Source organism: Rhineura floridana, chromosome 2 (genome assembly GCF_030035675.1).
Source record: "Rhineura floridana isolate rRhiFlo1 chromosome 2, rRhiFlo1.hap2, whole genome shotgun sequence".
Classification (NCBI taxonomy): domain Eukaryota; kingdom Metazoa; phylum Chordata; class Lepidosauria; order Squamata; family Rhineuridae; genus Rhineura; species Rhineura floridana.
Window position 1 is genome coordinate 235059837 of NC_084481.1, and position 71867 is coordinate 235131703.

Sequence of the window (71867 nt, forward strand, 5' to 3'; positions counted from 1 at the left end):
ACATAGTTAAACTGTGAAATTTGCTCCCACAGGAGACATTGTTGGCCACTGACTTGGATGGCTATTGCTAGTCAGGCGGTATACAAATCTAATAAATAAATAAATAAAATAAATGGCTTTAAAAGAGGATTAGCCAAATACGTGGAAGGCTACCAATGGCTACTAGCCACAATGGCTATGCTCTGCCTCCATGAAAGGAGAGTTGGTCTACAGGAAACAACTGTTCTGTCTGTCTTGCCTGCATTGCCATAGGCTGTTTATTTAAAAGTCTCCTGCTTATCTGTCCTGCAGAAGGGGAGAGTGCTTTTGCATGCAGGTCTTGCTTGTGGGTCTCCCATACGCATCTGGTTGGTCACTGTGGAAACTGGACTAGACGGGTTGCTGGATCCAGCAGACTCTTCTTATGCCTTTTTTGAACTTCGGACCTAAACTGCTGTCAGGTTTAGCAGCATTTCTTAATCTACCCTGATTAGTTCGTTCATTATCCCCTTTGGCAGCGAGGTAATCTAGAGATGCCTCAGCTGGAATCAGCATCAGGTTGCATGATGCTCTTCAGCCTTGAATTTTAGGATTCAAGTTGCAATCCTATACACATTTCCCTATGAGGAAGCCCCAGTGAACTCCATGGGACTTACATGGGTCCAGGATTCCAGACCGGGGACATTCCCAGCCCTACCTAGAGATGCAGGAGATTGAACCTGGGACCTTCTGCGAGCAAAGCAGATGCAATGACCTTGCCCAAACGATGTTGGTTTTAGCGTTGTTAGGGACACAATCCAAATGGATTTAAAACATTCAAATATCAACCTTGTCTACTTCCATTGTGGGGGCGAAGCAGCAGTAGTTCAAGGTAGGGTGGGAAGGAGTCTAATTCCACCTGTGCTTTGTTCCTTTGCCCGGACTCAAGCTGGGAGGGAGGCCGCGACTCTCCTAAGATTCAGGCGTGACAACCGGCCTTCATCCCAGCCTTTGCCAATCTGGTATACCTGGAGGTTTTAGACTACAACGCCCATCAGCCCCAAAGGATGCTTTATTCCCTGGTACCTCAAGGGTAGCTGGATCTTAACAACATACCTTAGGCAGCAATAAAAATGGTCAGGTGGTGTTAGTCATGGAGTGTAGGCATAAAGGTTAACCGGCATAAGGAGACATCATTAAAAATTTTAAAAGAAAGCCCACAATTTTTGGTTGGGGTTTTCAGAACATTAGCATGCTTATTTTTTTTTAAAAAAAGCCAGACATCAGCCTCAGGGAGGAGGGGAGGGGAGAGGGGGGTGTCATCCACAATGGAAAGGGATATAGCTCCCCAGTTCTAAATGTGTGAGGATTGGCTGGAGTTGCTCAACGGAGCACAGGAAGTCCCTCTTCATATGCTCAAAGGTCCTTTTTCTTTCAAATTTGGCCTTCCCAAACTGTATTCAGATTGCTTCACTTATTATGTTGTCCTGTATCAGTTTGAATTCTATGGAATGCAAATCAAATGCAACATACGAAATAAAAGCAGCAGTCAAAACACAAGCTTACAACCATATAGCATCTAGTAGCAATTGCCGTAAGAGGCAGAAGCAATCATTCAGTGGTCCACTAAGACCATCAGCAGTTTCCAAGAGGTCCATGGGGAAAAAACTGTTGGAGCCACTTTTTAAAATATGATGCTAACTTCACATCTCTGGCTTTAAGGGAGGGCGGGGCCAAAGAGGAGAGGGGGTGTGCTAAATGGGGCAAGGCTGAAACACAGAGGCAAGGCTATGAGATATAGCCAAGAAGGCCCTGCAGGGTAGTTGGGACGCTTTATTTTTGTTACCTGCAATCCTGTGCAAGTGTTGGTGACTGGTGAAGGTAAACTGCTGGGAGTACCTTGTCCTTGTATCTCTTCTCTGTTTCCCTTGTTGCTTGCAACACATAGCTCTAAGGGGCTGGATCTTGTAGCACTTTATAAAAGCGTTTCAGTAGACCTACGGTAAATCTGAAACTTATTGGCAGATAAATGAGGGTGTTGTGGCCTTCGCCAGCTGTTTGGAGCCTATGCTATAACCAAAAGCATGCAGTTCAGGGGGTTAGAAGTTGTTTCGGTTTGCCTTAACTGAATCTATCCATCTCTAGTTTAAGGTATTTGGTTGGAAGGGTTTGTATCCGGTTGTAGCTAAATAGGCTGGTTTTGGGGGTTGGGTAGGGTTAGAGATTATTTACATTTGTGTTTTCATTTGCTAGTTTTTGAATTTAAGTGCTGTTAGAGCAGGGAGTGCCAGCGTGTCACCCAGGGGCACCGTGGGACCAGAGCTTGGAAGTAATTAGTTACAAGTAATGAATTGCTTGTAATTCATTACTTTTTTGAGGAATGAGTGGGTAATTCCTTTACATTTTGATTGTAATAGAACTAGGAGTAATTTTATTACTTTTGTGGAGTAATTGTAATGTTTCCAGCATTACTTTTGGGCATTACTTTGGGGGGGGGAAGCAGGGGAAGTCTTCTGCTCCTCTGATCTGTGGATGAAAATCTTGTGCCTCAAACCGGGCTTCTGTGCAGCATCGCTCTTCCCGCATGCTCTGTGGGTGGGTAGGAGAAGACGAGGGAGGAGGTGGAGAGTGAGACGGGGTGGAGTGGAGAAAACAGTTGTTTAAAAACATGGACTCTGTTGGAGAAGAACGGAGTGGAGGGAAAAAGGAGACGGAGGACAAGAAGATGGATAAAGGAGGAGAAGGAGGCAGAATGGAGATAAAGAACTGTGGAGGTGAAAGATGACGACGTGTGTGTGTGTATGTGTGTTAATACTGTGTTTGCACTTGGCACACAAAGTGGCCTCCACCACCCTCTCTGGCTACTGCGCTGCATTTGCAGTATTTTAACTTTTTTGCATCTTTGGAAAATGTTTGCTTGGGTGAGCATCCCTTAGTTGGTGGCAGGGCAGCGTCTGGGAGGTGGTTAAGTGAGAGAGATTATGCTTGGTGGCTGAGTGGGGGGGTTGCACTTGGTTTAACGTGCAAAGATCTGAGTAGTGGCCTCTGCCTCCCTCCCTCCCTTGCTTACCACCGGAGAGACCACCATTGCTATCTTATGGATAAAAAGCATTATTCTACTACCTCTGTATGTGTGTGTTTATTTTTAATGTTGTTTTAGGCTGCTTCGATATGCAGCAGCCAAGGCCAGCACCTTGTAGGCGTTTTTTTAAAAAACTGAAAAGTAATTGTAGTGATTATCTTTGAGAAAAAGTAAACAGTTACTTTCAGAGCAATTGAAATTGTAATGATAATTACTCCTTTTTTGGGCCGTGCAATCGTAACTGTAATTAATTACATTTAAAAAGTAATCTTCCAAGCTCTGGTTATGCCACGCCTCCATGGCAGCCATTTTGTGACTGGTGCAGCACACTCTCAAAATTTGAGTTGTTCCCTCTGGTCCAAAAAGATTGGTGACCATTGTTCAATCTAGAGTGTGTTTGGCAGGCCTTTAAGAAAAGAGATCCTCAGTGGAGTTGCTCTTCTTGGCTTGCTTCATTAAATTTAGGCCCCTCTTTTTGTCCAGAACAAGGCATCTCTGCTGTTCACTACAATTTTTAAAGGTGGACTTGAGACCTCCTCTTTACGAACAGTTACTAAGAATAGCTTGTAGCATGATTTGGATCACGGTGTTTACCTTTCTTTGGTGCGGTCTGTTTTGGACAGGCAGGCTGCACAAAATTAGTGAAGACTAGCAACTTTCGTAGCCTTGTTTGCGAGGTTGATTTAGAGTTGGAAAGAAGCTGCAAGGCCTGGATAGCTTAAACCTGTGCCTTTTTTTTTTTTTAAAGCGTCTCTGGGAAATGTTGGTTTACTCTTTCCTTGAAAACCCCGGAGGGAGGGAGGGGCTTCCATAACAACTCTAAGGGCAACTTTAAAAGAAAAACTAAATGCAAAGTGGTCGCAAGAGGGTGCCATTTGTAGAGGAGGAATAATAAGACTGTTTAAGCCTTTCCCCCTCTGGCCTTTTGTGGAAGGGCTGTAGCGCAGGGTTAGAGCATCTGCTGTCTTGCGTACAGAAGGTCCCAGATTCAATCTCTGGCATCTCCAGGTAGGGGTGGGAGAGGCTTCCTGTCTGAAACCCTGGAGATCCCCTGTCAAGTCAGTGTGCACAATACGGATCTAGATGGGCCAATGGTTGGATTCGGTATATGGGCGCTTCCATTTTCTGCTCAAAATCCCCTCTCCCCTACCTGCTTTTCCACCTTGGGCTAGGGAAGGTCTGTCTGATGGGCCAGTTGGTGCTTTGGTTGCATCCCAAGCCCCTTCCAAGCAGAAAGGCTTGTCAGGGCCTGGGAGGTGAGCAGCTGGGCTAGTGACCCTTGGCTTGGCCATTGTCCCAAACTTGCCGTGCAGTTGATTTGCCCACAGCTGTTGCCAGATCAGCTGATCTCCATGACGGGGGCTCATCCTGGTGGCTTGACACCAGCTGAGGCAGCTCTCTCATGCTAGGCATTTTCTGTGGCACAGCTGTTGACTTTGTTCACTATCTATTTTTAACCAGGCGTTTGTAAACAAAACATCGCCCTCTCATGGCTTTCCTGTTTAGCTTCTGCCTTTCATAGAATCATAGAATAGTAGAGTTGGAAGGGGCCTATAAGGCCATCGAGTCCAACCCCCTGCTCAAGGCAGGAATCCAGATCAAAGCATTCCCGACAGGTGGCTGTCCAGCTGCCTCTTGAAGGCCTTCAGTGTTGGAGAGCCCACTACCTCTCTAGGTAATTTATTTATTTATTAAACTTGTATACCGCCCCATAGCTGAAGGTCTCTGGGCAGTTTACAATAACTAAAAACAAATACAATTTAAAATACATCTTTTAAAAACAATTTAAAACACAATTTAAAAATTTAAAACAATATAGAACACATGCTAAAATGCCTGGGAGAAGAAGAAAGTCTTGACCTGGCGTCGAAAAGATAACAGTGTTGGCGCCGGGCGCACCTCGTCACCAAGATCATTCCATAATTTGGGGGCCACCACTGAGAAGGCCCTCTCCCTTGTTGCCATTCTCCGAGCTTCCCTCGGAGTAGGCACCCGGAGGAGGGCCTTTGATCTTGACCGTAGTGTACAGATGAGTTCATATCGGGAGAGGCGTTCCATCAGGTATTGTGGTCCCAAGCTGTGTGAGGCTTTATAGGTCAATACCAGCACCTTGAATCGAGCTCGGAAACATAAAGGCAGCCAGTGCAAGCGGGCCAGAATTAGTTTTATATGTTCGGACCTTCTGGTCCCTGTTACCAATCTGGCCGCTGCATTTTGCACAAGCTGCAGTTTCCGAACCGTCTTCAAAGGCAGCCCCACATAGAGTGCATTGCAGTAATCTAATTTGGAGGTTACCAGGTTATCCCTGTCTAGATAGGGACGTAGTTGGGCCACCAACCGAAATTGGTAGAAGGCAGTCTGTGCCACTGAGGCTACCTGAGCCTCAAGTGACAGAGATGATTCTAGGAGAACCCCCAAGCTATGAACCTACTCCTTCAGGGGGAGTGCAACCCCATCCAGGACAGGTTGGACATCCACCATCGGGTCAGAAGAACCACCCACTAACAGCATCTCAGTCTTGTATGGATTGAGCCTCAGTTTATTAGCCCTCCTCCAGTCCATTGTCGCAGCCAGGGACCGGTTCAGCACATTGAGAGCCTCACCTGAAGAAGATGAAAAGGAGAAATAGAGCTGCGTGTCATCAGCATACTGATGGCAATGCACTCCAAAGCTCCAGATGACCGCACCCAATGGTTTCATGTAGATGTTGAACAGCATGGGGGACAGAACTGACCCCTGCGGAACCCCATACTGGAGAGTCCAGGGTGCCAAGCAATGTTCCCCAAGCACCACTTTCTGGAGGCGACCTGCCAAGTAGGAGTGGAATTGGTTCCATTGTCTTATGGCTCTAACAGTTACGAAGTTTTTCCTGATGTCCAGTCGAAATCTGGCTTCCTGCAACTTGAGCCCATTATTCCGTGTCCTGCACTCTGGGATGATCGAGAAGAGATCCCGGCCCTCCTCTATGTGACAACCTTTCATGTACTTGAAGAGTGCTGTCATATCTCCCCTCAGTCTTCTCCAGGCTAAACATGCCCAGTTCTTTCAGTCTCTCCTCATAGGGCTTTGTTTCCAGTCCCCTGATCATCTTTGTTGCCCTCCTCTGAACCCGTGCCAGTTTGTCTGCATCCTTCTTGAAGTGTGGAGAACATAACTGGAAGCAGTATTCAAGATAAGGCCTAACCAGTGCTGAATAGAGGGGAACTAATATGTCACGCAATTTGGAAACTATACTTCTGTTAATGCAGCCTAATATAGCATTTGCCTTTTTTGCAGCCACATCACACTGTTGGCTCATATTCAGCTTGTGATCAACGACAATTCCAAGATCCTTCTTACATGTCATACTGCTGAGCCAAGTATCCCGCATCTTATAACTGTGCATTTGGTTTCTTTTTCTTAAGTGTAGAACTTTGCATTTATCCTTGTTGAATTTCATTCTGTTGTTTTCAGCCCAATGCTCCAGCCTATCAAGGTCCCTTTGAATTTTGTTTCTGTCTTCCACGGTATTAGCTGTGCCCCCCAACTTTGTATCATCTGCAAATTTGATAAGCATGCTCTGAACCTCCTCATCCAAGTCATTAATAAAAAGGTTGAAGAGCACTGGGCCCAGGACCGAGCACTGTGGTACCCCACTTGTTACTTCTGCCCAGTTTGAGAAGGAACCATTGATAAGCACTCTTTGAGTACGATTCTGGAGCCAACTGTGGATCCACCTGATAGTTGTTCCATTTAGGTAGCTTCCATTTAGCTAGGCCACATTTAGCTAGCTTGCTAATGAGAATATCACGGGGCACTTTGTCAAAAGCTTTGCTGAAGTCGAGATATATTATGTCCACTGCATTCCCACAGTCTACAAAGGAGGTTACCTGATCAAAAAATGAGATAAGATTAGTTTGGCTGGATTTGTTCCTCATAAATCCATGTTGGCTCCTAGTAATCACTGCATTGCTTTCAAGGTGCTTACAGGCTGACTGCTTTATAATCTGCTCCAGAGTTTTTGCACGGATTGATGTTAGGCTGACTGGTCTGTAGTTCCCTGGTTCCTCCTTCTTGCCCTTTTTGAAGATAGGGACAACATTAGCTCTCCTCCAGTCACCCAGCACTTCACCGGTCCTCCATGATTTTGCAGCTCAGAAACTCTCACTTTTCGAAAACTCAGTGAAATAGCTGCACAGTTTCTCCAGCCGGAGATGGCTCATTGCATGGCTCTTATGGCTGAATAGATTGCTTGAGCGCAGTGATTGCTGGCCTCTTTGGTCCTGTGGGCACATTTGCAAAGAGGAGAAACTGTTGTAGGCAACACGCTCATAGAGGAACGAAGCAATCGCTGCAATCTGTTTCAGCAGGCGAGGGGGTTCCTCCTCTGTGGTCAGTCATGCCTCTTTAGGAATTGGCTCTATCCCTTCAATCTATCCCTTTCCACATAGCATGGCCTTTCTATCAGTTTTCTCCTTCTACCCCCCCCCCCCATTGCAGTGGGGAAAAATCATGATTGGGAATAAAGTCCCCCCGGCCTCCACTGGTCCCAATGAAAATTGAGCCCCCTCCAACATTTGGGACTGGGGAAAGGAGGTCAGCCCATTAAAGAAGATGCATGTGGCCCCAACGTCAGGTAGTTTCCCTCCAATGGAAGGTCAGGATCAGATGGGGAAATCCCATAATCTGGCAGGAAACAGCGTTGCTCGCCTTGGGACAGGTGGAGAGATGATAAGAAGAGGTTGGAGCAGTGGCTGTGGGATGACTTATTCACAGGAGGAAAGTTGCACCAGAGGTCTGTTGGAACAGTTCGTGTGTAGGTTAATTTTCATTGCGAGTGAGCAGATGAATTGTCTGCACTGGGAAAAATTTGATATGAAAGCTCAGCCTGTGGTATCTGATGCTGCAGGTGATGAGAAGATGGAGGTGCGAGGCAGCCCTTAGGTGCAAGATATCTTGGGGTTTGCAGAGAATTGCACTACCATCTTCTCCATCCTGTGGGTCCTGCCGAGTTGAATGCCTAGTTGTTCATTGTATTATTATTGTTTGTTAGTCTCAAGGTGATTTAGAAACATTCTGTAAAACCAGCTAAAATTAGTTTTGAAAGCAATACAAAGAGCAACTCAAGACAGGTTTAGAAAAACAATATAAACTGAATGTTTGAGGCAGAGACCTTTTTGTTCCAGACAGAAAAGCTTGCCATAAGAACAGGGACCCCGGAACTGTTCTCAAGGGTGAGGTGGGGGCTCAAGACTGGCAGGCTGGCTATTTCATGGTGACCTACTTGCAGGTGCGTTTTTAAATCTGCTTATTTAATGGGTTAAGTAAACAATAAATCTGTCATATTCTAGGAATGTCACAATCATAAATACACTTGAATAAAAAAGAAAAACATAAGTAGTAATTGCTCAAAGTAAAAATTACACAATGATTATGGATAATGGAATACCCTTTGTAAGTTCCAACTAACCTTTTTGTGTTTCAGAGATGGAAAAGAAGAAAGCAAGGTCTTTTGTAGAACATTAGGAGCTTTCCATTTATTACTGGAACTTCATGTAACATCTTTAAAATAAAGATGTATAAAGATCTTAAAATAAATAAAAGTACGATAAATTAAAATATATAAATAAAAAGGTCTTAGCATACATTTTAAATTAAGGAAGAATAAAATAAATGAAAAGATCTTAAAATATGTAATAAATAAAATAAAGGTTTAAAAATAAATAGTATAGTTGTGTATCTTGTATGCTATTATTTATAATATAGATATCATAACAGGAATGTATTATACTTAATAACAAACTGTGCCATGCTTCTGTGTCATGCGATTACGCAGGTATGTCTTTACCCTCCTCAGACCACTGAAAGAACGTTCTCCTGATGCTGCTGATGCCGGTATGGTGTGTAAGAGCAGCTGTACCAGCATGACGACTTGGTCTAAAAGATTTCGGACTGTCTCAGGCTGTCGTCTCAGTGATTGTGAGATGTCTTCAATAGTCTTTACTTCAGCAGTTGGAATGACTGTTGGGAGGAGTAACAGCTGTGCCAGAAGCCTGTTCAAATCAAAGTCACAGCTGTGAACTCCAAGGGCCTCCCTGAGCTCTTCTGTGCTGCTGAAATTAAATGCCTTCCGCATGCAGCAGTTACTAAAGCATTTTCCAGTTTCACTAGTTGGTCCATTCCAGGCTGGTTGAACCGACGTTTGATTCAGATGTTATGTGATCAATTACATCAAAGAAATCCTTCCGGGGAGTTTTCTTCGCATCCAGGACCACTGGTGGTGTTGGTGTTTTTGTATGCTCAAAACGTGCTGGTGGTTTTCAACCTCTTGAAATTTCAGGCATCTTCAAGCCCAGTTTCCCTCCAGCAATTTTTGTGTCTTGCCAAATTGTTTCAAATGCACTCTCTGATCTTAGGTTTGACAGGGTACAAATAAGCATTTCTGCTGCTTGCTTTGCCACTGCTGCATTCTATTTGGGGCCTTGTAGGGTTCTTGCAAGCTCTTCGCATGGCCCAAACACGGCTATGGATGTATTTAGCCCAAGTGCTGTTTCAAATTTACCAAGGATTTTTGTAGTAGCCTTTCATTGTTGCCCTTCTGTCATCTTGGAAGGACCCTGGATGTTCCAGGATTTCATGGAGTGTTGCTTGAATGCTTTCATAGTTCTCAAGGAATCTCTGTATGGACTTCACTCTGACAGCCCAATGTGTTGGACACAAAGGAAGGAGACTGTTTGGTTTATATATCCCTTCAGCATTTTCTATGGCTTCAGGAAGAACAATGTTGGAATATATGCTCTTCCATTTCACTGAGATTCAACATCATGTTTGTTACATCCTTAACAGTACTTAGTGCATCACCAACCATGTCACAGCTATGGGCAACCTCTTGCAGAGCCAAATCTAGTGAGTGGTTGCTGCAGTTTATGTAAACTGACTTAGGTTGAATATCGGTGATATTTTTTTGAACACCAGAGAAACGGCCAGACATATTAGCTGCAACATCAAAGCAGTGTCCACGCAAAGCATGGAATTCAAGCCCCGGACGAATGATCATGTATTTCACAGCAGTGAAGAGAGTACAAGCTGTAGAGTCAGCAGGGTTATAAACGCCAAGGTATTCTTCTCGTACGTTCAATGATTCACTCTCTACCCAATGCAGACACAACGTAAACTGCTCGTCTCCAGTCACATCTATTGTCCCATCAGCAATTATTCAAAAAAAGGCTTGATTTCACCTCTTTAATGATGTCACATTGCAGTCTTTGAGCCATAATTTCAAGTAGCTCCTTTTGGATATCACCACTCAACCATCTGTCTCTTTGCGTCAGCCATCTTTTAAGGGCAGGTACATCTTCTGAGCGTTCCTCCAAAAGGTCAGTCAAGTTATCTTTGGTGCGCCCCTGCAATGCTTGACCTGTGCAGCAGAGGTAGCGCACAGAACTAACGATGGTGCATAGTGCTTCTTGAGCCCCTTGCGGCTGCTTACTTGAATGCTTTGTAAGGAGCGTAACTCTTCATACCTTTCTCGTTTGTTAGATGGTAACTCGCATAATCTATGTGGTAAATGCTCTTTTCATGAGACTGGAATTTTTCAACAGCATGTTTCCAATTTGAGAAACCTTTTAGAATAAAACTCACTTCTACATTTGAAGATCATGGTAAAGAACTATATCACGATCCACATCATAATGAAGCCAGGTGAACTTCTCAAACCATTTCAGCTGACAAGACCTATGACCCTTACTTTTTGGAAATTTATAGTATTTTGTTGGCACAAATCCGGTGGACGAATATGGCGGTCCATCTCTTTCTTGAGGATCAACTTCAAGGTGTTGATCGTCTTCATTCAGACTCCCTAAATTAATATGTGTCTTTAGGCAATTCTTCTGAAGCAGAAGCTGTTTTCTTTGATGACAGCAGCCAGGCATCAAGCAATGGCCTTTTTTGGACATTCTCCTGCAAGTAATCAGAAAAAGCAACCAGTTTTTCTTTCTATTTGTGTGTATTGAAAAATCAGTGCAAGCTGCAAAGAAGCCGTGCTGTCATTGTGGCTGTAAATTTTTAATTTTTTTACAGAATTCCTGAACATAGTGGAGAAGTTTCTCCCCATTAGGAACTCTGTGTTGGGAATTGTGGCTTAAACAGCTGCTTCCTAAGTACATTTGCCTTAGAGTAAATTTCACAACTCGATGGACTTCTGGGTAAACACACATACAAATTGGGCTGTGTAGCTTATCTTTGCATTCCTTATTTATTTATGCCACAACTATAACCTAAAATCTATTTTGATGCTAAATAGGATTTGTTTTCTGTGCAGGTCAGCTACACTATTTAGGGGTTCACACAATGTCTGAGTTGAGAACAAAAAAAAAATTAACAATGACATGTCTCTACCTTCGTCAATGTAACTATAGTATACACTACAATCTTTACTTATGAAACTAATTGCATTAAGTTAGTGAATCTGCTTATGTTACACTGTTGGAAAATTTGAGAATCCTGTATATTTGATTCTTTATCACCATTTCAGCTGCAGTATATAAGCAGCATTTGGTTCAAACTGATATTTATAAAACATTATACTCGCTCAAGAATGATTCTGAGTCGCTGTGTTGCAAGCCTTTCTTCTTAATCTTCAGTAGGGCTCCAACATACAGATTAAAAATGGCTGCTGCAAAGCTGTCCTCCCTGAGTCCTCCCAGCTTCAAGAAGCAGTCCCTCTGTTAGCGCAATTAAAGTACTTTTAAAGAGAAAGTGCTCCTTTCTAAGGTGGGTGAGCCCCTTTTATGAACAAAATACACCCAAAATAATGGGACAGAAACCTGGGGGAAAGAAACGCAAGTGCCCCAGCACAGATCTCTGGGCAACTGGGGGAAGGTGTAGTATTCTGAGTACAGTAGGGCCACACTCATACATTGGGTTATGTTCCGGACCCCTGCTGAAAAGTGAAAACCGCTGAAAAGCGGAACTGATTGAATAGAATGGTGTGCGACGCCCGAAAATTGCCGTAAAAGCGGAACAAGTGTCGTATGAGTGGGGCTTTAGTCTAATTGCATCTAATTGAGACCGCTGCATTAGCGAAGCACCGTAAAGCGAGGCCCTACTGTAGTTTAAGTGTGTTGCCACCTAGTGGCCAAAGGGCAGATGTATCGCTATAGCCAAGGGAGACTGTGCATGCGCCAGTTTGGTGGCTGGAACTGTTCCTAAGATGGCTGGCAGGCGAAGACCCTGATGAAAACGGAGCAAAATAAACACAGTAGTCTGTTAGCGTTCCTGGTGTGGTTTCCACAGATTACAGAAGGGATGCTCATGCTCTGGAGACCTCTTTCTAGTGGCAGTGCGGGAAACCATTCATTTTTTGCCAGAACTTAAGAACACTGCTGCACCACTATTGGTTTTGCCTGGTCATTTTGTGGGGGGCGATCAGCCCACCCTAGCTTAGTCTTAGGGGGGCTTGAGTCCCCCCCCCCATTCTGGGGTCCGTGCATAAGAAAAATGTCTTCAATTGTTTCCAGAAAGCACAGATAGTGGGTATCTGTTGTATCTCAACAGGCATGTTGCTCCACAGAACAGGGGCAGCAACACTGAAAGCACTGTGGAGTGGATTTCTGCTATTTTAGGGACTCCAAGGAGTGATTGTCCTGCAGAACGCAGTGACCTACTGGGTATATAAGGGATAAGGTGGTTGTGATGCCCCTATAAATGTTGTACAGTAATTATGGGAAGTGTCGGTTTTGTAGGGTAAATATGGTAAGTAGCGAGAGAGAGAGAGAGAGAGAGAGAGGGGGGGGGAGTACATGGGTTGGAATGTTGAGGAATGCTAAGTTGTGATTGGCTGAGTGCCTGAGTGGTTAAAGGTATAGATGAGAGAATGACAGTTGTTGGTTCTGGGTTCTGGGTTTTGTGTTTAGGCGGGTAGCGAGGCAGGTTTTAGGACTAAGATATAAAGAGAAAACTATCATATATAACCACATGCATATTGACTGAATTTAAAGTAATCTTGTTTATTCCTTGTGTTAATAAATAAATAAATAGTTTTGGTTTAACAACACGCCTGATCCTTGGCTGGGATATTGCAGACCAGGAGGGTGGGCAGAGCAAATACCAAAGCCGGGAACAATGGTGGCAGCGGTGAAGGGATCGTGTAACAGCAGCAGGTATCCCAAGCAACCCAGGGCTGTCATCTTTGAAGGCAGAAAGAGACAGGAGGGTTGTGGCCTGAAAGTGCACCCAGACACTACGTAGTAATCTGAAGGGGAGACTAAGGCACAGTCTCAGGGCAGTATTGCATTAGAGTGTCAGGTGGTGGCACCTAGTAGTGGGATCGTGAGAGACCTGTGCTGAGGCCAGTGTGAGAGATCTGTTACGAGACCAGACCGCAGGTGGGGGTCTGACAGTGGGGGTCTCTCAGGTAACCTGCTCTTAAGCTGTATAGGTCCTTATATGTATCAAAAACTTGAACTTGGCCTAGTACCAGATGGTCAGCCAGTGCAAATCCTATAAGCAAGGTGTTATATGCTGGTGGTAGTTTGCCTCCACGAGCAGCCTAGCCACCATGCTCTGTACTAGCTGCAGTCTGCAGATTACCATCAAGGGTAGCCTCACATAGGGTGCATTGCAGCAGTCCTACCAATACATGGACAACTGTGCTCAAGCTATTTTGATCCGGGGACAGCTGCAGCTGTCTTACCAGCTCACACTAGTAAAAGGCACTTCTAGCCTTTAGCTCACCTTGGGGTCTTAGAAGAGAGGCTCAGCTCCCAAACCAACTGGCGCAGGGGGCATCTTACGCAGGGATCAATTGGTTGATGATTAGCTCCTGTTGGAAGTCCAGAAGCAGGGGCAAAGTTTGTGCCAATGTTTGCTGACATTCATAAAGGTCACACACACATACCCGACTGGGACATGCAGAGTTTCGGAAGGTTACCGCAAAGTCAGTGACAGACATTGGGAAGGGAGGACTGTGTGCGAGACAAAAGGGAAGACGGGAAGATCCTTTTTGCTGATTGTTGTGTCGCTGTGAGACAAGGAAGGGAAAGCACAGCAGAGGACCGAGAGGAGAGCATCTGCAAGGAGATGGGCGCCCTGTTGACACGACGGAAAAGGGGATTCTATTAAATGACCCCTTGTGGGCTCGATGGTATTTGCCAGCCTGAAATGGGTCACTGGACATTTCCCTGTCCTACTTTCTTCTTACATGGAGGTTAGAGGTGTGGAAAAAAAGGGGGGGAATCTTTCACCTGTGATCTTGAAGGCAAGGGGCCTTCCATCTCTGCCAAAACGTGATGCTGTCAAACAAAATATTATACTTCCTGTTTAGGATCACCGGAGAGGGCCCATGGGTTTATGAAGAGAAGAACAGTAGGCATGGGTGGGGGAGGGGTTGTCCTTCCTGTTAAGCAAAAGTTTTTTATCTTTTCAGTGCTCTGAATGTGAAATAGATACTTTCCAACTACTTCGGGTAAGCAGATGCACTGTAGGGGCACTATGGGTTGAGATTGACAGAGTAATCCTAATGGGGGGGGAAAGCCCCATTGAACTCACTCCCACAGGTAGCTAGGTATGGGAGTTTTCAAACTTCAGAAATAGTTGCCACCAACACCATGGGAAAAAAAGCTACATTCACAATGAGGGCTGGTAACTTTAAGGGAGAAGACTAAGATGGTTTTGTGGTGTGCAGTCAGGAGGAGGGAGTACATACAGGACACCTTGCCAATTCACTTACTGTAGGTCTCTGCCTGTGCTTTACTTCCAGTGAACCAGTGCAGGGGAGAAAGGGTGAGGACGATCAACCAAATCTCTCTTCCCTGAGTGGATCAGAATGGGGGAATCTGCCTGTTGCGCGAGGCTACCCTGCTCAACTAATGGCTGTGGCTTCATTAAAGCACTCATCCTTCTCCTGTTCTTTAGACAAGGTAAAGTTATGGCTTGGTGGTTGTGAAAAGAAACAAAGGGAGGGCATCAATGGATCTCCAATGAGCTGCGCTGGGGAGGCCACTCTGAGAAGGGGAAGAGATGTGGCAGACGAAGGGCCCATCCAGACATCCTTTTGATGGCAAATTCATAATGATTTGTGCTTATGATGGTGTCAGGGTGATTATACGCAATTCCACTTTCAATATTGTTTGTGCCTGCAAAAGTTTCAGGGCAGACAGTTGGTGCATGCCCTGTTCTTGCTAAAACCCTGTAAATTGTCATACTACAAATGCTTCAGGGTTTTTTTGTCCTTCTTTTCTTGTGCAACAGCTAGGGATGGGAATCTGTCACCCGATGCCAGTTCGAAAGCATTCACTTGAACTTACAGGCTGGTATCGATTCAAGTTCATTCTTTATCCACTCTCCGCTGCTTTTACTGATCCAGTTTTTTGCTCCCTCAAAATATTGCTCCACGAGCCTGCTCCACGAGCTAGAGGGAGCCCCAGCTGACAAAGCGTCAAGGCAAGTTAAGCAGCAGAGCGAGTTTGGCAGCAGGGTGAGGAGGCCAGGGCCCCCCACTCTGCCCGTCTGTTCCCTGACCTCAACTAAACCGCAGTCTCCAACCCATTGACGTAATAAACCTTAAACAAAACTATGCAGGTAAGAAGCCAGCAGGGGTGTGGGGGCTTTCCAGTGTTTTGCACCGCCTGCAGCATGTACGACTATCTGCCTGTTGGACAGAAGTCGTGGGTGTGCTCTCGGTGCAATGAGCTCCTGGCTCTCCGGGAATGACTTCATTTCCTTGAGGCCAAGGTGGTGGACCTGGAAAAGCTGAGAGAGGCAGAGATGTGTGTGGAGGAGGCCTTCAGGGACGTTATAGCTGTGTCCCACTCCAACGATGATAGCTCTCCTGCTATCATGGAGAACGATGGTCTCGGGGAAGGAGAGCATCCAGCTGAGGAAGAGGGAAACGATCCCTTAGAAGGGACCCATTCCTTGGGGGATGAGCAGCTATCCTCTCGTGCCGAGGATATATCTCCAGGGGGTGGAGGGATCCTTGTAGTGGGTGATTCGATCATTAGGAACATAGACCGTGGGGTGTGTGATGGGCGTGTAGACCGCAAGGTGTTTTGCCTGCCTGGTGCGAAGGTTGCGGATATCGCCCGTCGTTTAGATAGTTTGGTAGACAGTGCTGGGAAGGAGTCAGTGGTCGTGGTGCACGTTGGCACCAACGACATGGGGAAATGCAGCCGTGAGGTCCTGGAAGCAAAATTTAGGTTGCTAGGTAGGATGCTGAAAGCCAGGACCTCCAAGGTGGCTTTCTCTGAAATGCTACCAGTTCCACGCACAGGACCAGCCAGACAGGCCCAGCTTCGCAGTCTCAATGCGTGGATGAGACGATGGTGTCGGGTGGAAGGGTTCGGATTTGTTAGGCACTGGGGAACATTCTGGGACAAGCTGGGCCTGTACAAAAGGGACGGGCTCCACTTGAACCAGAATGGAACCAGACTGCTGGCACTTAAAATTAAAAAGGTAGCAGAGCAGCTTTTAAACTGACTGAGGGGGGAAACCCGACAGGAGCTGAGAAAGGTCCGGTTCGGAATAAACCTCCCCCCTGGGATAAAAACCAAAGAAATGATGAAATTTTAAAAGGGGTAGGCCTAGAAGTAGGCATTGTGAGAGCAGGGGCACAGGATATAAATTCAGAAGAGCAAAATTACCACAGGCCTAACCACAAGTGCCAAAGACACTTGAAGAGAGACACTGCTTACAAGTGCCTGTACGCTAATGCTAGGAGCCTCCGAACCAAGATGGGAGAACTGGAGTGCTTGGTCTTAGAGAAGAGCATTGATATAGTGAGCATAACCGAGACCTGGTGGAATGGAGAAAACCAGTGGGATACGGTTATCCCTGGATATAAACTATATCGGAAGGACAGGGAAGGACGTATTGGTGGCGGAGTCGCTCTGTACGTGAAAGAAGGCATTGAATCCAGCAAGCTCGAAACCCCAAAAGAGGCAGACTCCTCCACAGAATCGTTGTGGGTGGTGATACCGTGCCCCAGGAGGGACTTAATACTGGGAACGATCTATCGTCCCCCTGATCAAAATGCTCAGGGAGACCTTGAGATGAGATATGAAATTGAGGAAGCATCCAAACTAGGAAATGTGGTAGTAATGGGTGACTTCAACTACCCGGACATAGACTGGCTGCATATGTGTTCCAGTCATGACAAAGAAGCAAAGTTTCTAGATATTCTAAATGACTATTCCCTAGACCAGTTGGTCATGGAACCGACCAGAGGGACGGCAACCCTGGACTTAATCCTCAGTGGGGACCGGGACCTGGTGCGAGATGTAAGTGTTGTTGAACCGATTGGGAGCAGTGACCACAGTGCTATTAAATTAAACATACATGTAACTGGCCAATTGCCAAGAAAATCCAACACGGTCACATTTGACTTCAAAAGAGGAAACTTCACAAAAATGAGGGGATTGGTAAAAAGAAAGCTGAAAAACAAAGTCCAGAGGGTCACATCACTCGAAAATGCTTGGAAGTTGTTTAAAAACACTATATTAGAAGCTCAACTGGAGTGCATACCGCAGATCAGAAAAGGTACCGCCAGGGCCAAGAAGATGCCAGCATGGTTAATGAGCAAAGTCAAGGAAGCTCTTAGAGGCAAAAAGTCTTCCTTCAGGAAATGGAAGTCTTGTCCGAATGAAGAAAATAAAAAAGAACACATACTCTGGCAAAAGAAATGCAAGAAGACAATAAGGGATGCTAAAAAAGAATTTGAGGAGCACATTGCTAAGAACATAAAAACCAACAACAAAAAATTCTATAAATACATTCAAAGCAGGAGACCATCTAGGGAGACAATTGGACCCTTGGATGATAAGGGAGTCAAAGGTGTACTAAAGAACGATAAGGAGATTGCAGAGAAGCTAAATAAATTCTTTGCGTCTGTCTTCACAGTGGAAGATATAGGGCAGATCCCTGAACCTGAACTAACATTTGCAGGAAGGGATTCTGAGGAACTAAGACAAATAGTGGTAACGAGAGAGGAAGTTCTAAGCTTAATGGACAATATAAAAACTGACAAATCACCGGGCCCGGATGGCATCCACCTGAGAGTTCTCAAAGAACTCAAAGGTGAAATTGCTGATCTGCTAACTAAAATATGTAACTTGTCCCTCGGGTCCTCCTCCGTGCCTGAGGACTGGAAAGTGGCAAATGTAACGCCAATCTTCAAAAAGGGATCCAGAGGGGATCCCGGAAATTACAGGCCAGTTAGCTTAACCTCTGTCCCTGGAAAACTGGTAGAAAGTATTATTAAAGCTAGATTAACTAAGCACATAGAAGAACAAGCCTTGCTGAAGCAGAGCCAGCATGGCTTCTGCAAGGGAAAGTCCTGTCTCAGTAACCTATTAGAATTCTTTGAGAGTGCAACAAGCATATAGATAGAGGTGATCCAGTGGACATAGTGTACTTAGACTTTCAAAAAGCGTTTGACAAGGTACCTCACCAAAGGCTTCTGAGGAAGCTTAGCAGTCATGGAATAAGAGGAGAGGTCCTCTTGTGGATAAGGAATTGGTTAAGAAGCAGAAAGCAGAGAGTAGGAATAAACGGACAGTTCTCCCAATGGAGGGCTGTAGAAAGTGGAGTCCCTCAAGGATCGGTATTGGGACCTGTACTTTTCAACTTGTTCATTAATGACCTAGAATTAGGAGTGAGCAGTGAAGTAGCCAAGTTTGCTGACGACACTAAATTGTTCAGGGTTGTTAAAACAAAAAGGGATTGCGAAGAGCTCCAAAAAGACCTCTCCAAACTGAGTGAATGGGCAGAAAAATGGCAAATGCAATTCAATATAAACAAGTGTAAAATTATGCATATTGGAGCAAAAAATCTTAATTTCACATATACGCTCATGGGGTCTGGACTGGCGGTGACCGACCAGGAGAGAGACCTCGGGGTTGTAGTGGACAGCACGATGAAAATGTCGACCCAGTGTGCGGCAGCTGTGAAAAAGGCAAATTCCATGCTAGGGATAATTAGGAAAGGTATTGAAAATAAAACAGCCGATATCATAATGCCGTTGTATAAATCTATGGTGCGGCCGCATTTGGAATACTGTGTACAGTTCTGGTCGCCTCATCTCAAAAAGGATATTCTAGAGTTGGAAAAGGTTCAGAAGAGGGCAACCAGAATGATCAAGGGGATGGAGCGACTCCCTTACGAGGAAAGGTTGCAGAATTTGGGGCTTTTTAGTTTAGAGAAAAGGCGGGTCAGAGGAGCCATGATAGAAGTGTATAATATTATGCATGGCATTGAGAAAGTGGATAGAGAAAAGTTCTTCTCCCTCTCTCATAATACTAGAACTCGTGGACATTCATAGCAGCTGAATGTTGGAAGATTCAGGACAGACAAAAGGAAGTACTTCTTTACTCAGCGCATAGTTAAACTATGGAATTTGCTCCCACAAGATGCAGTAATGGCCACCAGCTTGGATGGCTTTAAAAGAAGATTAGACAAATTCATGGAGGACAGGGCTATCAATGGCTACTAGCCATGATGGCTGTGCTGTGCCACCCTAGTCAGAGGCAGCATGCTTCTGTAAACCAGTTGCCGGAAGCCTCAGGAGGGGAGAGTGTTCTTGCACTCGGGTTCTGCTTGCGGGCTTCCCCCAGGCACCTGGTTGGCCACTGTGAGAACAGGATGCTGGACTAGATGGGCCACTGGCCTGATCCAGCAGGCTCTTCTTATGTTCTTATGTTCTTATTGATGTTAATATCAATATTTTGAAAGCCAAAAACCAATGTTTTGAAAGGAAATATTGATAAAATTATCATTCTTAATATTTTAGAGGGACAAAGATGGATCACTGAACACTAAAGTCAGGATCATACAGACCATGGTATTCCCAATCTCTATGTATGGATGTGAAAGTTGGACAGTGAAAAAGGCGGATAAGAGAAAAATCAACTCATTTGAAATGTGGTGTTGGAGGAGAGCTTTGCGCATTCCATGGACTGCGAAAAAGACAAATAATTGGGTGTTAGAACAAATTAAACCAGAACTATCACTAGATGCTCAAATGATGAAACTGAGGTTATCATACTTTGGACATATCATGAGAAGACATGATTCACTAGAAACGACAATAATGCTGGGAAAAACAGCAGGGAGTAGAAAAAGAGGAAGGCCAAACAGGAGATGGATTGATTCCATAAAGGAAGCCACAGACCTGAACTCACAAGATCTGAACAGGGTGGTTTATAACAGATGCTATTGGAGGTTCTGATTCATAGGGTCGCCATAAGTTGTAATTGACTTGAAAGAATATAACAATATTTTAGAGGCAGATTTTTTTTAAAAAAAATTGTATTTTGAAAATAGTAGTCGAAAATTGCTATATAAAAATCCAATCCGCAATGATAGAGAATAGGCAAATTAATGGAAAATTTGGTACGAAATCAGAATTGGCTGGAATTCTAGTACATCCCTAGTGAATGTACATGAGTGCTGCTGCAATAATATAATAACTTTGTGGAAGTATCACAGAACAATTTAAAAGCAGGATGATGTGTGGATGTACAGTCCAGTGTAAGGCCACCACTAATGCACTGTTATTGCTTCAATGGCATGTTGCAGAATAAACCCACAAAAAGGCATCAGTCTGAAGGGGCCCACAGTTCCCACTCCAACTTCCCCTGCAAGAACCTGTTGCCATTGCTCTGTGTATTGTCATCTGCCGTGAAAATGCTCTAAAAATGCTCTAAGCAGATGGATGACTGCAACCCTGATCATCTAACTTGAAGGACAAATGGGGAGGGATTAATGGGAGGAAGCATTCCTTCAGGTACACAAGCCTTGGGCTGCCTAGGACTTGCTGACCTCTTATGCATATTGAAAATGAAATGGCCTGCCTTCAAGTTGATTCCGACTTATGGCGACCCTATGAATAGGGTTTTCATGGTAAGCAGTATTCAGAGGGTGTTTACCATTGCCTTCCTCTGAGGCTGAGAGGCAGTGACTGGCCCAAGGTCAGTGCGCTTCGTGGCTGTGTGGGGATTCGAACCCTGGTCTCCCAGGTCATAATCCAGCACCTTAACCAATACACCACACTGGCTCCCTATGCATATTATGCTGTTCTATTATTTTATATTGACAAGATATCTTATCTGCCCTTCACCATAAGGTCTCAGGGCAGGTTTCAACGGTATCATCGTATGATTGTAACAACAAGTAAAATAGCTTATACAGTTATAAAATAAATTAAAATGATTCCACACTGTTATTCCAAAATGAGTATAGCTCAAAGGAAAAAGGTGGGTCTCTCTACCTTAAAGGCCGTGGGAAAGAGGTGCATCTTCAGCATATGGTGAAAGCTGTACAATGGAGGTACCGGACACACCTCAGTGGGGAGGGAGTTCCACAAGTAAGGGGCTGCCACAGAGAAAGCCCTCTCCTGAACCACTGCCCCCCCCAACTTCCGAGGGCAGCAGGACTACCACAAGGGCCTCTTCTGCGGATCTTAACACTCAAGAGAGTCTTCTAGGGAAGGAGGCAGTTTTTGGACTTTAAGGGGGTTGACAATTTGGGAAGAGGATGGATGATGCTCAGCTAGGGATGAGAACCGAAACACAGCCATCCTTCAAAATTTGCACTTTGAATTTTGCTGTGTAGTTCACTGACAAACAATGTTTACCAAAATGAATTTAGTAGGGGACAGTGTGCATAAAAATGAGTATGTGAGTGAAAATAACTTGAAAAAATGTATCATATTATGACAAATGGCTTGCAAAACGAATACATTAATCAAAACTGCCTACAAAAATGTGTTTATTGGGAGAAATTCATTGGAGAATTTTCATAAGTGTTTTTTAAAAAATTGCAAATTGCTGCAGAAATGTGGAGAACTGAATTTAAGATTGGCAAAATTAGAAAGGGAGAGAACTGAAATTGACAGATCTTGCCATCCCTTTGCACAACCGAGGACCAGATTTTACCTGCTGGCTGTCGGCTGTTGAGCATAAAGTTGAGGAGCAGATTGTTGCAAGGTTGGGCAAAGGATGTTGTAACATGGTACTGATATACCCCCCCCATTGCACAGCTCATTCCCACTGCAAGATTGTGCGCTGCACTTCTCAGTACCTGGCCGCCACAGATAACTTGGAGGGTCCTGACAGGAAAGCCGCCAAGTGCGACGCTTTGCGCTCCTATTCCAGCTGCACACGGAGGACAGCCCGCACCTGCCGTGGGAATCTTGTGTACCACTCTGCCGTTTACGGCATTGAAGACCTCATGATCCAGCACAATTGCTCCAAAGAGGGGCCAACCTCACCACCGTGGCCTCCTGTGCTGGCACCCAATCACCAAGGCTTTGCATCCCTGGATATCTGTGACTACAAGAGGAGTTTTACCCGCAAGCACGGACAGCCTCCCATGTACCAGCACTGCGCCACCTTTGGAGACCCCCACGTGCGGACCTTCAGTGATGAATTTCACACCTGCCGAGTGGAGGGTTCTTGGCCGCTCCTGGACAATAACTATTTATTTGTGCAGGCCACCAGTTCTCCTGTGGTGAAGGGGTCAAATGCCACCGTCATTAGCAAGGTAACAATGGGTCCTTCTAAAGCCTCCCTTCAGAGCTTGTGTGGGCAGTTCAAGAGGGTGGATGAAAAGAGAAGGGAAGTGTACCACTGGTGTGGCCATTGCTAGCCCGTCAGCCCCAGTACCTGCTCTCCCAGTGATAGAACACTTGCATTTTCTGAAGAGGGTCATAGGTAGGAGAAGGAGGGCCGTTGCTCAGCCGTAGAACATCTGCCTTGCATGCAGAAGGTCCTGGGTTCAATCTCCAGGTAGGGCTGGGAAATACTCCTGCCTGCAACCCTGAATAGCTGCTGCCAGTCAGTGTAGGCGATACGGAGCTAAAGGGATAAATGGCTTGATTCAGTATACGGCAGCTTCTTGTGTCCCCCCCCCTTTTTTTTTTGGTAGAGCAACTGCTGTACATGCAGAAGGTCCCAGGTTCAATTCCCCGTGGCATCTCCAGGTAAGGCTGCTTGAGATCCTCAAGGAGCCACTGCCACTCAGTGTAGACATTACTGAAGTAGATGGACCCAAAGTAGCTTTCTGTATTTCTAAGAGCCTGCCTGTCTTGAGTGCTTGGAGAACCACTGCCAGTCAGAGTAGGCGTTACAAGATGGACAAATAAGGACAGCTCAGGCACACTCATTCAAACACTGCACACTGAACAACCTATATGCTTTGCTGGATGTGGGGGTGAAGCATTTGCCTGGTGTCTTGGCAACAGCTTGATGTCTCATGTCCTGGAGGGGTCTGTCAGATCTCCACTCCTGGTCTTGTCCTCACACGGATCTCTCCTGATCCCACTACTAGGTGTCACTGCCTGACACACTGTAAAGTAATGCTGCTCTGAGACTTACCCTTAGTCTCCTTCTTTAACAGCTTGCTATTAAGTGTCTAAGTTGATTCAGGCCACAACCCCTCTGTATCTTTCTTGACGTTAAAGGCTACAGCCTTGGGTTGCCTTTGGATACCTGCTGCTGTTACGCTATCCCTTCACTGCTGCCACCATTGATACTGTTCCCAGCTTTGGTATTTGCTCTGCCCACCCTTCTGGTTATTACCCTCCGTGGCACAGAGAGGTAAGCGGCGGTAACGCAGCTGAAGCTCTGCTCACGGCTGGAGTTTGATTCCAACGGAAGGAGGAAGTCGAATCTCCGGTAAAAGGGGTCGAGGTCCACTCAGCCTTCCATCCATCCGTGGTTGCTAAAATGAGTACCCGGCATATGCTGGGGGGTAAAGAAAGGCCGGGGAAGGAACTGGCAATCCCACCCTATATATACGGTCTGCCTAGTAAACGTCGCAAGACGTCATCCTAAGAATCGATAATGACTCTCACTATAAGTGCGGGGACACCTTTACCTTTACTTTACCCAGAGCTTGGAAAAGTTACTTTTTTGAACTACAACTCCCATCAGCCCCAGCCAGTATGGCCACTGGATTGGGCTGATGGGAGTTGTAGTTCAAAAAAGTAACTTTTCCAAGCTCTGATTTACCCTTCTGGTCTGCAATATCCCAGCCAAGGATCAGGTGTGTTGTTAAACCAAGACTTTATTTAATAACACAGGGAATAAACAAGATTACTTCTGGTTCAGTAGATATGCGTGTGGTCACATTTAAATGGTTTCCAACATGTTATAGTGACTCTTATATAAATACCTTAGTCCTAAAAACCTGCCTCACTACCCGCCTAATACACATCCACCCCCACCCTCTTCAACTCAAAACCCCAGAAGTGACTGTCCCACACCAGCTGTCATTCCCACATATATACCTTCAGCCCCCCAGATGCTCAGCCAATCACAACACAGCATTCCATGACATTCCATCACATGTACTCCGCCCTCCCAACTCTCTCTACTTACCATATTTATACTACAAAACCGGCACTTACCATAAACACTGTACAAATATAACAGGGGCATCGCAGGGTTCTGTGTGCCCGTACAGCAAGGTTGGGGAACCTGTGGCCCTCCAGATGTTGCCGAACTGCAGCTCCCACAGCCCCTGATCGTTGGCCATGCTGGTTGATGGGGGGGGGCTAATGGGAGATGGAGTAGAACCCCAGCAGCAGAGCCACAGGTTAGCCATCCCTGCTGTGGGTTTTTTTCTGTCAGGCCAAGTCTATGAATTGCAGGAACACGAGAAGATGTCTTATACTGAGTCAGACTCATTGGTCCATCTCTCTCAATACTGACTGGCAGCACTGACTGGCAGCAACTCTCCAGGGTTACAGGCGGGATTCTCTCTGCCCTACCTGGAGATGCCAGTCGGGATTGAACCTGGGACCTTCTATGTGCAAAGCAGATGCTCCACCACTCAGCTATGGCTCTTTTCTACCTGAGGCCCTGGACAGCTGCTGTCAGTCAGAGTAGACAGTTCTTGAGTAGGCCGACAAATCATTTGACCGGGTATAAGGCAGCCTCCTACGTTCCATCGTGTGGAGAGAGGCAAAGAGAAATGTAATAAATAAATTTAATATTTATTATTTAAGAAATAAAACATGCGCAAAGAGGCGCGTCTCCAATAAGCGGGCGGCTGCTCTGGGCTCTTCCTAGGTCACCTAAGTACAAGCTCTCCGAGTTAATGTCTTGAGCTGCGTTTTTCTCCCATGGCGTAGCAGAGCTGCCTCCGACACTGGGTGCCCCTCACCTGCCTGGAATCCAGTACTGGACCCCCGGGATCCACAAACCCCAAGGTGGCCTGTGGTTTTGGACAGAGTGGATCAAGCACCAGAATTCCAGCCCAGCTTGCAGAAAGTCTGGGCTTCGAGTTCATCTGTGAGCAGTTACCCTCTGAAAAAACAGAAGAAGATAGCTTGGTGTGTGGTGGATCCTCCTCCTCCTCTCCAGGAGCTGGAGAAGAGGTGCAAGGAAGTGGCATAACTCAGTGGCAGAGCACCTGCTTTGCACTCAGTAGGTCCCATTTTCAATCCCTGGTATCCCCACGTTTGTTATGTGCCTTCAAGTCGATTGCGACTTATGGCGACCCTATGAATTGGCCACCTCCAATAGCATCTGTCATGAACGACCCCGTTCAGATCTGTGGCTGCCTTTATGGGATCAATCCATCTCTTGTTTGGCCTTCCTCTTTTTCTACTCCCTTCTCTTTTTCCCAGCATTATTGTCTTTTCTAGTGAATCAGGTCTTCTCATTATTTGTCCAAATATGATAACTTCAGTTTCATCATTTTGGCTTCTAGTGATAGTTCTGGTTTAATTTGTTCTAACAACCAGTTATTTGTCTTTTTTACAGTCCGTGGTATGCGCAAAGCTTTCTACACCACCTTTCAAATGAGTTGATTTTTCTCTTATCAATTTTTTTCACTGTCCAACTTTCACATCCATACATAGAGATCGGGAATACCATGGTCTGAATGATCCTGACTTTAGTGTTCAGTGATCCATCTTTGCATTTGAGGACCTTTTCTAGTTCTCTCCTAGCCGCCTTCTGATTTCTTGACTATTATCTCCATTTTGATTAATGACTGTGCCAAGGTATTCATAATCCATGACGTTTATTGTCCTTGTTGTCAACTTTAAAGTTACATAAATCTTCTGTTGTCATTACTTTAGTCGTCTTGACGTTCAGCTCTAGTCCTGCTTTTGTGCTTTCCTCTTTAACTTTCATCAGCATTTGTTTTAAATCATTACTGGTTTCTGCTAGTAGTATGGTATTTTCTGCATATCTTAAATTATTGATATTTCTCCCTTCAATTTTCACACCTCCTTCATCTTGGTCCAATCCCACTTTCCGTATGATATGTTCTATATACAGGTTAAACAAATAGGGTGATAAAATACACCCCCGTCTCACACCCTTTCCGATGGGGAACCAATCGGTTTCTCCATATTCTGTCCTTACAGTAGCCTCTTGTCCAGAGTATAGGTTGCGCATCAGGACAATCAGATGCTGTGGCACCCCCATTTCTTTTAAAGCATTCCATAGTTTTTCATGATCTACACAGTCAAAGGCTTTGCTGTAATCTATAAAGCACAGGGTGATTTTCTTTTGAAATTCCTTGGTCAGTTCCATTATCCAACACATCTTTGCGATATGATCTCTGGTGCCTCTTCCCTTTCTAAATCCAGCTTCGACGTCTGGAATTTTTCGCTCCATATATGGTAAGAGCCTTTGTTGTAGAATCTTGAGCATTACTTTACGTGCATGGGAAATTAAGGCAATAGTTCGATAATTACTGCATACTCTGGGATTCCCTCTCTTTGGAAGTGGGATATATATTGGACGCTTCCAGTCTGTGGGCCATTGCTTAGTTTCCCATATTTCTTGACAGATTTTTGTCAAAATTTGGACAGATTCAGTCTCAGTAGCTTGTAGCAACTCTATTGGTATTGCCATCTGTTCCTGGTGATTTGTTTCTTCCAAGTACTTTAAGAGCAGCTTTTAAGTAGGGCATCTCCAGGTACATAAGAACATAAGAAGAGCCTGCTGGATCAGGCCAGTGGCCCATCTAGTCCAGCATCCTGTTCTCACAGTGGCCAACCAGGTGCCTGGGGGAAGCCCGCAAGCAGGACCCGAGTGCAAGAACACTCTCCCCTCCTGAGGCTTCCGGCAACTGGTTTTCAGAAGCATGCTGCCTCTGACTAGGGTGGCACAGCACAGCCATCATGGCTAGTAGCCATTGATAGCCCTGTCCTCCATGAATTTGTCTAATCTTCTTTTAAAGCCGTCCAAGCTGGTGGCCATTACTGCATCTTGTGGGAGCAAATTCCATAGTTTAACTATGCGCTGAGTAAAGAAGTACTTCCTTTTGTCTGTCCTGAATCTTCCAACATTCAGCTTCTTTGAATATCCACGGGCTAGGACGAGTCTCCTGTCTGTAACCCTGGAGAGCTGTTGCCAATCATTGTGTGCGCAGTGCTGAGCTAGATAGGCCAATGGGTCTGGCTCAGGATAAGGCAGCTTCCTATATAGAGAAGCCAGTCCCTCTATGCTTCCTTCCTCAGAATAAACAGGCGTCAAGGGCGCTCGAATGTTTTCCGTTTAGAAGGTAATGTGTGAAGTTCATTCCTTTGCTACACATTGGGCTTCTCATGTATTACTTCTTTTCAGCTCACCATTATTTTCAAGAACATGGAAGAGTGCATTGATGAGAAGGTCTACCATGCAGAAATAGACAACCTGCCTGCAGCCTTCGTGGATGGTTCAATGAATGGAGGTGAGAGGCCTGGAAGGAGCAGCTTGATCATCCATGAACGCGCACCCGGGTGGCATGTGGAGATCCGAGCGACGTACATTGGCACCGTTATTGCTGTGCGCCAGACAGGCAAACACCTGTCTTTCTCCATTCAGATAGCCGAGGAGGTGGCTCTCTCCTTCACAGATGAACAAGATTTGCAGCTCTGCGTGGGAGGCTGCCCGCCCAGTCAGCGCATCTCTCGAAGCAAGTGCTGCCAGAGCAATGGCAACCTCACCCAAGAGGAAGCCCGCCTGTTGTGCAAGGAGAAATTACCAGTTGAGGATGCCTACTTTCAGTCGTGCGTCTTTGACTTGGTGACTTCGGGTGATGCCAACTTTACTCTGGCTGCACACAGTGCGTTAGAAGATGCCAAAGTATTCTGCCCAGATCCTAAGAAAGTCTATATCTTCCATACTGGCAGAGCTCTGCATCCCGGCAGCTCATCCCTCCTTGTCTTCATGTCAGTCATTGTAGTATATCACTTGTACTTTTAAAAGTTTCTCTTTGTTGATAATTGTTTGTATTCTGTGAGACCAGGAGGCCAGCAAATATGGTTGGCTTCCCATGAAGGCATCAGTGAGCAAAGTCAGGGCCTTAAAAGCATTGAAGGATGAGCTTTCGCAGCTCAGCATGTTTTTTTTAAACTAAGAGTTTTCCAAGAAAGCTTGGAATGTTGGTGGACATAGGAAAACCTGTCACCAGCCTTTCCTGCTAGTCTTTTCTCCCCACTTGGTGCCTTCTAGGCCACAAACTTAAGGCCTAGATGCTTCTTGAACCCCTAAGTGTCCATTGCTACTGGGATACATGGGAATTGTAATTTCCCATCCCCTCTCTGATCAAATAATTGACATGAGAGGCACTGGAAAGTATAATTCCCATGCATCCCAGTGATAATGGAGTTTAGAAGTCCTGTTCCCCCCCCCAAATCCCCCAAACTCTGGGCACATACTTGGTTAAAAGTCTGAATTTGAAGATAAGCAAGAATGTGCTAGTAACCAGTAAATTTCAGGAAATGGACTGAAACAAAGGGAGTTGGACACCCAGGGCTTTTAGGCTTTTTTGTAGGGAGAGGATGAGTTGGGAGGAACGTAGCAACTGGTGCTTAACCTTTTCAGATAGCCTTAGAAACCTTGAGAATCCACTCAACACTGTGTCATTCTTTCTTAGAATCTCTTTTTGCTCCACCAGAGTTATCTACTGAAAACACACACAGACACACACACGTGTCACTTTAAAGTTTTATTTTTGCAACGGCAGTATTTTGGGAAAACTACTCTGTGCCAAGCTTCTGCAGTGAATCATTCATAACCAAAACTGAAACCAGAAACTCCTTAAATATTGAAGGCAGGGATGGGGGATAGCTGTGGTCCTCCAGTAAGCATAGCCAATGTTCAGGGGTGATGGGAATTGAAGCCCAAAAAGATCTGGAAGGTCACAGGTGTTCCCCGTTCCTTCTGCAAGGGCTACCCCTACACAATAACTTGGAATGTCTGATCCAGGAACTCAATAAGACCAAAACAAATCCTGCTGTATGTTTTTTGTCTTCAGACAAATTCATTGTGGTCATTTTCTACCTCTGTTCATGACTCGGAATGTAGAATCTGGAGAGTAAAATTTAAATAACAGTTCTCAGAAACACTTGCACTAGGGAGTTTGTGTTAAGGCTGCAGACAAGCACTTTTTAAGAAAGCTGAAAGGTTCTTATTGGTCGCTTAAGGAATGTAAATAAAAAGTTTTAATATTTAATATATTAAAGTTGACAGCGTTTCATTTGGTAGTTGTATTGCTTGGTAGCCGTTCTTTCCCACAGAGACTGTGGATGGAAGCTGCTGAATGTAAACTGGCAGGTCTTGCTGTGGAGCGGAGCTTAGAAACTGGTTTGCCAAAAGGTATTTACTGCTGACAAAAACCTCTGGAGTTATTTCCTGGCTGAACTGGCATGGAGCAGTGGTGGGGAGTGAGGGGTCTGCTGAGAAGGCCTCTGGAGAGAGCACATGTGGCCTTGGGAATGTCCCACGGTCTGATAGAGGCGCCTGGAGGGCCGCTTTTGACCTCCAAGCCTGAGGTTCCCCATCCCTGGTCAGTAGTGCGGTGGTAAATTCAGAAGTGCAGGGTCCCTTCATGGCAGTCGCCCCACGCCCCCACACAGCCACGCCCCAGGATTCGCTGTCTCTTCTGCAATTACAGAAGTGCAGAACCAGAATAAAACTGCTTTGTGTATAGGCTTCCCACTCCCCCAAATCCCTCTCCGCGGGGGCTAAATGTTGCCAGATACCTTTTGATTTTAAGAATTCTGAAGTGAATCCAAGAGTGGGCCTAGGATTTGGGAGACCACTAACTGTTCTGGAAATGGAAAACTTCCTAGCTGTTAAAGCCATATGACAATGGGACCGATTACGTAGAGAGATAGTGGGCTCTCCGACACTGGAGGCATTCAAGAGGCAGCTGGACAAGCCATCTGTTGGGAATGCTTTGATTTGGATTCCTGCATTGAGCAGGGGGTTGGACTTGATGGCCTCATGGGTCTCTTCCAACTCTACTATTCTATGATTCTATGACCAAGGTACTTTGCCATGAAGCTCCCTTCTCACCCTAGGAGCCAGTTAGCATGAAAGAGGAGGGATGTGTTAGCTACTAAGAAGAGTCTTCTTAGTGATTGGCTCACCTCTTTTCACTCTGATTGGCTCCCATCAGCACAAAAGGACAAGAAAGCATGTTGTTAGCCAAGTGAGAAGACTCTTCTCAGTGCTTAACATATTCCCCTTTCATGCTGATTGGCTTGTACATAGGGACCCTGCTGCAACTCTGCTCCAAAAAAAGTAAGTGGCCTACAACCTCCCGCAATGCTGGATGACTACACCCCTGTCCCTGATATAAAGACATGTTATATGTGGAACACTGATTTGGAGAGGACACAGGGTTAAGGGCAGATGGTGAAAGATGCTTGTGTGAAGGGGTATTTTGCCGCTGCATTTTGTGTGATTATACGCCACAAAAAAAATGCTTCCATACACAAAGACCAGATATAAACAAGCATTTAGCCAATATTGAATGCAAAGACAATCTCAGATAAATCACTCCCTCCCAGTGTGAGTTTGTGTGAATACAGACTTTTTTTTATCCAGACAAGAAATTCTTTCATAGGAGATCCTCAAAAAGGAAATGCTTTGACGTCTGCACAATCTAGTCACTGCTGTTATGACAGCTGTCAGTCTGTCAACACATTCTGCCAACAGTGAGTTTCCTGTTCTGAGCGCTCACCTCTGTTCCAAGGTCAGCTTGGCTGCTGGAGAGGGGATTGAAGACTACCCAAAGGTCATCTCTTTCTTCTAGTTTAACACTGAAATCCTCAGTTGGAAACTCAGACAAAGTTGTGGTCCTGAACTTGGAACATTTTCCCCAACCTGTATTTAATGTTTTATTGAGCAAGGCAAGGTTTTGACTGGGTAGTCATCGGCTTTCCAAAACGGATGACAACCTTGCAAGTAGGGTGTATGTAGGGGCTGAGCAGATCCTCACGGTTCTTCTCTGAATAAGCTTCATGCTGCATGGAATTTATCTGCAGAGTGGATGTCATCTTCCAGAATTGATTCTGGAACCCACTTCACAGGGAAGGAAGGCTCTCCCACTTTTGCTTCTCTCAGTTTCTCATTTAATTATCTTAATTTCAATTCTCCACATTTTTGCAGCAATTTGCAGGGGGTTTTTTATATCATGAAAATTCGTCAGCATTTGAGTGTGAATCTTTCCTAATAAACAAATTTTTGCATGCAGTTTTGACTAATGTACATTATTGCAGGCATTTTCTTTTGAATATAATGCATTTTTGTATGTTATTTTCACTAATATATACATTTTGTGCATACTTTCCCCTAATATATGCATTTTTGTTAACATTGGTTGGAGAACTGCATTGCAAAATTCAGATAAGTGCAAATTTTGAAGGATGGCTATGTTTCTCTTACTGTTTCAGAAAGTGCAAATTTGACAGATTTGGCTTTAAAAGGAAGTACTTCTTTACTCAGCGCATAGTTAAACTATGGAATTTGCTCCCACAAGACTCAGAAATGGCCACCAGCTTGGATGGCTTTAAAAGAAGATTAGACAAATTCATGGAGGACAGGGCTATCAATGGCTACTAGCCATGATGGCTGTGCTGTGCCACCCTAGTCAGAGGCAGCATGCTTCTGAAAACCAGTTGCCGGAAGCCTCAGGAGGGGAGAGTGTTCTTGCACTCGGGTCCTGCTTGCGGGCTTCCCCCAGGCACCTGGTTGGCCACTGTGAGAACAGGATGCTGGACTAGATGGGCCACTGGCCTGATCCAGCAGGCTCTTCTCATGTTCTTATGTTGTTATGAGACGTCCTGTCACATATTCATTGGGACAAGATAGGCTGTCATCTTGTGCGTGCTCTATGGGCATTAGAAGATACAAAGAGCGTTGCTGGATCAGATCAAAGGGGGCCCATCTAGTCCAGTGTCCTGTTCTCACAGTGACCAGCCAGATGCCCCAAAGGGAAGCCTGCAAGTAGGACTTAAGCACAAGAGCACTCTTCCCACTTGTGATTCCCAGCAACAGAGGCACGCTGCTTTCCTATAACACCAGTCCTATATCAGCACAATATTAGTTGTCAGCACAATTCAAGGTACTGGTGCTGTCCAGTGGCATATCTGGAAGACCACCTCTTCCTGTATAAGCCTGTCCTTCCATGTGGTGTGGTCTCCATTGAAATAGGCTCCCCACGCCTCATGTTCAATGGAAAGATCTCTTACGCAGTTGCCCACCATGCTATTAATGGAAGGGATATTTAGGACCTGAGACTCAGCCTAGGAGGAAACCTATGACTATGTTTGCTCAGAGCTCTTTTCAGGCACTAAATGGAACAAATGTGTTCAGCAACAGTCCCTGTGACTGGTTGGCAGGCAGTAAGAAGGCTCTAGATAGGCCTGGTACAAGCAATGGTAACTAGGGATTTTGTCTGTTTTGCCCACTATTCATCGCATGCAGCACTGTTTCCATTCTGTTGCAGTTCCTCTTCCTCTAAAAACTGTACACTATGGCGAAAATACATAACTTCCGTAATTTAAAAAAATACATAAATACATAAATTACATTGTCATGACGTTATTCCACCCCATTCATTGAAATGGAAAGGAAACAATGCAAATGGTGAAAAAACTGAGGTATGGACTGATAGCAACAACAGCAGCAGTGAATGCTGATCCCATACATTGGATTAGTTTCCATTTCGGACATGGGATGCATAAGCGAACATTGACAATTTCCATTCCCGTCTCTGTCTTCACTTGGATTCTCCGACAGCCCTCATGGTAACCTAGACTTCTGCCTTGGCCTGGCCAGTGGAGCTTCAATGCCTTTGACTCTTCAACCTCCCAGTAACTGATTTCAGGGAGCTGAGTTGAAGAGATGGCATGGACAACCTCCAGCACTCAGAGACCTGAGCAAATATCTCCTCTTCCCACCAAGAACCTAGAATGAGAAATGTAACGGGATTGGAAGGTGAGTGTGATACTCCAGACTGGTCTAATCAATAAAACTGTTCTTATGTTCTTATGTTCTTAAATGCAAACTGAACTGAATTTCTCTCCCATGCCTAGTGGTAGAGCACATGCTTTGCACGCAGAAGGTCCCGGGTTCAAGCTATAATACATTTCCCCTCCCCTCAAAGCAGCTTGCAAAGTCTAAAATCAAACATAAAAGCAACAGTAGTTATATATTTATTTGATTTATATCCCGCCCTTCCTCCCAGTAGGAGCCCATAATTAAATACGCAATGAATGACCAGACTAGAAGGGGCAATCAAGGAGCAGGAACTCAAAACAGCCAAAATTACTGATTATTATGCTGCAGTACATGCATTAATAACCTCACCATCGGGTCACTGGATTGTGGGGCTGCCCTCGTGCTTCTGCTACGGCAGAATTTGGCAACAAGGAGGCTATGCCCTTATTTTGCCAGGGGTGGAGGAACTGCACCAGCTGCCAATGATAGGGCCGTGTTCAAGGTTTTACTGTTAACTTGTAAGACCCAAAATAACTTGGGGCCTGGATACCAGTGGTGGCTGATGAAGGCAGGCGGAACAAGAACCACTGATACGCGGAGCCAGAGCCAATGTCAAGCAGAGAAAAATACTCTAGCTTTGTCCTCCTCCTCTGCTGAGGTTTGCAATGGCAACTCTGAGACTAAGGTGGAGGAAGCCAGCTCCTGGATGGGCTGTCAGTAAGAAGGCGGGCAAGTGAGGGCTGGCTGAGGGCAGACTGAACTTGGTGGGGCAGAGCCCCATTTATTCTAACGGATTAGCCTCCATTGCTTGAGAGCTACTTCCCCGTTATGCACTCAGTGGAACTTAATATATGCAGAGAAAACCTAGCTGATTATACTGTCTCTGGTGGATTGTCTTTCTTTCTTTCTTTCTTTCTTTCTTTCTTTCTTTCTTTCTTTCTTTCTTTCTTTCTTTCTTTCTTTCTTTCTTCAGGTCGATTACAACTTATGGCGCCCCTATGAATCAGCAACCTCCAAGAGCATCTGTCATGAACCACCCTGTTCAGATCTTGTAAGTTCAGGTCTGTGGCTTCCTTTAGGGTATCAATCCATCTCTTGTTTGGCCTTCCTCTTTTTCTACTCCCTTCTGTTTTTCCCAGCATTATTGTCTTTTCTAGGGAATCAGGTCTTCCCGTTATGTGTCCAAAGTATGATAACCTCAGTTTCATCATTTGAGCATCTAGTGACAGTTTTGGTTTAATTTGTTCTAACACCCAATTATTTGTCTTTTCCGCAGCCCATGGTATCTGCAAAGCTGTCCTCCAACCCCACATTTCAAAGGAGTTGACTTTTCTCTTATCCGCTTTTCACATCCATACATAGAGATTGGGAATACCATGGTAATATTATTATTATTATTATTATTATTATTATTATTATTATTATTATTATTATTAACAACAATAACAATAACAACAGTAACAGTAGTAGTAATAATAGCAATAATAGTAGTAGTAGTAGTAGTAGTAATAATAATAATATCCCACCCTTCCTCCCAATAGGAGCCCAGGATGGCAAACAAAAGCACTAAAATCACTCTAAAACATCATAAAAACAGACTTTAAAATATATTACAACAAAACATCCTTAAAAAATCTTTTTTTTTTAAAGGGGATTTATTGGAAGCCACCTTCTTTGTGGTAGCCCTCTGGACCACCCTTCTTTCCTTGATTCTTAAGATGTTTTCAAAGTGTGCTGCTATGTTCTTTCGTTTATACTATTTTATTGTTTTATATTGAATGGTTGTATTTTAGGTGAGATACTATTACGATGATATTGTCTGCTTTATATTTTCTTTTGTTGTTGTTGTAAAAACTGTTCTGGTATTCAGTGGTATGTAAACATTTGAATTAAAAAATCTAGGCAACAATGGAGTTAAAAATAAATGTATTCAATTGCCATCAGAACATGAATAGGGAGGAAGAGAATCTAATCTCTTGGGATAGGGAATTCCATATATGGGGAGTCACCACAAAGGAAGCTCTGTCATGTGATGCCACCAACTGTGCCTCTGCTGAAAACAACAGAATGAAATTTAACAGGGATAAGTGCAAAGTTCTACACCTAGGAAAAAGAAACCAAATTCACAGTTATAAGATGGGGGACACTTGGCTCAGCAATGCTACATGTGAAAAGGATCTTGGGATTGTTGTTAATAACAAGCTGGATACGAGCCAACAGTGTGATGTGGTTGCAAAAAAAGCAAATGCTATTTTAGGCTGCGTTTACAGAAGTATAGTGTCCCAATTGTGTGAAGTATTGGTTCCCCTCTATTCGACACTGGTTAGACCTCATCTTGAGTACTACATCCTGTTCTGGACACCACACTTTAAGAAAGATGCAGACAAACAGGAACAGGTCCAGAGGAGAGCTATGAGGATGATCGGGGTACTAGAAACAAAGCCCTGTGAGGAGAGACTGAAAGAACTGGGCATGTTTAGCCTGGAGAAGAGAAGATTGAGGGGAGATAGGAGAGCTCTGTCAAGTACTTGAAAGGTTGCCACACAGTGGAGGGCCAGGATCTCTTCTCAATATCCCAGAGTGCAGGACACGGAATAATGGGCTCAAGTTGCAGGAAGCCAGATTTTGACTGAACATCAGGAAAAACTTCCTAACTGTTAGAGTGGTATGACAATGGAAACCAAGACCTAGGGAAGTGGTGGGCTCTCCAACACTGGAGGCCTTCAAGAGGCAGCTCGACAGCCGCCTGTTGTGGATGCTTTGATTTGGATTCCTGCATTGAGCAGGGTGTTGGACTCGATGACCTGATAAGCCCCTTCCAACTCTACGATTCTAGGATTCTATGATAAAAGGCAGTGGCAGATGCAAAAGACACACTACAGCTGCTCTTAAAGGATCAGTAGATTCACACAAGAGAAATGGGCCTTTAAGTAGTTTAGTACCAAGCTGTTTAGAGCATTATAGGTAATAACCAGCACCTTGAATTGCACTCAGAGATGGACTGGAAGCTAGCTAGATGTCCCTTGGGATGAATCTTGTTTTCCATCCTAAAAGGAAATTCCTCGTGAGCTAAATTTGCTGTGAGATTGAAGGCTGGTCCAATTGCCCTTTATCTCTGGCACTTCGTGAGTGTGTGTTGTTGCTATTATTTCCAGTCCTATCTCGTTCTAACTCAATGACAGATTAATTTCTGACTTTGTTAAATCCAGAGGAATGAGATATCTCTAGCGCTGGATGACCTTTGCGGAACAAATGTACCAGCTTGAGAGCACAATTTAGAAGCCCTGTTCAAACACGATGTTTGGATATGATCAAGGCCTTCCCTGTGAAATTACAAATTTAACGCTCCCCTTGCTGCTAAATGGAATTCAGTGCACAGCCTGAGAAAAATGTTGCATGCTGCATTAGGGAGTCATTCTGAAAGGTATCATCGAAAACCTGCAATTTCCCCCTAGCACCCCCTCCGTGCCATTGTAATTCAGTGATCCATTTTCACGCTGTATTTTGGGGGACACAGAATTGGGCTGGTGTATGGGGGCCTTTGTCCGGTACTTGGTGATATTACTGGGGAACTATGGATAATGTTGCAGCAGGGGTGAAGATTGCCACTTTACAAATAGCAGGGGAATTTGGAAAAAATGCCTATCGCATGTTTTCTCTTTTGGAATGAATGGAATGCTTTTTTAAAAAAAATTACTCAAAATGTGTAGTATGACTTTTTTTTTATGTAAGACAATCTACAGCATTAGAGAATGATATTTTTACAGCTCCTACTGGGAGGAAGGGTGGGATATAAATCTAATAAATAAATAAAGTAGGACCCCGCTTATACGGCGGGTTAGGGACCAGGCCCCTGCCGTAAAGCGGAAATTGCCGTAAAGCGGAACCCATTGACTATAATGGGCCACGTCATGCGAAAATGCCGCAAAAGCGGCTTTAAAACAGGGAATTTCCCCTAATTGAAAGCCGCCGCATCAGCGGAACACCGGAAAATGGAATGCCGTAAAGCGGGGCCCTACTGTAAATAGAAATAATATTTTTTTGTGTATACAGAATATATGTAAAACACTGAAATCCAAGATGCATTTCTGCCAATCTAGAAAGTGCTGCCATCTTTGTGTGAATAGATTGAAGGGCCTTTGTTTTCAAGCTTGGAGATACTAGTATCCTGCATCTCTTACCCTTCTGATGTTTTCACTTTTCCCCTGAAATGATTGTGACACAGCTACCCTGCTTCAAAGCCATGGCATTTAAATTTTTGAGGCTGTAATCCCATGTATGCTTACCCGGGAGTAAGCTCCACTAACAGAGTGGGTATCAACTTCTCAGTAAACATGCATTGCTTTGTACATTTCATACCCAAAAGTATATTTTTTATAAGTCATAAATGAGCATTATATGTTATCAAATCCGTAACATAAGTTTTGACTTTCTAAGAAAGTAAGTACTGAACATATTCCAATTCCCCTCCAAATTACTGTTTCCCTCCAAAACAAACAAAATCATCATGTTTTTCCCTTCATGGCTTTAACATTTCCACAAATGTTGCATCTTATTTTCTAATTAAGAGAGTGGAGTTTCCTTCAAGACCACCATCTGCTGTAATAGTTGCTACTTTAAGCCGTAAAGGACCAGTTGCTGGAAACCACAGGAGGGGAGAGTGCTGTTGCACCCAGATCCTGTTTTCAGGCTCTCCAAAAGAGGCATTTGGTTGGCCACTGCCCTGATCCAGCAGGTACCTATTTAAAAAAAATAATTTTTATAATTTTGAAAGGTATACAAACATATACAAAATACCCCCCCCCAAACCAAAACCAAAATATGGATGACCACAGAGCAAGGCAAATATTACAAATAGGTGCATATGGATGGGTGATGGTCACAAAGTACAAAGCCATACAGCAGGTACTTAATGCTCTTCTCTTGTCCAGCCATCTCTTGTCTCCCATAAAAACGTCTCTGGACTGCTACTGAGATCTGGTCTGGAGACTTACCTCCACTTTCTTCCACGTGATTAACTCCTTTGTGTTCAGGGAAGGACATTTTCTGTGCTATTGCCATATTTATGGGGTACCTTCCCCAAAGACTCCTGCCATGCTCCTGTCATTTCCAGCCTGCATCTAAAACTCAGGTATGCTAACACTGTACAAGGAGTTTCCATTTAGCAACAGTGGTTATTCAACAGACCTCTCCCTGATGAATTGACAAAATACTGTTAAAGCCTGCAATGCTGCCCGCTGTGGTCATGGCCACATCTCCCCTCCAGCAGGCAGAAACTTCTGGCCCATGGGCCAAATGGGTAATTCTGTCTTCTTATTTCTTCTTGGCAATCACTTGTGACCGAGTAAGATTGTCTTCCAAAATATAGTCTTTAACAATGGATCCGTCTGAATCTGTATCCACCGCCGATGTACCAGACCATGACTAGGGGCTTCTGGATTTCACAGTCCTGCCTCCGTCGCCATTTGCCAATCGCCATGGGACTTTTGTTATGGAAGACGCCTGTGTGTGAATTTGTTTTATGTGGGGAGATCGGTGCACCACAATCAACACACAATCTTGAGAGAAAAAGGTTTTGATCCAATGGCATGGGTACCATGACGATTGGAAGTCCTTTATCTGCTGCAGCCTTAATCCTCCTTCACAGCCGTTGTAACATACACATTGTTATCCTCCACCTGTTCTGCCATTGAGGACTTCCTTGGATCGTTCTTTCTCTGGTTCCTCTCCCTTGACCTCACCACCATGGGTGACCCTGCTGGGAGTACATGACTCCAGGCATCGCTCACAGGGTTCATTGGAACACGCAAGCCCACTCACCACTACAAGGTGACGATCCAGCGAGATCCCAGCTGACTGGTGCTTACTGGTGCCGGGACTTAGACTCCAGTATTATGGCAGTTGAACCTAATGAGGTATCTGGAGCACGGTCTTGTCCTTATTTATTGGATGAGTTTCAGTTGGTACAGCTTGAGGACGTTGACAAGGTGCTTGGACTGGTGCGTGCGACCACCTCGGTACTGGATCCTTGCCCCTCTTGGCTAGTGAAAGCTGGCAGGGCTGGAACAGCCGGTTGGGCCAGGGAAGTGATAAATGCCTCCTTGAGAGATGGAGTGGTCCCTAGTTGCTTAAAAGAGGCAGTAGTGAGACCACTCCTGAAGAAACCTTCCCTGGACCCAGATAATTTGAACAACTATAGACCGGTAGCAAATGTTCCATTCCTGGGCAAGGTCTTAGAACGGGTGGTCGCCAGCCAGCTCCAGGTGCTCTTGGATGAAACCAATTATCTAGATCCGTTTCAATCCGGTTTTAGGCCCAGTTTTGGCACTGAAACAGCCTTGGTCGCCCTGTATGATGACCTATGTCGGGAGAGGGACAGAGGGAGTGTTACTCTGTTGATTCTCCTTGATCTCTCAGCTGCTTTTGATACCATCGACCATGGTATCCTTCTGGGGAGACTCATGGAGTTGGGAGTTGGAGGTACTGCTTGGCAGTGGTTCCGCTCCTGCTTGGTGGATCATCTCCAGAGGGTAGGGCTTGGGGAACATTGTTTGACACCCTGGACTCTCCATTGTGGAGTCCCGCAGGGATCGGTTTTGTCCCCTATGCTTTTTAACATCTACATGAAGCTGCTGGGTGCGGTCATCAGGAGCTTTGGAGTGCGTTGTCATCAGTATGCTGATGACACGCAACTCTATTTCTCCTTTTCATCTTCTTCAGGTGAGGCTGTTAATGTGCTGAACCGTTGCCTGGCTGCGATAATGGACTGGATGAGAGCTAATAAACTGAAGCTCAATCCTGACAAGACCGAGACGCTGTTGGTGAGCGCCTTCTCTAACCAGATGTTCAACCTGTTCTAGATGGGGTTACACTCCCCCTGAAGGAACAGGTTCGTAGCTTGGGGATTCTTTTCGATCCATTCCTGTCCCTCGAGGCGCAGGTGGCTTCGGTGGCACGGAATGTGTTCTACCACCTTCGGTTGGTAGCCCAGCTACGCCCCTATCTGGAAAGCGATGACCTCACTTCAGTCGTGCGTGCTCTGGTAACCTCTAGATTGGATTACTGCAATGCGCTCTATGTAGGGCTGCCTTTGAAGACAGTTCGGAAACTACAGCTAGTGCAAAATGCAGCTGCTAGACTGCTGACGAGGACTAGGCGGTCTGCACATATAACACCTGTTCTGGCTCGTTTGCACTGGCTACCTATTCATTTCCGGGCCAAATTTAAAGTGCTAGTTTTGACTTATAAAGCCTTACACGGCGCGGGACCACAATACCTTGTGGAACGCCTCTGCCGATATGAACCTACCCGCTCACTACGTTCAACATCTAAGGCCCTCCTCCGAGCTCCGACTCACAGAGAAGCTCGGAGGGTAGTAACAAGATCTAGGGCCTTTTCAGTGGTTGCCCCCGATTTATGGAATAGTGTCCCCGATGAGGTGCGCCTGGCGCCTACACTTTTATCTTTTCGGCGCCAGGTTAAAACCTTTTTATTCTCCCAGGCATTTTAATCTATTTGTGTTTTTAATCTATATCAGGTTGTTTACTTGTTTAATAATGTATACCTTGCTGTTCTTGTGATTTTATTGTATTTATCCATGTTGTGCACCGCCCTGAGAGCCCTTGGGCTGTGGGCGGTATAGAAATCGAATAAAATAAATAAATAAATAAAATACAGGAAGCTCTGCTTTGGGCAGGGATCAGCTGCACCACCAAGTTCCTAATTGGGGATGCCATAGTGCAGTTGATCCCCAGAGGCTGGGGCCGATGGGAGTTGCAGTTCAAAATGTCTGGAGGACACCAGGTTGCCAAAGGTTGGGCTTAGTACCTCTCTAGCTGACAATAAAAGCTATACAACAGTGGTAGTTTTGGAAGACAAAGTAAAAACCTTGATTGCTTGCAAACTTTTCAGAGCTGCTGCTGCAAGACTGGATTATTCCTGTATCATTCCAGCCAGATTTTCCATTTGGAGCGGGGGGGGGGGTGAGCCACTTAATTAAACATACTTTGAAGCCCACAGCTGTATAATTTTTGGTTGTTATTTAATTGCTTCAAATAAACCCCCTTTTGTGCATGTTGGTAATAACTTATTTGCTTTGAGAAACGAAGCGCCCCAGCAGATGGCTGCGAGGAGCTGCTGGCTGGGAAATTAATTAAAAAAAAGACAGCTAAACACACACAAACCCTCCTTGAACTCCTGTTGCGAGGTATCATGAGAGTGGCAGACTTTTGCACCATCCACGATGTCAGTCCCCAGGTGGGACGTTGCCTGGCATAACAGGTCGCTGTAAAGGATTTCTGAGATGCTCAAAATATGTTTTTGGTTGCATTTTGAAGCGATTCTGCCCTCAGCTGGACACACCTCCCTTTCCTACTGTTGATTTCAGGCCTTTCAGGGCCACCCACAGAAAAGCTCTGGGCCAATCACTGCCTCTGCCTGCACCTGCAGCAAAGTGTTTCTATTGGCCATACCTGGAGGGGCAATAGGTTGATCTACCAATCAGTTGCGAAATCTGTCTGAAGCTGATTTTTTTTTAAAAAAAAAACACACACATGCCCTGGAGCTGATCTGACCAGGTTTTAGAGTAAAAAAGGGACAGCATTTGACTAGCATTATGTGCCCCTGTTTTCAGAAAGCAGAGGTGGAGATGTGCTGGCACTGGCACAAGAGTGTGTCTCAATCCTACGCCTTTGTTGAGATGACATCTTCCCAAACTCTGCTTGCAGGACCCACTGGGAACTGCCCAGGGTCTGGCCTTGCCTTTTGAATAAAACAAGCCTGGCACCAGCAGGTGGCCAGGTTGGGCACCGGCTGAGGGCCCCTGCAGCCAACAGGGGCCTCTGATGGTGGGACTGGGCGGGTGTAGCTCCTGCTTCACAATCCGCACTAGCAGTGGGTCACAGAACATGCTCCCCACAACCCGATGGTGGCATGGATTGCGGAGCAGGATTCTACCCACTGCTGGCACAGGCTGCACTTCCTCCATTGCCATTTCACCATGTCAGCATGCTGCGCACGCATACTTGCCATCGCTCAATATGGCAGTGGGGGTGTCAACATGCCCCCAGCACCATCTTGGATGATGGCAGGTGTGTGCTTAGAGCGCACTAATGCACTGACATGGCTGGGCCTCTTTAAGCTCCTGGTGGTGGCGGCAGTAATGCCCCTGCGTTGCCCGCGCCACCTTTCATAGCCTGCTGCAGTCTGGTGCCCGCCCTGCATAAAATTCATACTACACATTTTGAATGAGTAAGAACTTGTCCTAAAAAACACTTCATTAATGACAAAAAGGGGGTGGGGAGTTGTAAGAGTTTTTTCAGTGTTCCCCCAAATTTTCATTTTTTTCGGTTAGAACTTTTTTTATAAGTCTCTTGCTGGGCTCCTGCTGGGAGGAAGGGCGGGATATAAATCAAACAATAAATAAATAAAAATAAATAAATAAGTCCTTGAGAAAAACCACAAAAATACAATTTTCCCTTCTGAATGTTTCCAGTTTCCCGCCCAAGACCTTCATAGTTATAGAGGAAGTGTTGTGAGCACAGCAATTTGCGTACTATTTCTCTCTCACTCTGCATTTTGGGACTACAGTATCAGTTCAGAACATGCAAAGGGAAATCACTGGAACAATCCCCTACAGTTAAAAAAAGTATTCTTTTACACACAACAGCAGCATGAGAAGAAGACAAGGCGGAGCTAGGAACTTCTCTTTGCGCTAGATCTTATTTAATTATACATACCTATAATTTATAGCCTGCTTTATAATCAAAGTTCTCAGGATGGCTTTTAGGGATTAACAGAAACAAAATCACAATTAAGCAAGAAAATACAAGCAGGAGAACATAATTATAAAACCACAAATCACTTCCAAATAGAGAACAGAGGAAAAGAATCTAGGCAGCTACAAATCAATTCAAAACGAAAGGCATGGGAATAAAACCCACAGAGCCAACGCATTTAAAAGCCAATTTGCAAACACCCGGGGAAATAAAAACACATTTTCTTGCCGCTGTTCAGATATTGAAATTGGTGCCAGTCAGGCTCTCCGGGGGGGGGGGGATTCCACAGCTACGGGGCTGCCACTGAAAAGGCATTTTTCTTCTTGTGGCCACCCACTGTACATCACCATGGGCCACATGGCCCTCAGATGACAATTCCAGTGTTTGGGGAGGAGGTACATGTAAGAAGCAGCGATCCCTCAGATGCTGAGACCCCAAGCCGGTGAAGATGGCGAAGTACTGGCATAACAGGCTTGTTAAAGTCCAGCCTTTTCAAAATGTTGCATATATATGGAGATTTTTTAAAAAGAAGAACATTCAAACATTCATTTCCCCAGGAAATCTGGCAACAGGAAGGTCACATGAGTCTGCTGCAACAGGTAGGTCACATGACCCTGCAGCCAGGCAGAGGATAAGGCCATGAATGGCAACTAGCCACAACTGTGACAGTGTTCCACCTCCACTGTTGGAGGCAGTATCCCTGTAAAGACCAATTGCTGGGAATCCGAAGTGGGGAGAGTGCTGCTGCACTCAGGGCCTGCTTGTGGGCTTCCTACTGGGGCATCTGGTTGGCCACTATTATTTATTTATTTATTATTTGATTTATATCCCGCCCTTCCTCCAAGCAGGAGCCCAGGGCGGCAACCAGAAACTCTAAAAACACTTTAAAACATCATAAAAACAGACAATAAAATACATTAAAACAAAACAACGTTAAAAACATTTTAAAAAAAGCTTTAAAAACATCTTTAAAAAAAAGGGTTAAAACATATTATTAAAGAAAGCATATTAAAAGCAATTCTAACACAGATGCAGACTGGGATAGGTCTCAACTTAAAAGGCTTGTTGGAAGAGGAAATCTTCAAAAGGCACCAAAAAGATAGCAGAGATGGCGCCTGCCTAATATTTCAGGGGAGGGTGCCACAGCATCTGATTGTCCTGATGCGCAACCTATACTCTGCACAAGAGGCTACTGTAAGGTAGAATATGGAGAAACCGACTGGTTCCCCATCGGAAAGGGTGTGACACAGGGGTGTATTTTATCACCCTATTTGTTTACTCTGTACGCAGAACATATCATACGGAAAGCAGGATTGGACCAAGATGAAGGAGGTGTGAAAATAGGAGGGACAAATATCAATAATTTAAGATATGCAGACGATACCATACTACTAGCAGAAACCAGTAATGATTTGAAATGAATGCTGATGAAAGTTAAAGAGGAAAGCACAAAAGCAGGACTACAGCTGAACGTCAAGAAGACTAAAGTAATGACAACAGAAGATTTATGTAACTTTAAAGTTGACAACGAGGACATTGAACTTGTCAAGGATTATGAATACCTTGGCACAGTCATTAACCAAAATAGAGACAATAGTCAAGAAATCAGAAGAAGGCTAGGACTGGGGAGGGCAGCTGTGAGAGAACTAGAAAAGGTCCTCAAATGTAAAGATGTATCACTGAAGACTAAGGTCAGGCTCATTCAGACCATGGTATTTCCGATCTCTATGTATGGATGTGAAAGTTGGACAGTGAAAAAAGCTGATAAGAGAAAAATCAACTCATTTGAAATGTGGTGTTGGAGAAGTGCTTTGCAGATACCATGGACTGCAAAAAAGACAAATAATTGGGTGTTAGAACAAATCAAACCAGAACTATCCCTAGAAGCTAAAATGATGAAACTGAGGTTATCATACTTGGACACGTAATGAGAAGACAAGATTCATTAGAAAAGACAATAATGCTGGGAAAAACAGAAGGGAGTAGAAAAAGAGGAAGGCCAAAAGAGATGGATTGATGCCATAAAGGAAGCCACAGACCTGAACTTAGAAGATCTGAACAGGGTGGCTCATGACAGATGCTCTTGGAGGTCACTGATTCATAGGGTCGCTATGAGAATTAGATGGGCCACTGGCCTGATCAAGCAAGGCTCTTCTGATGTTCTTAACTACTGTGTAGCACTGATGGGGCCAGGAGGAAGGTGGGAGCAAAAGGCCATCACGTATGATACTGAGAAGATTTCCTTTTTGTTGCTGTGAAAATTTAAGCCATATGCTAAATTTATTTATTTAGTTAGCAAATGTATAAATCGCTTCACAGCATAAAGCCATCAAAGTGGTGTACAAGATGAAAACAGAATGAAACACGAGCTCTACAAACAATAAAATCAATTCAACAAACTCTACAAACAACAAAGCCATCCACACAAACTCTAAAAGCGACAAAACAACGGCATCCGATCTAAAATGGATAATTTGGTAACTGGGTTACTCCTCAAGGAAAGCCTTCTGAAACAAAAATGTCTTCAGTAAACTTAGAAAACTTTAATAATTACAGGCCGGTAGCAAATGTCCCATTCCTGGGCAAGGTCCTGGAACGAGTGGTTGCGGGCCAGCTCCAGGCACTCTTGGATGAGACCGATTATCTAGATCCATTTCAGTCGGGTTTCAGGCCTGGTTTTGGCACAGAGACAGCCTCGGTCGCCCTGTATGATGACCTTTGTCAGGAGAAAGACAGGGGGAGTGTAACTCTGTTGATTCTCCTTGATCTCTCAGCGGCCTTTGATACCATCGACCATGGTATCCTTCTGGGGAGACTCGCTGAGTTGGGAGTTGGAGGTACTGCTTGGCAGTGGTTCCACTCCTACTTGACGGATCGGCTCCAGAAGGTAGTGCATGGGGAGTATTGCTCGACACCCTGGGCTCTCCAGTATGGATTTCCGCAGGGGTCAGTTCTGTCCCCCATGCTTTTCAACATCTACATGAAGCCACTGGGTGCAGTCATCAGGAGCTTTGGAGTGCGCTGTCATCAGTATGCTGATGACACGCAGCTCTATTTCTCCTTTCTCCTAATCGACCTATCTCCCAGACATGAGAACCACTCTTATTTATTTATTTATTTTATTTTTATTTAATTTAATTTATATACCGTCCTAAGCCCAAGGGCTCTCTGGGCGGTGTACATAACAATAAAACAATCAGAAAATATATAAATACAATAATACAATGGAATCAAACCAAACAGATGTAAACAAAAATCAAAACAGCAGCAAAATACATCAATAAATATTAATAGTACACATTAAAATGCCTGGGAATATAAAAAGGTTTTCACCTGGCGCCGAAAAGATAGTAGCGTCGGCGCCAGGCGCACCTCATCAGGGAGACCATTCCACAGTTCGGGAGCCACAACCGAAAAGGCCCTATTTCTAGTCACCACCCTCCGAGCTTCTCGATGGGATGGTACTCGGAGGAGGGCCTTAGATGTTGAGCGCAGTGTACGGGTAGTTTCATATTGGGAGAGGCGCTCCACCAGGTATTGCGGTCCCATGCCGTGTAAGGCTTTATAGGTCAAAACCAGCACTTTGAATTTAGCCCGGAAACAAATAGGAAGCCAGTGCAGACGGGCCAGAACAGGTGTTATATGAGCAGACCTTCTGGTCCACGTCAACAATCTGGCCGCTGCATTCTGGACTAACTGTAGTTTCCGAACTGTCTTCAAGGGCAGCCCAACATAGAGCGCATTGCAGTAGTCCAATCTAGAAGTTACCAGACCATGAACGACTGAGGCGAGGTCGTCACTGTCCAGATAGGAACGTAGCTGGGCTACCAATCGAAGATGGTAGAAAGCATTCCGTGCCACTGAGGCTACCTGAGCCTCAAGAGACAGGGAAGGGTTGAAAAGAACTCCCAAGCTACGAACCTGTTCTTTCAAGGGGAGTGTAACCCCATACAGAACAGGGTGAACATCCACCATCTGGGCAGAGAAGGCACTCACTAACAGCGTCTTGGTCTTGTCTGGATTAAGCTTCAGTCTGTTAGCTCCCATCCAATCCATTATCGCAGCCAGGCAACGGTTTAGTACGTTAACAGCCTGAGGAAGATGAAAAGGAGAAATAAAGTTGTGTGTCATCAGCGTACTGGTGACAACGCACTCCAAAACCCTGATGCCCGCACCCAGCGGCTTCATATAGATGTTAAAAAGCATGGGGGACAGTACCGATCCCTGTGGGACTCCACAATGGAGAGTCCAGGGTGTCGAGCAGTGTTCCCCAAGCACTATCTTCTGTTGACGACCCACCAAGTAGGAGCGGAGCCAGTGCCAAGCATTACCCCCAACTCCCAACTCCGTGAGCCTTCCCAGAAGGATACCATGGTCGATGGTATCAAAAGCAGCTGAGAGATCAAGGAGAATCAACAGGGTCTTCCACAGGGCCTCTGCTCTATATACTAACATGATATAGTATAGCTTTTACCTGTTACCCTTGATATTCACTTATAAAGACATTAACATATATTGTTGTTGTTATATGCCTTCAAGTTGATTTCGACTGATGGTGAATCTTTTTTGGATATATTCATAGGGTTTTCATGGTAAGAGGTATTCAGAGGTGGTTTACCATTGCCTCCCTCTAAGCCTATGGCACCCGGTATTCCCAGGTAGTCTCCCATCCAAGTACTAACCAGGCCTGACCCTGCTTAGCTTCCAAGATCAGATGAGATCGGGCATGTTCTGGGTAGTATGGCCGTAGGCCATTAACATACATAATATATAGAAACAATACTTTTATGTTCTCAAACACTCTCTAAGCCTCAAGCATCTTCTAAGCAAATCGAAACATGTGTAAATGATTTCAGCACATTATATGCATATTTTAAGCCATTATCTGGATCTTCCCATGACGCTACCCTGTTTCATCACTTGCAAGTCCCTGGTGTACCAGGGAGCAAAGTGAGCTCTGAGCACCGGAGAGGACACTCGGGTGCAATCCTGTTGACAGCCCGTTCCATCTCTCCATTCCAGAATGAGACCAGAGCCTCAGCAGGATCTCCACCTCTCTCTCATGGAAAATCTCCCAGAGCATTCAGGTATCCGGTGGGCTCCATGAGTCTCCAGTGGCGGACCTTTGTAAGTGGTCTTTCTAAGAAACTGCCACAGCAAATCCAAATCACCAGGAAATGTAATTCTTGAACAGGAGAAGGCAGAAATGGAGCCCTCTTTTCCTTCAAAGTGTAAAAAAAAGGCTTGTACTTGCTGTAAATGACAGACTTTTGTGGGTGCCTTTTTAAAAAACTTAATCACAATGAGTGAATATGAACTAGAGCACCCAGGAATGCATTCCCTTGTCACTGGAGCTGGATGACCTCAGGGTATCCATCAGCATGTCTGAACTAGCATCTCCCTGATCACAGAGCCTTTTAAGAACACCAGACACAGAAAGCTGCCTGTTCCTAAGCAGTATAGAGAGAGTGGGGGCTGGCAGAGTGGTATGTTTGTTTTTCTAAATCAGGAAAGGATGCAGCTGGGGCATGGCTTGGCATGTGGGTCTGTAGGTGTGTGTGAGTATGTCAGGCTTTATTCCAAGCTAGACTAGTCCAATATTGTCTGTTCTGACTGGCAGCATCTCTCTCAGGTCATCAGGCAGTGCAGGTGCTTCACCACACAGCGGTGGCCCTTCCACATCTGATGCTGATCTAAGGGCTTGTCCACATCGGAGCATGATTTTGTGCTAAAGATGCTGTTTATACCTCCGTTTTCTATTTGCACCATCCACAGTAAGGGCTCAATGCCAGCTGCAAACATGGTGTTTTCTATTCACACTGAGAGGAAGGATCAATCACACAGTTTCCTAATGATCACACCCTCTAATTCAACATTTCAACTTCCTCTGGTTACCTGGCAACTGAGCATGCTCAGTCTGTTCTACCAATTAGTTTCATTTTTTTAAAAAAAACCAACCCATAATTGCAAATATTTGTATTTTCACTGGTAAGATACAGCTGAAATATAAATGTTCATTTGAGTAGTGTTATGCTTTTGCACCCAGGTTAGGGGGAACAGAAAAATAAGGCACCGTTTGCAGCAACATAAAAAAGAGAGCAGCAGAGGTTTCTCTTCAGCCCACAGGAAATAAAATGAATGAAGGGAGGAGGAGGGAGTGGGTGCGGGGAGGGGAATAATCAATACATCCACCTAAAAGCATCGGAGCAAAACGTCTGCAAGGACTAGAGTGAAGACTTTTTTTCCTTCCCTAATTGTATTAGAGGATCGGGTTAGTATGGATGTTGATAGCTTCTGTTTGCCTGTAACATCATGTGAACCATGCAAATTAAAAGGGGATGTAAGTAGCACCAAACGCACACTAAACCACTGTGTAGATGAGCCGTAACTGTAAGAGGGCTTCCTTCGGGCTCCACTATGGATCTTCTTGCTATTGCGATGGCTTCTGCATTCTGCACTAAAAAGCAAGGTCTCTGCTTCCTGTGACTTCATTTGCATTTCTTATGGGGAAAGATGCCACTTTGGGATGCCAATAGGCTCTTCTGTGGAGAGCACACCGCATACTTTAAAAAAAGGCATTTAACCATAACTACAGAGAGATTGCTGGATATTAAGCTCCTGAGCTTGGCCGGGATGTGCCAAGAAAGCATTTTGCTCTGATGCATTTGGCTCATGAGCATCACTCCCCCCCTTTTTTTCTTTCTCACCCATGGATCAAAAGGTGCCTCCCTTTTATTTAGGGTACCAAAGTGGAGCCAATTGTGGGAGGCCTTTGGGGAAACTGGGCCTCACAAGGAAGCAGCATTAGGTATCCAGGTGGTAGATTAGCCAAGAGGCAATCACAAAGGAAAGATGGTGGCCATACGTGTATATTAGGAGAAATTGATGCTAAAATGCTAGTGATGCTTCATGAGGACTTTTAAAAAAACAATTCACAGACTGATGTGGAAATGCAGACAACTGAAATTGGAATTGCTTTTTAATACTTTTTTTTTAAAAAAAAAAAACCCAATATGTTTTTTAACCCTTTTTAAAATATGTTTTTAAAAATGTTTTTAAAGTTGTTTTGTTTTGGTGTATCTTAGGGTCTGTTTTTATGATGTTTTGATGTGTTTTTAGTGCTTCTGTTTGCCGCCCTGGGCTCCTGCTGGGAGGAAGGGCGGGATATAAATCAAATAATAACTAAATAACTAAATAAATAAACAAACTGAATTTAAGATTGAAAAAAATGAGAAACAGAGGGACAACAAAACTGACAGGTTTACCCATCTGTATCTGCAGACCATAAACATTCAAAAATGGCATTGGACTATCCAGGCATCCATAGCAGAAAAAGTCGATATATATATCCATACTGTTCTTTGAAATAGCAGTATGACAAAATCCACGAACAACAAGAAACTGCTCAAAATACAATTTTGACTCATCTTTCCTTTAATGACTGTGACCTAATATGCTGTGAATAATCGTAGCATATGTTCAATAATTTTGGTACAATCCACCCATCAATTCATGCTTTAATTAATACATAATATTCTAATGCAAAAGCAAGAACAGAATTAACAGGAGAGGGAAGAAACCACGTGACTAATCAGTCCATAGTTATCTATGGAATTTGCTCCCACGGGAGGCAGTGATGGCCACCAACTTGGATGGTTTAAAGAGAGGATTAGACAAATGCATGCAGGACGAGGCTTTCAGTGGCTACTAGCCCTCATGGGCTATGTACCACCACCACTGTTAAAGGCAGGATGCCTCTGAATGCCAGCTGTGGGAAACTGCAGGAGAGGAGAGTGGTCTTGCACTCAGTCTTGTGGGCTTCCCATAAATATTATTTTATTTATTTATTTTATTTTATTAAATTTATATACCGCCCGACTAGCAATTAGCTCTCTGGGCAGTGAACAATATAAAATACAAACATCTCAAATCATTATAATAAATACAGCGAAAACATACATAGGACCAAAAAAACCGAAGTAATTACATCAAAATTTAAACTAACAATTACATATTAAAACGCCATAGCGAAGAGGCAGGTCTTAACCTGGTGCCGAAAAGACAGCAGGGTCAGCGCCATACGCACCTCTTCGGGGAGACTGTTCCACAGTTCGGGGGCCACCACTGAGAAGGCCCTAGATCTTGTCACCGAGCCTCCCTATGAGACGGGACTCGGAGAAGGGCCTTCGATGTAGAGCGTAGTGTCCGGGCAGGTTCATATCGGGAGAGGCGTTCCAACAGGTATTGTGGTCCTGCGCCGTATAGGGCTTTATAGGTTAAAACCAACACTTTGAATCTAGCCCGGAAGCATATTGGCAGCCAGTGCAGGCGGGCCAGGACAGGTGTTATATGTTCCGACCGCCTGGTCCCCGTTATTAATCTGGCCGCCGCATTTTGGACAAGCTGTAGCTTCCGGACTGTCTTCAAAGGCAGCCCTACGTAGAGCGCATTGCAGTAGTCTAGTCGCGAGGTTACCAGAGCATGTACGACTGATGTTAGGTCCTCCCTGCTCAGATAGGGACATAGCTGGGCTACCAGCCGAAGCTGGTAGAAAGCATTCCGTGCCACCGAAGCAACTTGGGCCTCAAGTGACAGGGAAGGATCTAAAAAATACCCCAGACTACGAACCCGGTCCTTTATGGGGAGTGTAACACCATCCAGGACAGGGTGTATATCCACCGTCCAATCGGGGAGACCGTTCACCAACAGCATCTCAGTCTTGTCTGGATTGAGCCTCAGTTTGTTAGCTCTCATCCAGTCCATTATCGCAGCCAGGCAACGGTTCAGCACATTGACAGCCTCACCTGAGGAGGATGAAAAGGAGAAATAGAGCTGCGTGTCATCAGCATACTGGTGACAACGCACTCCATAGCTGGTGGGCCACTATGAGAACAGGAGGCTGGACTAGATGGGTCATTGGTCTGATCTTGATTATGTTCTTATGGACCAACAAGCATTATTCTTGCTGCACCCTGAGATAGTCCATCAGTCCCAGCCAGCATGGCCAATGGTCTGAGATGGTGGGAGTTGTAGTCCAAAACAAATGGAAGGTGCCATGTTGGCTGTCCCTGATCCAGACTAATAAATAAACACATGCATACATAAAATAGAGAGCCCATGTGGTGTAGTGGTTAGAGTGTTGGACTATGACCTGGGAGACCAGGGTTCGAATCCCCATACAGCCATGAAGCTCACTGGGTGACCTTGGGCCAGTCACTGCCTCTCAGCCTCAGAGGAAGGCAATGGTAAACCGCCTACCATGAAAACTGTATTCATGGGGTCGCCATAAGTCGGGATCGACTTGAAGACAGTCCATTTCCATTGCATACATAAAATAATACATCCTCTCCAAAACCTAAATATTGCCCCCAGCAACAACTTCTAAGTTGATCAGGGTTCTGCTCTGATACGCCAGATGGAAATGATCAGGGCAGAAAAGTGGGGAAGTGGTCCTCCAGGAATCGTAAGATGCACCCTGTTCTCACAGTGGCCGACCAGATGCCCATCATGGGAAGCTTGTGAGCAGGACCCAGGTGCAATAGCAGTGCTCTCCCTATTTGTGATTCTGCACCTCTCCCAATGCCACGCCCCTCACTGCCTTTGCTCCACCCTCTCCTTGAGTGCTTTTGTCTGGCTCGGATGGGGCCCTGAGCAGTGTTAATGTCTCTTGTTTGTAGAAACCTCTGGCTTTTTTATAGCAGGAAAAGCCCCCTGCTCTACAAAAGCAAGCATCACAAATATTGCTCTGTGCATTTTTGCCTCTGGCATTTTGGCATGTGGCCCCCAGAAGGTTTCCCAGAAGGAGAGGTGGCCGTTGGGCTGAAAAAAGATTCACCACCCCTATTAATCATCCCACCCCTATTAGTCATTTCCCTCTACTTTTTTTTTTATATCATCCCAAAATTCTTTAGGTTTACCTTACAAAGCTCATTTCTACGCCTTCATATCAACTACATGGGAACACATAAAACTGTTTTTCTCCACAAATATATGTATTTTCTGGCACACTTTCCCCCCAACATACACATTTTTGTACTTGTTATTTGGTAGGACAACTGCACTGCAAAATTCAGAGAAGTGTGAATGTACTGTCCTTATGTTTGCACATTGGTGGGAGAAGTGAATTAAGTACTTTCCCATTAAAATACAAACAAAGTGAACTCCCCCTCCCTAATTATGGCTCAGATGATGCTGGAGTTGGGTGTCTGTGGGTGAGAATTGGTGGCTCCTGGGGGGTCTGGTCTCCATGACCTCTTAATTCCTCCAAGTGAGAAGTAGAGTAAACTTTCTGCTGTGATCCACTCAGTGATCCCAAGTGTGGGAGACAGAGAGAAAGCTCTTTCCCTCTTTTAAAAATCAGTTTTGATCACACATTTTTGGTTTAAATAGGCGTTAGGGAAATCAATGTGTCTCGCAGGAGTGATGCCTGCAACTTACATCCAAGAGCATTAATGACCTGGTGGCCTGGTGCAAAGGTGCAACCATTCATCTGACCTTTGCTAAAAGCCCATTTAGCAGAGAGGAGGACCTGCTGGAAGGCAGCCAAAGTAATTACAAAGAGGGCTGCTTTTGTGAAAGACACGCTTGGAGTTCAACGGGTGGCATTCACTTGTCCTTGCATTCAAGGATGTGCCAGTCCTTACTCCTTTCTGGCCTGTGTGGCATTGCTGATACCACCTTGGGACACTAATGCTAGTTTCCTTTCTGAGGCAAATAGCAGCTTCGGGGAGGGGGCATTACTGTGGTGCAAGGAAAAGGGTTAAATACCCCTCCTTGCAATCCCATTTCTGATTTTCTCTGTCTGTTTTTTTTTAAATGTAACACCAGGACACATTAAATGCATACGAGCAACATTTTGTTTAGTTCTCAGATAAGATGAGATAGCTAACACAATGGAAGACAGGAATAAAATCCAAAGGGACCTGGATAGACTAGAAAATTGGGCTGAAATTAATAAAATGACATTCAATAAAGACAAATGCAGGATTCTGCATTTAGGCCACAAAAACAAAATGCACGGGTACAGGATGGGAAATACCCGGCTTAGCAGTAGTGCGTGTGAGAAGGACCTTGGAATTGTAGTGGATCGCAAGTTGAACATGACCCAGCAGTGTGATGCTGCGGCAAAAAAGGCAAACGCGGTTTTGGGCTGCATAAACAGCGCTATAGTTTCCAGGTCGAGGGAAGTAATAGTCCCACTATATTCTGCATTGGTCAGGCCTCATCTGGAATACTGCGTACAGTTCTGGGCGCCTCATTTTAAGAAAGATATAGACAAGTTAGAGCGGGTCCAGAAGAGGGCGACGAGGATGATAGCCGGTATGGAGAACAAGTCTTATGAGGAAAGGTTGAAGGAACTTGGCATGTTCAGTCTGGTGAAGAGAAGGCTGAGAGGTGACATGATTGCACTCTTTAAGTACCTGAAGGGCTGTCACGTAGAGGAGGGTACAGATTTGTTCTCTGCTGCCCCAGAGGGTAGGACTAGGTCTAATGGTTTTAAGTTGCAGGAGCGTAGATTCAGATTGGACATTAGAAGGAACTTCTTGACAGTAAGGGCAGTTCGGCAATGGAACCGACTGCCTAGGGAGGTGGTGGGATCCCCTTCGCTGGATGTCTTCAAGCAGAGGCTGGACAGCTATCTGCGGGAGATGCTCTAGCTGTGGATTTCCTGCTGTGAGCAGGGGGTTGGACTCGATGGCCTACAAGGCCCCTTCCAACTCTGTGATTCTATGATTCTATGACAGAGAGGGCCCATCCATACCTAACTGCAGAATCCACGTTTTCCATATTCAGTTGGTGGCCTTGAGATCCACATGTGACCACGCGTTTGTGGGCGGACTATCGTGAAAATGTGATGATCAAGCATCCACATGTGTGGGCTTTTTTTTGGTCTAAATTGCTTTAGCATTGGCCACTCCCCAAAGTCCACCCCTTTTCAGTGATTGGTCCATAACAGTTTGCTTTTAGTGTGCTTTTTCAGAAGAGTGCAGAAACTTCGATCTTCTTTTTAAAATTCCCACTCATGTGCAGGTTTGTGGATGTGCTACTGGGTGGGAAGGAGACAGGGGGAATGGCATGTGACGGAGGAACGCCCGTGGACTGCCTATTGCAGGAAAGTCTGCAGCATTGCTTCTGAGTGCATATTGGTTTTGTGGTGGTATTTCTAATGTGGATTTGTGAACATGAAAATCCGTGCTAGCTTGCAACATCATATGGACGACAGTGAAGTAATGAGGACACAAAGCAATAACATTGCAGATTATACAGTCATATGGACGAGTCCAGAGAGAGAGGATGGGTACTTGCCCCATGCAACTTACAGTCAATAATTTTAGACAGCAGGAGGTACAACAAAGTGAGAGAAGGGAAAGAAGGTGAGGCAGAAGAGTTGAGTTCCAGGTAAATGGGCCATTGAGGGAGAAGGTGTGGGATTTGACATGTCTGGAGTGGGAGGACGTTCACCCAGAATGCCTCTTTGATTCTGAAATCCGACTCAGATCCCACCATGCGTGATCACAGCCACACTCCGACCAGGCAAAGACACTTAAATGGGGCATGGAGTGGGGCTGGTGAGAGGTGAGGCTTGGCAAGGTCCTCAAGAGAGGACCTCAAGGGCCAGGCAGAGAGGCCTGTGGGGCATCATCTGTCCCCTAGGCCTGATTTTCCTCACCCTAGCATGAAGAATTCCTCCTTCACGAATCTCTGAGGTCATACCTAGGCAGAGAGATGCAGGTATGAAAAGCCACACTTCTTAGGGTTACTTCCAGTGCCAGAAGTTGGCATTGTTGGGCATTTGCCAAGGTGTATTCCTCACTAGGGGGGCACTGCCTGTGCACCTGCTCTCTCTGAGCGAGTGAGCAGATGGAGGAGAAGGAGCAGGGACCTCCAGATTGTTGTCCTCTTGGAGGTGGCACTGATTGGGCCCAGCTGAACAGGCAGGGACAGCAGTGGTGAGCTGGAGGTAGCAGCCGTCAAGCAGGGGGTGTGGGGCACCAAGGGCCACTTGCCAAAGGGCCCCACGCATCCTGGAACCAGCATTCATAATCAGGATCTTATATGGTGCTCGGAATGGGTGGCTGTTACTAGGGATGGCAGAGAAATTTGATTAGTGTACCTTTCATAACTTGCACTTCCTGAAGCGATCCATGAACCAAAACACAGCTGTCCTTGGAAAGTCACACCTCTCCAAACTTTGCAATGCAGTTCTCAAATTAAAAAATGTGCACAACAATGCACACATTAGGGAAACATGTCCATAAATATCCATATATAAGTAGAACATGGGACGCTGCTGTATACTGAATCAGATTACTGGTCCCCCTAGCTCAGTATTGTCTGCACTGACTGGCAGCTGCTCTCTGAGGTTTCAGACAGGGAGTCATTTCCAGCCCTACCTGGAGATGCTAGGGATTGGAACTGGCACCTTCTGCATGCAAAGCAGGGGCTCTAACAATGACCTATGGCTCATTCCCCCAAATAACCTGCAAAACAAAAAGGAAAATTGCATACAAAGATTTATTTAGTTGAAAAATGTTTGGACTGCTAAACATTAGGAAATATCACAGCAATGTATGACAATAAAAATACAGTGAGTTAGACAGATTAAAACAGTTTCCCAAAATAAATCTGATACTACTCATGCGTGAAATATGTACGTTAGGAGAAATTGGCACTGAAATGATGCTGTATTTTCATGATGACTTTTTAAAAAAAAATAAATCACAAACTGACACAGGCCATATTCACACCACACATTTGCTGCATTATTATTCCACTTTAAACAGCTATGGATTCCCCCAAAGAATCTTGGGAAGTGAAGTTTGTGAAGGGTGCTGAAAGTTATTAGGAGACCCTTATTCCCCTCACAGAGCTGCAATCTCCACAGTGGTTTAACAGTCAGCCCCTCTTCCTAGGGAACTCTGGGAACTGCAGGTCATCGAGGAGAATAGGGGTCTCTTAAGAACTCTCAGCACCCTTCACAAACTACAGTTCCCGGGATTCTTTGCAGGAAGCCATGACTGTTTAAAGTGGAATAATAGCGGAATAAATGTATGTTGATAGAAATGTAGCAAATAGAATTTTAAGACCGAAAAATGACAAACCAAAACTGACAGACATTCACAGCTGTTACATGCCCTGACCTCCTATGGACAGAGCAGGGCACAAGTGTGTGTGTGTGTGTGTGTGTGTGTGTGAGAGAGAGAGAGAGAGAGAGAGAGAGAGAGAGCGCACACACAAGAATTTTGGGGTCAGTATCTCGTTTCTCTTGCCTTAAATTTCTCTTGCAAAATGGATTGGATAGTGCAGGAATCACATCCATTTTTTTAATATATATATATATATCTATATATATCTATATATCTATATATATCAGCACCTTAAACCATCGACACCAACTTGATCCTTGATCTGTTATTGCATTTTCCTTTCCCAAATGCATTGGGCCAAAGAATGGAATAGAAATTGCCTCCAGGGGGTTCTGTTCCTCTGAAAACATTTAAAATTGTAATGTAGATGATCTGGCATCTGCAGCCCAAATCACTTTGGAGCTCAGGGATGGTAATGGATTCAAGCATTCAGAATGTCAGTCTTTTGTCAAGTGGCATTGGAACTTCAGTGATCCAAAGAAAATGATTCCTTTGCAAGAGACTCAGGAGAAAGATGGAAGAGAATGTGCAAGACTCTTTTAAATAGTGTGCGTGTGAGTGAGTGAGAGAGAGAGAGAGAGAAGAGAAGAGAGATAGTGGGTGCTTCATTTCCTGAGTTCTTATAACAGTCAGCAAGTGAAACAGGATTAAATCTTCAAAGCCTCCTCATCTGGAGAAAAAAACCCTTATTCATAAATATTTGAGTGCTGTGGGAAAGGACCAGACATTTGTTTGTATCTTTGTTTTGTCATAACAAGGGAAGGAAGAGGGAGAGCACACAGAGCAGAGGTACCACAAAGCTGACCAGCCACCTGATCTAAATATAGGGTTAATAATCTAGTTATGAGTCTAATTTAGAAAACTGTGTGTGTATCTGTATTAATTTGCTAGATGCACAAAGTTTCAGAGCAAACTGGAGCCCAGCTGCCATTCTTTTGCTTTTAAAGAATCCGAAAAGCATTTTGATAAGGATGGAGATCCCTGAACCTGAACTAACATTTGCAGGAAGGGATTCTGAGGAACTGAGACAAATAGTGGTAATGAGAGAGGAAGTTCTAGGCTTAATGGACAATATAAAAACTGACAAATCACCAGGCCCGGATGGCATCCACCCGAGAGTTCTCAAAGAACTCAAATGTGAAATTGCTGATCTGCTAACTAAAATATGTAACTTGTCCCTCAGGTCCTCCTCCGTGCCTGAGGACTGGAAAGTGGCAAATGTAACGCCAATCTTCAAAAAGGGATCCAGAGGGGATCCCGGAAATTACAGGCCAGTTAGCTTAACTTCTGTCCCTGGAAAACTGGTAGAAAGTATTATTAAAGCTAGATTAACAAAGCACAAAGAAGAACAAGCCTTGCTGAAGCAGAGCCAGCATGGCTTCAGCAAGGGAAAGTCCTGTCTCAGTAACCTATTAGAATTCTTTGAGAGTGTCAACAAGCATATAGATAGAGGTGATCCAGTGGACATAGTGTACTTAGACTTTCAAAAAGCGTTTGACAAGGTACCTCACCAAAGACCTCTGAGGAAGCTTAGCAGTCATGGAATAAGAGGAGAGGTCCTCTTGTGGATAAGGAATTGATTTAGAAGCAGAAAGCAGAGAGTAGGAATAAACTGACAGTTCTCCCAATGGAGGGCTGTAGAAAGTGGAGTCCCTCAAGGATCGGTATTGGGACCTGTACTTTTCAACTTGTTCATTAATGACCTAGAATTAGGAGTGAGCAGTGAAGTGGCCAAGTTTGCTGACGACACTAAATTGTTCAGGGTTGTTAAAACAAAAAAGGATTGCAAAGAGCTCCAAAAAGACCTCTCCAAACTGAGTGAATGGGCAGAAAAATGGCAAATGCAATTCAATATAAACAAGTGTAAAATTATGCATATTGGAGCTAAAAATCTGAATTTCACATATATGCTCATGGGGTCTGAATTGGCGGTGACCGACCAGGAGAAAGACCTCGGGGTTGTAGTGGACAGCATGATGAAAATGTCAACCCAGTGTGCGGCAGCTGTGAAAAAGGCAAATTCCATGCTAGCGATAATTAGGAAAGGTATTGAAAATAAAACAGCCGATATCATAATGCCGTTGTATAAATCTATGGTGCGGCCGCATTTGGAATACTGTGTACAGTTCTGGTCGCCTCATCTCAAAAAGGATATTCTAGATTTGGAAAAGGTTCAGAAGAGGGCAACCAGAATGATCAAGAGGATGGAGCGACTCCCTTATGAGGAAAGGTTGCAGCATTTGGGGCTTTTTAGTTTAGAGAAAAGGCGGGTCAGAGGAGACATGATAGAAGTGTATAAAATTATGCATGGCATTGAGAAAGTGGATAGAGAAAAGTTCTTCTCCCTCTCTCATAATACTAGAACTCATGGACATTCAAAGAAGCTGAATGTTGGAAGATTCAGGACAGACAAAAGGAAGTACTTCTTTACTCAGCGCATAGTTAAACTATGGAATTTGCTCCCACAAGATGCAGTAATGGCCACCAGCTTGGATGGCTTTAAAAGAAGATTAGACAAACTCATGGAGGACAGGGCTATCAATGGCTACTAGCCATGATGGCTGTGCTGTGCCACCCTAGTCAGAGGCAGCATGCTTCTGAAAACCAGTTGCCGGAAGCCTCAGGAGGAGAGAGTGTTCTTGCACTCGGGTCCTGCTTGCAGGGTTCCCCCAGGCACCTGGTTGGCCACTGTGAGAACAGGATGCTGGACTAGATGGGCCACTGGCCTGATCCAGCAGGCTCTTCTCATGTTCTTATGTTGTTATGAGACGTCCTGTCACATATTCATTGGGACAAGATAGGCTGTCATCTTGTGTGTGCTCTATGGGCATTAGAAGATACAAAGAGCGTTGCTGGATCAGATCAAAGGGGGCCCATCTAGTCCAGCGTCCTGTTATTCTCACAGTGACCAGCCAGATGCCCCAAAGGGAAGCCTGCAAGTAGGACTTAAGCACAAGAGCACTCTTCCCACTTGTGATTCCCAGCAACAGAGGCACGCTGCTTTCCTGTAACACCAGTCCTATATCAGCACAATATTAGTTGTCAGCACAATTCAAGGTACTGGTGCTGTCCAGTGGCATATCTGGAAGACCACCTCTTCCTGTATAAGCCTGTCCTTCCATGTGGTGTGGTCTCCATTGAAATAGGCTCCCCACACCTCATGTTCAATGGAAAGATCTCTTACGCAGTTGCAAGCCATGCTATTAATGGAAGGGATATTTAGGACCTGAGACTCAGCCTAGGAGGAAACCTATGACTGTGTTTGCTCAGAGCTCTTTTCAGGCACTAAATGGAACAAATGTGTTCAGCAACAGTCCCTGTGACTGGTTGGCAGGCAGTAAGAAGGCTCTAGATAGGCCTGGTACAAGCAATGGTAACTAGGGATTTTGTCTGTTTTGCCCACTATTCATCGCATGCAGCACTGTTTCCATTCTGTTGCAGTTCCTCTTCCTCTAAAAACTGTACACTATGGCGAAAATACATAACTTCCATAATTTAAAAAAATACATAAATACATAAATTACATTGTCATGACGTTATTCCACCCCATTCATTGAAATGGAAAGGAAACAATGCAAATGGTGAAAAAACTGAGGTATGGACTGATAGCAACAACAGCAGCAGTGAATGCTGATCCCATACATTGGATTAGTTTCCATTTCGGACATGGGATGCATAAGCGAACATTGACAATTTCCATTCCCGTCTCTGTCTTCACTTGGATTCTCCGACAGCCCTCATGGTAACCTAGACTTCTGCCTTGGCCTGGCCATTGGAGCTTCAATGCCTTTGACTCTTCAACCTCCCAGTAACTGATTTCAGGGAGCTGAGTTGAAGAGATGGCATGGACAACCTCCAGCACTCAGAGACCTGAGCAAATATCTCCTCTTCCCACCAAGAACCTAGAATGAGAAATGTAACGGGATTGGAAGGTGAGTGTGATACTCCAGACTGGTCTAACCAATAAAACTAATGAAGATTATCATGATGGGCCTGGCAAAGTGGCCAAATACCATTTCTTCTCTGTGGGTATTTCTCCTGTGGACCGTTCTAAGAATCAGGGCTTATTTTCCTTCTCCTTCCTCCCAGCTGGTCAGTGTGCTAATTAAATTAGCAAATGTGTAAATGAGGGAGCAACACAGGCAGGCTGTGGGATTCTGGATGGCAGTCTGGGACAGAAACAGAATTGCACTTGGTGCTCTGGAAGGATCTTTAGGGCCCTGACATTCCTGCTAGAAATCTGATAGAGGATACAGTGTCTGTTAGGATTTTGATGCTGTGAATTGCCACCTATGCTTGTAAGTATTGCACATTTGTAAATTGGGGTTGCCAACCTTTGAGGGCGGGGGGCACATTTGGAACTTTGAGAAAGTACTGTGGCTGCCAGTAACAAAATGGCTGCTGTGGGGGTGTGGCATAATGGATTCCAAAGTAGGAGGGGCTGAGCCAATTTGGACAAGAACTGAGCAGGAATTGCTGTGAGGCTGGTTGGGCACGAGTAAGACACCATAGCCATGCCTCCTGTGTGGCAGTGACGGCGGCAAAGAAGGCCCACTTCTCTGCCACCATCACATCCTCAAGTAGCTGTCCAGTGGAGCTTTCCCATATTGTCAGGGGTCTGTTGACATCAACATCAAGAAATGGATTTTTAGACCCTTTGGAGGCCCACTGTGAGTTGTTTGCAAGGCACGTTGAGGGTAAAGTTGCTTGCCTCCGTAGCAATCTTGATGCCCCATCCACATCTATTGTAGTCCCCAATGAGGTGTCCAGTGCAACATCTGTTGCAACTTCTTGGGAATGGTGTCAGTTGATGCAGCATGATGATGTGGACAAGGTATTGCCCTTCTTGGCTTATTAAAGCTTGCCAAGGGGGTATGACCGAGTGGAACGAGGGTGTGGTCAATGTATCATTGCAAGAAGGAGTGGTTCCAGCCACCCTGAAGGGGAGGTGATCCGACTGCTCCTGAAAAAGCCCATCCTGGACCCATTGGTTTGAGACAACTACCACCCAGTCGCAAATACCCCCTTCTTAGGGAAGGTGATTGAGAGGGTTGTGGTGCACCAATTGCAAGTACTCTTGGATGAAACAGATTATCTTGACCCATTCCAATCTGGGTTCAGGCCTGGTTATGGGACTGAATCAGCCTTGGTCGCCTTGATGGATGACCTTTATCAGGAGAAGGACAGGGGGAGTGCAACCCTGTTATTCTGACTTGATCTCTTGGTGGCTTTTGATACTATTGGCCATGGCATCCTTCTGGCCCGACTTGGTGAGATGGGTATTGGAGGCACTGTTTTACAGTGGTTCTGATCCTGCTTCCAGGGTCATTTTCAGAGAATAGCACTGGGTGATTGTCTTTCAGCCCTGTCAGTTGTGCTATGGGGTGCCGTAGGGTACCATCTTGTCTCCAATGCTATTTAACATCTATATGAAGCCCTTGGGAGCGGTCATCAGGAGATTTGGGGTGAGGTGTCAGCTGTATGCTGATGATACCCAGCTCTATTTCTCTGTAACATCTGAATCAGGAGAGGCCATGTAAGCCCTGGACCACTGCGTGGACTCAGTGGTGGGCTGGATGAGGGCTAATAAGTTGAGTCTGAATCCTACCAAGACAGTGGGTGGTTCCTAGTTTGGATAACTGGTCAGTTGCTTTGGATGGGGTTGTACTCCCTCTGAAAGAGCAGGTCCATAGTCTGGGGGTGCTCCTGGATCCATTTTTGTCACTAGAGGCCCAGGTGACCTCAGTGTCTAGGAGTGCCTTTTACCAACCTTAGTTGGTAAAACAGCTGCGGCCATTTCTGGACTAGGATAGCCTGACCACTGTTGTCCATGCAGTGGTAACCTCCAGGCTGGATTACTGTAATGCGCTCTATGTGGGGCTGCCCTTGAGGTTGGTCAGGAAATTCAAGCTGGTGCAAAATATGGCTGTGTGACTGCTCACTGGGGCAGGGTATCGCCAACATGTAACCCCACTGTTGAAAGAATTGCATTGGCGACTTCCGGGAAGGGTGACTTCGCTTGTGCCTGCTTTTGGGACGGGCTCCCGCCTCAAAAGAAGCTTATTCAGATATAAATCAGTCAGAACATTTTTTTTTTTTTGACTGATGAAATTTCTCCCGGGCAGGGAGAAACGTAGAGATCAACCTCAAAGCCTGTTTTTGTTGGGAGGACTGGATTTCATTAATTTATGAGATAAGGTCCAGCCAACAATGCCGGACGGACTTCCTAACAAGCTCTATCTGCTTAAGCGATACGTTTATCTTTTCTTGAAAGAGAGAACGGACTAACAGGCAAGCACCCTTCTTTCTATTATTTTTTTTACTTGGTTTAAATTGTTGCAGCAAAAGGAGATTTGTCAGATTGATCGGCTTTGGACAACTTCTGGGTGAGATATAGCTCTTCTCTGTTATTCACGAAATTAACAGCTTATCTCTGTTTCTGTCGCAAAAAGCTGTCCTGGAAGTGCATTCTAAAGATAATAAACAGAAGAGGGATTTCTATTCCTGATTTCTATTCCGAGGAATATTATATTGTCTGGGACTATTCTCTTTTTGGCCTATTTTATTTTGACGAATCTGCTTCTTCACGACGCCACTAACTGTTTTGATGCTGGGAACTAAATTTATTTTGCATTCTTGAACATAGAGAGATAAGGCAGGTTGCTCTGTTTATACTGTGATGTCATCAAGCCTGGAATATTAATCCAATTGTTGCTGAAATAAGAAGTGGTTCTTCTTTATTTTTGTTTTGCTTTGTTTTCGTGGTTTTAAAAATGGCAATCAAGAAAGTGGCTGAGAATCTGGAAGTAATTATGTTTCAGAAAATAATGGATGAGATTGAGATAACGAAACAAACCCTGCGACAGGGTAGTAAGGAGCTGAAAATTGAACTGAGCAAAATGACGCAGGAGTTTAAAGAAATAGGGGACCCTGTGAGAGAGGAGAATGAGATCAGAGATGAGAAAAGAAAAAATAAAGGGAAGATACAAGCCCTGGAGATTGGAACAAATGTGGAATTGGAAAAAGATCTGGAGTTTATGGATTTTAGAAATAAAATCTACTGTTTGGAATTTAACGTTATCTCTGAAGAAATTAATGAAGATATTAGAGATAAAGTTATCAATGGCTTGGATAATCTTCTGGACTGGAATGATGTGAGGGAGCTTGATATAGAGAAAATCTATGGAATTAACTGCAGTCATGTGACAATGGAAAAACTCTTAAGAGATGAGCCAGTGCATTTTCTAAAAAAGAAGAACACAGATATGAATTTACAACAATGTTTCAGCAACTTATTCAGAATGGATGGCAAGAAAATATTTGGGATAGAGGAAATTCCCATCAGACTCTTATTATATGACTATGGCTACAACAGCAAGATTATTATGGAATACTGATAATGGAAGATTGGACACTGAAATTACTGGACTTAACACGACTATTGAAGATGGAAGATGGAACTAATAGGGATAATGGAATAATGGCTATTGAAATTATTGGACCTAACAGATTCTGATGAGATGGATTAATCGAAATGTTTATTTGGACTATGATTATGACAATAAGATTATTATAATTATTAACGAGATGGATTAATTGACATGTTTATTTGGAGAAAAATTGATAGATATATTTCTTAAAGAATTGAAACCTCTCTTTGACTTTTTGTGGAAAGAATAAAGTAATGTTTATGAGATTTGATGATTAATTAAGATAACTACTGGAGGAAAGTGATTTTATAATATGATTTAAGAGACAGGATTGTTATATATTGTAGACCTATAACTGATTTGATCTGTGACAAATGGGAAGTCAACATTTTATTTTTTTTTGTTTAATCATTTTTATTTTGTTTTGTTTTTTGTCTTTGAATGTTTTATGATTTTGTTTTCTATGTTTTATGAAAATTTGAATAAAAATTATTGTAAAAAAAAAAAAAGAAAGAATTGCATTGGCTGCCCATTTGCTACGAGGCCAAGTTCAAGGTTTTAGTTTTGGTGTACAAAGCCCTATACATCTTAGGACCAGGATACCTGAAAGATCATCTTACCCCTTATATACCCAGTCGATCACTGCGCTCTGCAGGGGAGGGCCTCCTGCAGATACTGTCTCATCACAACATAGGAAGCAGACCTTTAGTTTAGTGGCACCTACCCTTTGAAATTCCCTCCGCTTAACTGTTAGACAGGCGCCATCTCTGTTATCTTTTTGGTGCCTACTGAGGACCTTCCTCTTTCAACAAGCCTTTTAAGTAGAGACTGTATCCCAGTCTGTGTTGGAATTACTTTGTAAGATGTTTTTAAAGCTTTTTAAAAGAATATGTTTTTCAAGGTGTCTTGTTTTAATATATTTTTAAAGATTTTTTTTGTAATAAGTTTTAAAGTCTTTTTTTATGATGTTTTAGAGTGTTCTTAGTGTTTTTGTTTCCTGCCCTGGGCTCCTACTGGGAGGAAGGGCGGGAAAGAAACAAACAAACAAACTGTATTGGGTTCTATTGTGGTTGCCCAGTTTCACTGTTTACTAAATATAATTATTTTATTATCTTGTAAACCTCTCACAGACTGTCTTAAGCAGTATACAGATATATTCAATAAATAAAGAAAACAAATAACAGCAAACAGTCTCTTGGGTATTGTGGATTTTTGAGGAGATATTCACTGAGACCTTTGCAGGCACCACTGGAGGTACTGGGAGGCACACTGGTGCCCACAGGCTCCATGTTGGCAACCCTAAAAATATTACAAAATGCCTGATGTCTCAGGTACCTCATTCCAAGGGTAAGTGCTGGAACCTCTTTTCGCTCACAGAACTGGGGCATGCGGAACATCCAGTTAGGGTGCCCTCCACCTGGCTCTGTTGAGCTTTGATGGGCATGCAAAGTCCCCTTGCCATCCCCTGGTATCCAAATGCCTCTCTGCCATCATCATTACAGTTAGTGATAATGAGATATTTCTGCCTGAAAGAGGAGAACAACTTGGCATCTTGCACCTGACAATATCTGTTTAGCCCTGCAGTGAATACAAGTCACTTCTGTCATATCAGCAAGAATGTCATTTTCCCTGACAATGTACGCTAAAAACAATAATTTCAATTACGCCAGGAAAGGCAACTGCTGCCGACAAACAGATGTCAATCTGCCTGGGTGCAAATTGGCTTTTAGTGACACAATAATTAGGAGTGGTTCAAAAACAGTCCGCAAGAGGCTGGGAAATGTTGCTTACTATGCAGGTCAGCACCCAGCTGCCTTTGTTCCGTTCTCTTTAAAACATCTCCAGCAGATTTTCCATCCCGCTCAGTGACTGGGTCGACCTGCAGATGCCAACAGAGGAGACAGGTGGAGGATGAACACTTGGCGACAGCGACTGGTCTGGTTAGAAGAAACAGGAATGTGCGTTCCCCAACAGGAACAGTGAAAATGCAGGCCGGGCTGTATTGTTTGTTTTAAGTCCTGAGACATGTATTCAGTGTAGATTACTAGAAAGATATCTCTGGAACAAAGAGGGCACCTGCCCATTGCAGAAGGGAGCCCCAAATGCCCACCCACTAACCATTTCCCAGCAGTTATCCATGTATCAACAGCGAAGCATGCTAAAAAGCAGGCATGGGGAACATTTTTCAGGCTGAGGGCCACTTTCTGATCTGGGGAACCTTCCAGGGGCCGCGTTCCAGTGGTGCGTAGGGCCAGAGGCAAAAGTGAGCAGAGCAACAAACGGAAAATTTGCCTTTGTTCAGTAGGCTCGTTTCTCCACACCCCACTTTTGATCCTCCGTCCTGGAGAGCAAGAGTTCAACGCCACCTTCCAGCAGGCAGAACCAGGAGAGAGTTGCCAGGGCCAGAGAGCGAGGTCTGCAGGACTGCATCCAGCCCCTGGGTTCCCCACCCTGGCATCAGTAGCCCACCAGATCCCCGAATCCTGCTCCTGCTTCTGCAAAGATTTGGGTCGTGTGACTTTTCTCATGCTCAGGATTAATGATTTAGCTCTATAGGATTTCTCACCAAGCGTGAAATTGTCATCCTCTAACTTGGCCTTGGGAGGTGTCTTTGCCCCTTCCTCTCCCACGGCTGGAGTTAGGAGCTTTAGTGAAATCCGCTTTGCAGATCAGCTCTAAGGTGCTTTTGGCCTCAGTCTTCTCCTCCCACTTAACACAGAGGTTTCCTTTCTCCAGCAACAGAAATCTTACTACACCTGAAGGTATATGCACAGAAGTTTAATCTTTTCCCTTCTTTTTACCAGTCCTCGGTCTTGAAAGGAGCTGTGCTCATGCCCTTCTGATTTAGACAGGAGGAATTCAGTGCTTGAGCTGGGCGCAGATCCCTTTTATGCACGAGAGCTGGTGTAGATGAATATTTTGTGACTACTCAGGAAGGCCCAGCTCAGCCAGCACAAATGCACTAACGGGGTAGTCCTATGTTGGTTATTTCAGTTGGAGAATGCTGGGAGACTGAACTAGTCCTCTCTGCAGCGGCTGATTGAGCAACAAACATAATCAGCAGGAGTGCCCCCCTCAGTCAGAATCAGGACCACAGCAGGGGGCAAAGGGTTATACCTCCTACCTCCAGGGTCCCAATCTTGATCTGTGCCCCACCAATAATAATTGCCCCATTTCCATGCTAATTGTGTAAATTGTGTCTTATCTAGCTTGGCCCTAAGACTCTTAGGCCATCACCACATCCTCTCAGCTCAACCACTCATCTCCCTTTTGCTGAATTCATTCTCATATTTCAGGATTTCTGGAGGTGGCACTCCCCCCCCCCACCGGCAGGCCTCCTGGGCTTATTGACAAAGCTGTTGGTTAAATGTACAAGAGCCCTGTCAACAAAAACAATAAAAGGGTTAACTTCACTAGAGCCCCTTAAAAAACAGAGATCTCAGTGGAGATAAATGTGGGAAGCTTTTCTTTCTTTTTTCTTTTGCTTCTAGCAGGACTCTTGAGGTTGCAAGACTGGCAGAAATTCAACTGGCAAAGTTTTAAACAGCATAAGAAAAGCTTTGCTGGGTTGGATGAAGCTGGGTCCATCTCGTTCCAGCAGTCTGCTTCCAACAGAGGTCAGCCAGATGCCTCTGGAGGGCTCACAAGCCAGGAATGAATGGAGGCCATACTAACTAGGAGTGGAACCTCCATGGTCAGAGGCAGTTTACCAAACGTTGAGGGCAAATCACAGGGGATGGCCATGTCTGTCTCTCGACTTGTTCCACGTCTGCCTTGAGATCCTTCCAGCATTGAATCATGTTGCTCACCAGGTCTCCTTCCCTGGTCCTAAAGTGAAAAGAGCCGTGAGTGCTCATTCATACATTACATGGGGCAAACCTGACACTCAGCAGGGCACTCCAGCCAATTCTAGCTCCCTCTACCTGTACGATACACACATTTGATGCATCTGCACAACGTACTGTTTAAAGAGCTCTTGGGCTAGTTCTGTGATGCACACCCCTGGGCTCAGGTTTGTGGGGGTCATCTCTCTGATGTTAACCATTCTTCCCCTGTATAGACTGCTCAAATGAAGCAGCAATCTCTGAAAACAAGGAAAAAACCCATTTGTTGGCTAATTAAATCTTGGGCTTCTTGGATATATATTAGTGCCTGATCAATTGTATTGATTAGCTGTGTTTATGACCCATTCTAATCCCTTCCAGATTCAGAGAGGGCAACTTTTCAGAGGCCCAGCAGAGTGGGCTGCAATTTTTTTTTAAAGCAGGTTATAAATTATCCCCGACTATAGCTGCCAGTGGTTTTGGGCTATTAAGCTGCTAATTTCCATTCGGCATGGAATGCTATATTCTGATACTCGCTGCCTAGTTCCTAGTTCCTAAACCAATGTAGTCTTCATTAACTCGAATGAGGATATATTAACCCAGACTGAGGGAATAAGATAGTTTTTTGGAGTTAATTGGCTCCTTAAAATCACCCCGTTGTGGGGCTGACTCTGCCTGGGGAGATTATGGCTTTCGACGGCATTTTAGTTCCTAATGAATGCACAGCCATGTTAATTGTTATCTATAGCGTGGGGTGCATCCTGTATTCTGTAGTGCAGGGCCTGGTTTCAGATTCATCAGAATGGATCTTGCACTCAGCTCAGCCCTTGGAGCGACGATCTCTAATTATTGCAACTCACAGCTGTACTGATGGGTGTTCTGCTTTGTTCTGGTGGAAAAGGAACATAATTGCAGAGGCACAAAATGTTGTACTCACAACTGCCAGTGCTCGTTTCACAACAAAGACGAGAGAGAGAGAGAGATTTGTTACGAAAACTGCTCGGCTCTGTTGACGCTTACAGGAATTTCGAGTGTATTTTGCCCTCTCCTTTCTCGTCTGCTTTTTTTTTTTTTTTTTTTGGTCTCTGCGTTAGCTTGTAAAAGTGAAAGGAGTTTTTCCAAGAACATCTACTGCATTGTAGTAGGAAGGGATTTTTGTGGGGGAGACAGCGAAGCCTTTGGCAGGAGTCGGCTTCTTCGCACACAATATGTAACGGAAGTTACAAGACTCGCTGCCACAAGATGGCCACTGGCATAGATGCTGTTTGGAAAGTGCACAGATGGTGATGAACTCATAAAGTGCTCAGCGTTTCCATGAAAGCCGGTGGGAACTTCCACACAGAGATGGGGTGGGGCCCTGGGGCCCTCCAGATGTTCTTGGACTCCAAATCCCATCAGCCTTAGCCAGCAGCATGGCCAGGGGTCAGGGGTGATGGGAGTTGCTGTTCAGCAGCATCAGGAAGGCCATGTGGATTCCACCCACATGCAGAGGCAGGATCCCTCTGAGTACTGGACGCTGGGAATAAGCAACAAGCACCTGCTGGAAGAACATCAGAAGAGCCTGGCTGCAGCTGGACCAGGCCAAAGGGGCCCCCTCTAGTCCAGCATCCTGTTCTCACAGTGGCCAGCCAGATGCCCCAATGGGAAGCCCTCACGCAGGACCTGTGCACAAGAGCGCACTCCCCCACCTTTCCAGTAACTGAGATTTAGTGGCATACTGCCTCCAGCAGTGGAGGTATAATATAGCCATCCTGGCTAGTAGCCACTGATAGCGTTATCCGCCATGAATGCCGAAGGTCCCAGATCCAGTCTTTGGCATCTCCAGGCAGGGCTGGGAAACCCCCCAATGTAGACAAGACCAAACTAGGCATATCAACAGTCTGACTCTGAATAAAGCTCCCTCCTGTGTTCCTAAGCCAAATACTAGATGAGAAGTTATAGAGCAGGGATGAGGAACTTGAAACCCCCCGAGATGTTGCTAGAATCCAGCCCCCTATCACAAGAGCGCAAGAAGAGCCCTGCTGGGTCAGGCCAGTGGCCCATTCTGTTCTCACAGGGGCCAAGCAGATGCTCCTGTGGGAAGCCCCCAAGTGGGACCTGACTTGGCCTTGACGGCTGGAGCTGATGGGAGTTGGAGTCCAACAAGATGTGGAGTGCCACAGTGTTCCCACCCTTGTTACATAATAATATAATAATAATAAACTTTATTTCTACCCCGCCCTTTTTCCAGCAGGACTCAGAGCGGCTTCCAGCTAAAAACAACACCATTAAAACATACAGAGTATATTATTAAAAAAGAATTAAACTATGAGAAAAATTAAAACCATAAAATATAGGTTAAAAACAGCGGACAATTTAAAATAATAAAATCATATAATGTAATCACCAAACCTATGACACTTAATCCTGGTCGTTCTCTATCCCAAATGACCATTGAAATAAAACAGTCTTTACTTGTCGCCGGAAAGACGGCAAGGAGGGAGCTGATCGCACCTCACTCGGAAGGGAGTTCCACAGCCTAGGGGCGGCCACCGAAAAGGCCCTATCTCGTGTCCGCGTCATATGTGCTTGCGAAGGTGTGGGGAACACAAGAAGGGCCTCACCTGAAGATCTCAAATCCCAGACAGGTTCATGTAGGGAGATACGATCTGTCAAATAGTCTGGACCTGAGCCGTATAGGGCTTTGTAGGTCAAAACCAGCACTTTGAATTGTGACCGGAAACAAATTGGCAGCCAGTGGAGCTGTTGTAACAGGGGAGTTGTATGGTCCCTGTAACCAGCCCCGGTTAGCACTCTGGCTGCAGCTCTTTGTACCAATTTAAGTTTCCGAACAGTCTTCAAAGGCAGCCCCACGTAGAGTGCGTTACAGTAGTCTAAGCGGGATGTAACCAAGGCATGCATCACGCTAGTCAGATCAGGTAGCTCCAGGAACGGGCGCAGCTGGCGCACCAGTTTTAGTTGGGCAAATGCGCTCCTGGATACAGCAGCAATCTCTCCATGGCTATTGGTCAGAATGGCTGAATGGAACCTCCATGTTCCTCTGGGGAATAATAAAAAAGGGAAGACTATCTGCATCAAGGCTCATAGGAACATATATGCATTCAGATCATTGGCCTGTTTAGCTCAGTGTTGCCTACACTCTCGGGCAGAAGCTCTCCGACGTTTCGGTCCCAGGCTAAGGTCTGAAGCCACATGAGGCCAGCACCCAAGCAGGGTTAGGTCTGGTCAGTGCCTGGATGGGAGACCGCCTGGGAACCATATGCAAGCCGCCTTGGGTTTTTATGATGAAAAGAAAGGCGGGGTATAATTTATTTATTTATTTATTTTAATAATTTATACCCCGCCCTAGTTCATAGAATTCAGAGTGGCGAACAAAAAACAATGTCCAATACAATCTAATATAAAATAATAAGAGTACAATAAAATCATTAAAAATCAATT

At 44.8% G+C, this 71867-nt stretch overlaps 1 protein-coding gene and 1 non-coding gene across 4 annotated transcripts; one reads left to right on the top strand and one right to left on the bottom strand.

Annotated features, from left to right (window-relative positions):
- The first annotated feature begins 1745 nt into the window (after positions 1-1745).
- Positions 1746-29482, top strand: LOC133377856 (hemojuvelin-like). 3 transcript variants are annotated; one of them, XM_061612632.1, is made up of 4 exons: positions 1746-1839; positions 14778-14937; positions 22053-22555; positions 27601-29482. In XM_061612632.1, the coding sequence occupies exons 2-4, from the start codon at positions 14844-14846 to the stop codon at positions 28219-28221; spliced, it is 1218 nt and encodes a 405-aa protein (XP_061468616.1). In that variant the 5' UTR covers positions 1746-1839; positions 14778-14843; the 3' UTR covers positions 28222-29482. The 3 variants fall into 3 exon arrangements, with proteins under 3 accessions (XP_061468616.1, XP_061468617.1, XP_061468618.1); XM_061612633.1 differs by lacking the exon at positions 1746-1839 and adding an exon at positions 13901-14225; XM_061612634.1 differs by lacking the exons at positions 1746-1839; positions 22053-22555 and having other exon boundaries at positions 14804-14937.
- An 18176-nt stretch (positions 29483-47658) lies between these two features.
- On the bottom strand, positions 47659-47777 carry LOC133378613 (5S ribosomal RNA). The gene has a single exon (XR_009761060.1). It is a non-coding gene; the product is annotated as a 5S ribosomal RNA (ribosomal RNA).
- Between the last annotated feature and the right edge of the window lie 24090 nt (positions 47778-71867).

What these genes read in the sequence shown, in the direction of transcription:
- LOC133377856 (XM_061612632.1), top strand. Translation starts at nt 14,844, where the DNA reads ATGGGGGAATCTGCCTGTTGCGCGAGGCTACCCTGCTCAACTAATGGC. An exon ending in TCTCCTGTTCTTTAGACAAG is followed by an intron (nt 14,938 to 22,052) that starts GTAAAGTTATGG and finishes CCCATTGCACAG; the next exon opens with CTCATTCCCACTGCAAGATT. An exon ending in ATGCCACCGTCATTAGCAAG is followed by an intron (nt 22,556 to 27,600) that starts GTAACAATGGGT and finishes ACTTCTTTTCAG; the next exon opens with CTCACCATTATTTTCAAGAA.